At 43.5% G+C, this 72,089-nt stretch overlaps 1 protein-coding gene across 2 annotated transcripts; it reads right to left on the bottom strand.

Annotated features, from left to right (window-relative positions):
* Positions 1-38,430: 38,430 nt before the first annotated feature.
* LOC148507727 (thread biopolymer filament subunit gamma-like) lies at positions 38,431-58,168 on the bottom strand. Of its 2 annotated transcripts, XM_088445704.1 has the most exons (11): positions 57,361-58,168; positions 56,337-56,397; positions 55,250-55,345; positions 52,140-52,316; positions 50,330-50,455; positions 48,282-48,502; positions 46,842-46,888; positions 45,492-45,527; positions 44,021-44,065; positions 39,950-40,027; positions 38,431-38,636 (listed from the first exon to the last, which is right to left on the bottom strand). In XM_088445704.1, the coding sequence occupies exons 1-10, from the start codon at positions 58,074-58,076 to the stop codon at positions 39,972-39,974; spliced, it is 1,581 nt and encodes a 526-aa protein (XP_088301830.1). In that variant the 5' UTR covers positions 58,077-58,168; the 3' UTR covers positions 38,431-38,636; positions 39,950-39,971. The 2 variants fall into 2 exon arrangements, with proteins under 2 accessions (XP_088301830.1, XP_088301831.1); XM_088445705.1 differs by lacking the exon at positions 39,950-40,027 and having other exon boundaries at positions 57,361-58,167.
* Between the last annotated feature and the right edge of the window lie 13,921 nt (positions 58,169-72,089).

The following is a 72,089-nucleotide window of genomic DNA, read 5'->3' as shown; positions in this document are numbered from 1 at the left end:
CAGATCTCTGCACCCGCACTGCCTCCAGCGCTCCATCTGCTAGAGCAGCCATCAGTATTAATATTATTGGCATTTACTCCTACCCAAGCACTTGCGCATGCAGGAGGGTTCTCAGTACACAGAAACCCCCCCTGATGGAAAATTCCCTCCCCCTACACTGGGCGCAGTAGGGGGCAGGGCCTATGTAGTAAGCTCCAGTCCATATCCCAGCGAATCACAGCATTACCTCGCAAGAGGTCAGGTGTAATGAAGCGAGGTTCCCTTATTAGCAACCGGAAACAGCTGCTGCATCAAAATTTCAAGTATGTATACTTTTTAGCATGTACGTGCTAGTGTGTATATACTGTATGTATAAGTGTTATTGTGTGTGTTATACGGTGATCATTCTAGCACCCTGCACTTCTCACAACCCATGCAATTCCTCTTTCCTGCCTGGGGTGATGCTGTCTGCTCTGGTGCTACTAGCACACTCCACTGATGCAACAAACTGCTAAGATACAGACCAGTATATGCTAAAAGCACCACAGAGCGACGCCCCAGGCAGGATAAATATATACATACATATATATATATATATAGCAGCTGGCTTTACACATAGAAGTAGATAAACGGCAGCACTCTGTACTTGAAAAAAGTATACACACCACTTAGGTACTTTATCAACATTTCAGCACTTTATTGCGCTTTTGTCAAGCAATACAACATTTTTGTATTACTTCTATGTGTAAAGCCAGCTGCTTGCTGACAGCTTTGGAGGGCACCCACCAATTACTTTTATTTGGAAGCCTGGAGTGCCGGATATATCTCTCTCTATACACATACATATATCTCTCTCTCTCTCTCTCTCTATACACATACATATATCTCTCTCTCTCTCTATACACATACATATATCTCTCTCTCTATACACATACATATATCTCTCTCTCTCTCTATACACATACATATATCTCTCTCTCTCTCTCTATACACATACATATATCTCTCTCTATACACATACATATATCTCTCTCTCTCTCTATACATATCTCTCTATACACATACATATATCTCTCTCTATACACATACATATATCTCTCTCTCTCTCTATACACATACATATCTCTATACACATACATATATCTCTCTCTATACACATACATATATCTCTCTCTCTCTCTATACACATACATATATCTCTCTCTCTCTCTATACACATACATATATCTCTCTCTCTCTCTATACACATACATATATCTCTCTCTCTATACACATACATATATCTCTCTCTCTCTCTATACACATACATATATCTCTCTCTCCCTATACACATACATATATATCTATAAGCTCCTGTACCCACCTAAATGAACATACACACATTATATATATATATATATATATATATATATATATATATATATATAAGCGCAGGGGCCAGACATAGCATTGGCCTGTGGAAATTTGATCTGGACAAGCTGGGCTGCCTTCCCTCCTGAGCTAGGCAACTTGGGGACACAGCTTTGGAGAAGAAGGACTGTACAGGGGGCAGAGCTTTGACTGCCTGGGGGTGGGTGAGGCTTTGGGTCGACCAGCTGAGGGGAGGGGATGAGGGTGAGAATGAGCTAAACTTCTGGAGGCCTTCAGTTGAGTGAGCAGGGCTTTTGATGATGACAGAATTTATTTTATTTTTTATCCTGGGTGCACTGCAGTCAGTGTATCATGTGAGCATATTTTCAATGGGAGGCTTGGAGCTGCAGCTCCACCCGCCTCATTGTTAATCCGGCCCTGGCACAGAGTAAATGGTGCTGGATAGACATGGGGATGGTTGGTGGACTGTTGCATGTTGATAACATTGGCTTTATTCCTACTCAAACAGGCGGCTTCTAGACCCTGTGATCTCCTGCACGAATAGAGAATACAGACTGAAAACACTGCCTGTCCAGAAAGGATCAATTTCTTCAGAGGTTGCCCGTTGCAGATTAATCATATAGGTAAGTAAATACTCATTCACATGCTCACTGTGTTTTTTCACTGAAGAGAGGGACTGGGGGTTTGCCAATCAGCTCCCCGAGCGGTGGGCATGCCTTCAACATGTTGAAAATTGGGTAGTAACTTGCAGGCATGGCATTTCACATGAGGCCACACCCCTTGCCACGAGGCCACATCCAGGGCCTGTGCAAGGTTTCTTGGCACCCTAGGCATTTTTTCAGCCTTGCACCCCCCCTCTCAGATAGCTAAACAAGCCCTTATGCAGTGCCCCCAGCAGTGGTCCCCTCTATGCAGTGCCCCCAGTAGTGCCTCTTATTAAGTGCCCCCAGTACTAGTCACCACCCAGTAGTAGTCCCCCCCAGCAGTGCCCCCAATAGTAGCCTCCCCTCAGTAATTCCCCTAGTAGTTATCGTGCCCCCAGTAGTAGCCTCCTCCCAGCAATGCCCCCAGTAGTAGCCTCCCCCCAGCAGTGCCCCCACTAGTAGCCTACCCCCAGCACCTTCAGTAATCCCAGACAAACACGTAAAAGAAAAAAAGTCCACTTATCTTAAACCCCTTCTTCGGCGTCCGCTCCTCTGTCCCCCGGGCTCCAGCAGTCCCTGCGGGCCGCTTTGCATGATGGGAGAGACATCATGATGTCTCTCGCATCAGCCACTGCAGGAGACGGAAAATGGAGCTCATGAGTGAGCTCCAGCCCGGCTCTGGCAGTGGGCGCAGCAGCCGATGAGAGTCTGTCTGACTCTCATTGGCTGCTAAAACAAACACACAGCTGCCGGCGCTGATGGCTGTGTTTTTGTTGCTATTAGTGTAGTGCGGACTACACTTTCAGCTGCCTAAGTTTGCCTAGTGGTAGCGCCGGCCCTGGCCACATCCACTTTTTTTGGGCGCACATAGGGCCGCTTTAAATTCCCAATCTGCCCCTGAGATTACACATATAGGGTCATATTCAATTATCAGTGATATCGGCAGCGATATTGGCCGATTTTGAGGATTTTTGCTCAATATTATCGCCGATTCTGGGCATGCACGCTCTCGTTTTTAACCAAAAAACAGGTGAAAACAGGTAAGTGCGATAATTTCTCCTCCGAAAACAGGTGAAAATGTCAGGACATTCTAGAAAATGAGTCTGTATCCCAAAAAATGGCTATCGTACATAGGAAAGCAATTTAGAAGTGTATTATTGGCTGTAATTAAAGTATTTAGGGTACTTAAATTGCATCTGTTGGCTGTAATTTGCGTATATGAAAACATTTTGAAAAATGCTAGAAAGCTATTTTTTTTACTAGGAACTGCACGTCAATTGTGTGCAAGTATATTTTGGTGTTGTAAAGCGCACATTTAAAAAGAAAGTTAAAAAAACACCTGCTGGAGCCACAAGCAATTTTTAAAACACCTGTTACATCCATACAGCGCCCTGAAATACCAGACCCAAAGCATTAAACCCATTTTCAATTATTATTTTTTTTCACCCAAAACGTGACAGGTCATTTTGGGCCAAATTACAAAGAACTTTTGGGGTAATTTATTTTTGAGGGGGTGTCCAAAGGGTTCTGAAAGAAATCCCCACATTTTTAGGCAAAAATAGGGATATTGCTTTTTTTTTTTACTTACTCTGAGATGGTGAAAATTTATCGCCTGTTTCAGTCTATCCGATTATCATGGCTGCAATAATATTGTACAAAATCATCGATAATTGACCGATATTATCCTTTAAGGAACGTATGGCCCTACATAGATCAGCCAATAGAACCGCATTGGGTGGCAGAACTCGGTGCTGAGAGATTGCTACCCGTTATCGTGTGCGTCAGAGTACGCTGACTAGAATCCAGGGACAAGAAAGGAAAAGCTTGTTTTCTTTTGTTGATAGAATTTCACGCTAAAAAGGGGTGCCGCAGTATTGTGTACGCGGTTGAGTCGCATTTTTGCGCGCACAGTAAAGATGCACTTTTGCGTACGCAGCTAAAGTTAAGTCATACGGTTGTGTAGTAGTCGCATTATTGTGTATGCGACAAGTCGCACAATAGCGTATACGTACTTCCGGTTGTGCTGCCACGTGTTTAAACAAAGCCGTTGAGGTTGCATTATCAATTGTTGCCAATAACTGGGTTAACGTGTATTTTTCTGCGCAGGAAAAAAGTGTGTAACTGTGAGTACTTGTTTTTAGTGTGTAACACGTGACCTAAATGTTAAGGGTATCGTAAGACCCTTAAGTGCTAGGCGTAACGAACGGCCTAGTGACTCGGTAGCAGCTTACCGTTTACTTTACACAAAGCAGGTGTATGGGTTGTTATTTTTGTTAGGGTTCGGCTCCCAGCGTGATTATAGTGTTCAGTAATCAATGTGTGTGATCTGTTAGGCTTATTTGAACACTATAATTGAACCGCATAGTTTTGATTAAACTATGATTGTGAGCTGCTGAGAGGGTGGACGAAATCAACTGGAAAACAAAGGCTACTTTGCTGCCCCCTAGCAGTTGAAACGTAGTCAAAAAGGGATTGCTGAGTGGAAGCGGATTTACTTCCGTAGGTGAGTGGAGGCGTCTGGAAGTCCTCCATAGCGTTCGCGGACACACCCTTTTTCAAGGCGTCCGCAGGTAAGTGAAAGTATCTTGACTGTCTTTTCACCAGTTTAAATTTTTATTGAAAAATGTAGGAGTTATCCCAAGATGGGAGCCACGCAAACAATAGAGATGTTAGACAATGATGTGCTGCTAATGGAAGCGCCGCTTGGATCGGCCGGTCGTATTATGCATACTAAGTACGGTGCTTATGCAATAAGGTATTGTGACGTATGGTTTAAAATAACGATGAGGAGTGTTAGGCCGTTTCCCAGAATTGGTAGTTTTGATAAAGATGTATTGAGTAATGTCCGGGACCACATCAGTCTGATGCGATCTCGAGTGAATAAGGTAAAACATAATGAATGTTTAAAATTGTGGCAGCATGAATGGGATGCGTGGCTTAAAAATGTGCAAGCGACGCAAACTAGCGTTGCGAACGCATTGCCAGAAAATACACCCGCGGCGCTAAATTGCAATGCGTGCGAGCCGCAAAACGGTGCGCACTTGCGGCAAGGTAGCATTGCGGAAGGTATTGACAGTCGTTCACGCGCACCACCACCACCACCTTATGTGGATGGGGGTGCAGGTACAGTTATTGGAAAAACTCATAAAAATGTAACAAGCAATTTGTACCCTCTCTTAAGTAACCATAAAGAAAATGTTTATGATGTGGATAATGAGCCTATTGTCATGTCTGCCTTTTCCCATGCTGTACACATGTTAGATGCTGCACCTCGACAAGCACAAGTGGTGCCACCATCTCCATCAGTAACAGCACGAGAAGTGTTAACATCCTCTGCACCCGTAGAGAAAGTTGTTAATACTATACGTTGCAGCAGCAACAGACTAAACCCCCAGCCAGGTAATAAGGTCAAAGGTAGCAGTGCAGCCAGTCTGCATCCCATCCGGACAATCACTGTTCCGAATGGGAATGCGGATGCAAACGGTGTAGTGCCCACAAGGGATGTGGTAATGCATTGTCCTTGGACAAGAGCAGAGCTAAATTCCATCATGAATGATTTCCTCGATCCCAAAAAGGAACTAGCCAAATGTCAAACATTTTTGAGAAATTTGGGTAGTTCTCACGAGCCAACCAATAAAGATTGGCGAGTGGTGTTAAGGGCCTGTCTACCACGCAATATCGACGTGACAAAGTTTATCACGGATTGTGTATTGGATGGTGACATTGTAACTCAATTGGGTATATATTTTCCAGTAGTAGTTAACTGGAACAAAATTTTCACTATAAAACAAAAAGAGAGTGAATCTGCAGAAGATTATTGCGACCGGGCTCTGCAGACTATCACCCAGTACACTGGGTTAGAAGATATTAAAGATAGCATTCACCACAGGGGAATGATTGTCACTATGCTCATGGATGGCCTTAAAGAGAACCTAAAAACCCGGGTTCAGACCTCACAGCCTGGCTGGAGGGGAGTCACAATAGATACCCTCATAGAATCCGCCATAGAACATGACAAAAACATCTCAAAGAAGAGAGAAATCCAGAGCGAGAAACTAATGGCTGTCAGTATTCAAGCTGTAGAAGGAATGACGGTAACAACACAGCCAGCAGACACACCTGCACCTGAACAGTTACATGTCCTCACCAATCCCACACCACTGCAGACACAGCCCTACCCCACTTATCACACAGCCACAAGTCCCATACTACCCACAAACTCCATACCTCCCACAATATCCTTTTCCTCAATATCCTTACCCATACCCACCACCTTTCTCCCCTGCTCAACCCACACAACAATCCTTTCTACGTGTTTTAATTGCAACCAGCCAGGACATATAAGTAAGAGCTGCACGACAAAGAGAGTAGGACCCCCTAACCAGGGAGTACCTGGATATCCCCATAAAGGATATGCGCAGAGACCAGCAAATATCCAACAGGCCCCAGCTCCAATTGTGGCCGTTAATGCTTTATTACAGAGTGGGAGCCAGCGCTAAGGGTCAGGTCATACCTGGGGTCTACAGATAGTCAGGTTAACGGGGGGTACTAGGGAAGAGCCAGTCATGACGGTTGATGTAGCTGGTACTAAATACCCTTTTCTTGTAGACACAGGGGTGACCAGGTCAGTGATAAAATCTCCCGTTAATTTACAGGTAACCAACGAGACAGTACCAACAATGGACGTTACAGGTAAAGTGCAACATTATCCTTTAACAAAATCCACAGAGGTAACTATTGGGCCGTTGCATACCAGGCATTCTTTCCTACTGGCAACAGCAGCTCCTACTAACCTACTGGGAAGGGATTTGTTATGTAAGATGGGATGTGTCATATCTTATACAATATATGACACATCCCATCTTACATAACAAATCCCTTCCACCCTGATGGTGTATTTTTAAATATCCCAGAGAGAGTTGCGCACGAGATGAGGGATATGTTGGACACTCCCCAAAGGATAATGTATCACTCTACCAGTTTAAATGAAAATCCATTTCAGGTAGATCACATGCTATCCCAAATTCCAAATTCACTTTGGACCAAGGATGGGCAGGACACTGGATTAATGGCAAACGTAAGCCCCGTAATGGTAAATTTAAAAGGCGGTAGGCAAGCTCCAATAATTCCCCAGTACCCACTAAAACAGGAGGTAGAATTAGGGGTTTATCCAATAATTGAGCGATTATTACAACAGGGAATTTTAGTTTGTACAGCTAGTGTAGCCAACAGTCCCATCTTTCCGGTGAAGAAGAGTGGTGGGAGGGGTTATAGGCTGGTACAAGACCTTAGAGGTGTTAATAAGGTAGTAGAGAGCCAATTTCCCGTAGTGTCAAATCCAGCTGTCATTCTTATGCAGATCCCACCAAATGCAACCCATTTCACTGTCATTGACCTCTGTTCTGCTTTCTTCTCTGTGCCTCTTCATCCTGACTGTCAGTACCTATTTGCTTTCACATACAGGGGTGTACAATACACATGGACACGATTGCCCCAAGGTTTCATAGACAGCCCCAGTATCTTCTCCCAGGCCCTGCACGACTGTTTACAGTCTTTTCAACCTGCCAATGGGTCTGTTCTAATTCAATATGTGGACGATTTATTGCTATGTTCTGATTCGTTTATGTCATGTTTAAATGATACTTAACTTTTGTTGCTTCACCTCTCGCACACAGGACACAAGGTTGCTAAGCACAAACTACAGCCGTGCCAATTCTGAGTAAAATATTTGGGACACTGCCTAACTCAGGGGTTACGACATCTCACAAATGACAGAATCCAGGCCATACAGAACATGACACTGCCGCAGAACCAACATCAAATTTGTACCTTCTTGGGAATGTGTGGATACTGTAGAATGTGGATCCCAGGTTTTTCTATTTTGGCCTTGCCTTTACAGGACTTAGGGCCTGATTCAGAGCCGGACGCTATTTGCGCTCACTCGTTCAGAAAAAGGGTCCGGATATTTAAATAGAGCGGTCTGTTGACGCCTCTATGTCTGAATGAGCGAACGAAACATGCGCTCGCTATTTTTTTCAAAACGCCCCCTGGCCGCTCGCATCCTACGTCATCTCCGCTATTTATTAGATTAATCCAGTACATCGAAAGGCGTATCAACTGCTCGCAGTGCTTGTGGTAGGATTTTCCTACCGCAATCATGCGAGCAGTTCAGGCTAAAAGACAACCAAGTGACGTGGTCGATGACGCTGCTTTGTTAATTATGCACACCCTTAAAACGCCCGTTTTGACCGTTTGGCACGCCTGCGTTCGGATCTTCACTCCCCGTTTTCAAGCACCTTCCCCTGTTACCGCCCACAAACGCCTCATGCTGTCACTCAAAATAGCAGGTATTCGCTATTTTGCGAGCACACAATTTCTGACCGCAATGACTGGTTCGCGCATGCGTATTTCGACCCATACGCATGCGCAGTTGTGCGAACATCGCTCGGAGCGAACGAGCGGCCGCTTACGAGCGGCTCTGAATCAGGCCCTTAGTCTCTTCCTCAAAGCCCGATCGTGTCATACACACAGAGGAATCAGAGCAGGCTTTCCTTAATCTTAAGGATAGTCTGACAAAAGCACCTGCATTGGGAATACCTGATTATGAAAAACCTTTTGTTTTGTATTGTACGGAAGCCTATGGTTGTGCTGCAGGTGTCCTCACAAAAAAATATGGTGATGCCAGTAGGCCCGTAGCATACTACAGTGCCCAATTGGACACTGTGGCAAGATCACTCCCAACGTGTTTAAGAAGTGTGGCAGCAACGGCTCTATTGGTGAGTAAAAGTGAGGACGTAGTATTGGACCATGATATGATTGTCTATACTTCCCATGCTGTATCAGCTCTGCTGAACTCTGCCCAAACCAGACACGTCTCTTCAGCTAGGTTTACCCAATGGGAACTAGCTCTAATTGCACCTGCAAACATCACTGTTAAACTATGCAATACGCTGAATCCAGCAACGTATTTACCATATGTACAACATGATGTACAAAGGGTGGAAGGAGACGAGTTCCTGGCGGGAAGTGAGTACAGTGGACATAGTGATACACACGATTGTATGGAATATCTGAATCAGACCTTTACTGCTAGACCTGACATACATGACACACCTTTAGAGAATGTGGATGTGACATTTTACACGGACGGGAGATGTCATAGACAAACAGACACAGGTGAATTATGTACAGGTTATGCTGTTGTAAATGACACAGGCATCATAGAAGCTGAACCCCTTGGTCCTCCTCACTCAGCCCAGGTGACAGAGTTAGTAGCACTAAGAAGAGCGTGTGAACTGGCAGCAGGCAAATCTGCTAACATTTACACTGACTCTAGGTATGCGTTCAGAGTGGTGCACGATTTCAGAGCTCTATGGCGTCTGAGAAATTTTTATGACAGCAGCAGGCACACCAGTTGCACATTCCAGACATATAGAACAATTACTAATAGCAATCCAACTGCCCAAAATGGTGGCAGTAATTAAGTGTAAAGCCCATACATGTGAGGATGATCCGGTGTCACTGGGCAACAACAGAGGAGATGAAGCTGCGAAATGGGCAGCAGGGTTAAAAATGAACTTAACAACAGAACAAATTATGTCTTTTCAAACAATTGATATGTTGAAATTAATTGAGATGCAAAATTTGTGTTCAATCCAGGAAAAGTCAGTTTGGAAGTTGTTGATTTTAAAATGAACCTCTATATACCCCTGCCTATACCTTCTAAAATCCTTCCTATAAACCTCTAAAAATAACGCCAATTTGCGTACGCAGTCTGACCGCAAATAAAGACAGGAGTGGAATCTGTGGTTCCAAAGCACAAGTATTATTCAGGTAAAAGTTCAGTCAGTTACACGCAATTGATACATACACAATTTAGGCGTAAAAAGAAATAATACAGACCCCAAGTACAGTATACATACGCTGCGCCTCCGGACACGGAGATAGGCATCAGTAAGAGACCCTCAGTTCATACAGCATTCAGCATGGACTAAAAAACCAGTATCCGGGCATACATATTTATCCCCCCCAGACTAAAACAGGACAATGGGAAAGATTCTTGCTGATGTCATTGGTTCCCAGAGGAGAAGCATATGTTACAGCACATTTAACAGGCTGGTTCAAATAGACTCTCCCTGCCTCTAACAGCAGGGGAATCTTTCTAGTAACGCCCTCTGTAACATTCTAACATTTAAACATTTTGTTGCTTGTCAGTTCTGCAATCCATAACTTGAGTTTGCATGATGCGATCTCTCCACCGATAACACCGGAATGCTGTAAAAAACGTATGCATCAGAACAAAACCAAACACAACTTGCTTATCATGTATAATACCTTAGTTATCAAATACCTTTATTTCTCAGCATTTAAACTAACTAAACCAACTTAAATCATACATTTTGATGCTTATTGAACCTTATGAGTGAATATGAAATGTGTGGGTATTTAGGGTTTGGTATAAAGACGTATTAATATGTGTATGAAGAAGGGTGCAGTTAACTCTCACTGATTGAACATTTTAGCAGTGTGACATGCTGGGCTAGATAGTTCTACATGCCTTCTGTCAGCAGGCCCCCACTTGTCCTGTGTTCAAAGGGAAAAACCTATTTTGTTCTCCTAGACTCTTGTGTGAAATGCAAATGTATTATCACCTCAAGCTGTGAAGTTTGGGGCCATCCTGTCTAGGATTCAGACAAATCCATTTGTGTTTATCAATGCCTGGATTATATTACAGTTGCCACAACTTTACTTTATCTGCATCCTGGGATTCCCAATTTGTATGTAAAAATACCCATTGTCTATTTCTATTTACTTTTACTCAGAAAGCTTGTTTTTCCAGTTGCCCTTGGTATATTAACATTGCCATCTGTTCTTAGCTCCTGAGTTGTAACTTGAAATGATGCTGGTCATAAAATGGCGTCTTGCAGATTCTTGTTTCTAAAATGGAATCTAGCTGCCATTTGCAAGATGGCGTCGCGCACGCTTCAATTTTAAACTGATCTTGTCTCAGCTAATAATCCAGTTTTGACAGTCCACCCTTTGATAGCAAACAACATGCTATCACAATCTGCTATTAGAATAAATTTAGGCTTACATTTACATATTAGTTGGTGTTATTATGGGATGGCACAAGGTGGTTCTTAATCCATCAATAATGTGTCTCTGGGTGGGGACATAAGACTACTATTATACGCACACCGCGAATCTTGGAAGATCATGTGAAAGGTGTGGGAATGCACCAGTCTTATAATAGCAGTCTTGAAGGGGAATTGAGACTTTACATTGTCTGAGGTGTTCTATAAATAACATCTTAATACATTCTATGCATGTCTAAATATAATACATTCAACGATTGTATTTCTTAGCTCAGGGTTGTAATGCAGTTCTGTATCTACCTCGGTATTCATACTGGCCACTATCATGATTTCATTCTTTCATTTTACTCTATTTTTTTTTTACATTTTCCACACTTCAACACAATAGGAACACACCGGACACATCATATTTCTTTTGCCTCTGTGTTCTTATTGTGTGTGAAGATAGGGTGACGGTGTGTTTTTATGTATACCCAGCATTTCAACATGTGTGAGGGTCATAACTTCTTGAAGTATTTTCCCAAATAACATAACAATTACAATACTAAAATTGGTCAGAAACTCCCCTGATTGGCATTGCACTCCTCCTGACTCCACTCCATCAGCTCCGCCTTCAGCTCACATCTCCTTTATCGGTCCCCCATCACAGACACTGAGTATCCCCAAACAGATCATCATGACAAAAACTCTGGAAAGAAAAAGAACTAGGATGACCACAGCAGACCACTCCATTGCTGGAAGCACTGATCTACACATTTCTTTAGCTCAGATATCTCACCGTCACCTTTTTAATCCTTCCGGCACAAGCTCGCAATCGACAGGTCCACGTTATCGGCCTTGTCTCTGCCTTGTATCTCCACCAGTTGGTTAACCTCCCTATAGTGAGTGGAATGGACCCATGTATCTTCCCCGGCCACCCTTTGAGGAATGCTGTATTGTCAGATACGAACCTTTCCACCGATCAGTCAAACGACCTGAGCTAAAAAAAATTTGGATCATAACAAATTCTTCCAGATTTGACATCATGACAGTTTGCATTAGACATGTTAGTTAATAACACTTTCAATCTCGGTTATTCTCATTCATCTTCGTGAGACCCTGCACAGTAACCTCATTATCATATTTTCACATGAGGCTGCCTGTTTGAACAGTATCTCAAAGGGGGGGCAAATAAAGGAAAAGACAGTCTGGGATAATCTCAGTGTTGTTACCCATCATCTTACACATGTTCTTGGAAACGTCACCTGTAAAATAAGTCCCCCTATTATTTTTAATATTTCTAGGGATATAGGGCCTCATTCAGAGGCGGTCGGAGGATGCTTGCATCCTGACCGCCCGCCTCTGTTGCGGTCGTTAGGCTGTGGGTTAACACCCACAGCTCTAACGACCGCTCCGGTGATGGTCGCGATGGTCAGAGACCATCGCGACCATCGGGGCTTACGACGAGACCCTAGGGTAGGGTCTCCCTTGTCGTAAGCCCCGGAGAGCTTCTGGCTCTGTCTGAGCCGGAAGCTCTCCACTGACATCACTAGTCAGTGGGGCCGCCCCCAAACAGTAGGCGTTCCCATGGGAACGCCTCCGTTTGGGCTGCCACCCCCCCGGCCCGCCTTCCAAATGGGGCGAGCTGTCAATCAACATCGACAGCTCGCCCCCTTTGGATTGAGACCCGCTACGACCGGCGCTGTCGGTCGTAGCGGGTCTCACGCATGCGCACGCCGGTGCCGTCATGCGCATGCTCTGTGGGGGGCCATCGACCCGGTCCGAGCGCATCGGCGCTAACGACCGGGTCTGAATGACCCCCATAGTATCTGCATACAGGTTCCTGCAATTAAATCTTGTTATTAATAGCTACTGCTCTAAATAATGCCTGTGCCACTGTTTTGGATAGTATTCCGAGTAGTCGACCTCAGCCTGGCATGGCTGCCATTTATCCTTAGCAACCTTGTGTCCTATGAGTGGGAGATAAAGCACAACAGTTTAATATCATTTATACATGACCTAAAATACAACAATAAATCGTCCACATTTTACATTAGAACAGATACATTGGCAGGTTGCAAAGATTGTAAACAGTCATTGTAAACAGTCATATAAGGCCTGGGAGAAGATACTGGGGTTACCTATGAACCCATGGGAAACTTGTGTTCCTGTGTGGTGTTCACTTTGCAGTACTTACTTATGTGTCTCACTTGGTGACAGTTAAAACATAATTTTGAACGGGGTGGATGAAAAGATTGTTGTGGGATTTGAGCAAGAGGGAAAAATGGTGGGTATGGGTAAGGATAGGGAGGGCAAGGATGTGAAGGATAAGGGTATTGTGGGAGGTATGAAGTTTGTGGGTAGTATGGGGCCTGTGGTTGTGTATGATATGTGGGGTAAGGATGTGTTTGCTGTGGTGTGGGATTGGTGAGGACATGTAATTGTTCAGGTGCAGGTGTGTCGGTTGGCTGTGATGTTATTGTCATTCCTTCCAGAGCTTGGATACTGACAGCCATTAGTTTTTCGCTCTGGGTCTCTCTCTTCTTTGTGATATTTTTATCATGTTCTATGGCAGACTCTATGAGGTTATCTATTGTGAGTCCCCTCCAGCCAGGTTGTGAGGTCTGAACCCGAATCTTTAAATCATCTTTCAGACCATCCATGAGTACCGTGACTATCATTCCCCTGTGGTGAGTGCTATCTTTAATATCTTCTATCCCAGTGTACTGGGTGATAGCCTGCAGAGCTCGGTCGCAATAGTCTTCTGCAGTTTCACTCTCCTTTTGCTTAATTGTGAAAATTTTGTTCCAGTTAACTACTACTGGAAATATACACCCAATTGAGTCACAATGCGGGAAATGTTACCTTGGTTTACTTGGTCTGTTAAGGGAACGTCGCCATCCAATACACAATCCGTGATAAATTTTGTCACGTCGGTGTTGCGTGGTAGACAGGCCCTTAACACCACACGCCAATTTTTATTAGTGGGCTCATGAGAACTACCCAAATTTCTCAAAAATCTTTGACATTTGGCTAGTTCCTTTTTGGGATCTGGGAAATCATTTATGATGGAATTTAGTTCTGCTCTTGTCCATGGACAATGCATTACTACTTCCCTCGTGGCCACTACACCGTTTGCATCCGCATTTCAATTCGGAACAGTAATTGTCCGAATGGGATGCAGACTGGCAGCGTTGCTACCTCTGACCTGGTTACCTGGCTGGGGGTTTAATCTGCTGCTGCTACGTATGGTATTAACAACTTCCTCTATGGGTGCAGAGTGTGTTAACACTACCCTTGCTGTTACCGATGGAGATTGTGATTGTGGTGATGCAGCATCTATCATCTGCACAGCATGGGAAATGGCAGACATTACAATAGGCTCATCATCCACATCATAAACATTTTTGTTTATGGTTGCTTAAGAGAGGGTACAAATTGCTTGTTACATTTTTATGGGTATTTTTGGTAACTGTACTTGCACCTCCATCCACATAAGGTGGGGGAGGTGAGCATGAACTGCTGGCAATACTCTCCACGATGCTACCTTGCCACACGTGCGCGCCATTTTGCGGCTCGCCCTTATTGCAATTTAGCGTCGTGGATGTATTTTCTGGCAATGTGCTCACGACGCTAGTTTGCGTCGTTTGCACATTTTTAAGCCACGCATCCCCTTCATGCTGCCACAGTTTTAAACATTCAAAATATTTAACCTTTTTCTCTCGGGAGCGCATCAAACTGATGTGGTCCCGGACATTGTCTAACACATGTTTATCAAAACTACCAATTCTGGGAAACGGTCTAACACTCTTCCTCGTCATATTAAACCATAAATCACAATACCTTATTGCATAAGTACCGTACTTAGTATGCATAATACGACGGGCCGATCCAATCGGAGCTTTCATTAGCAGCACATCATTGTCTAACATCTTTACTGTTTGCATGGCTCCCATTCTGAGACAAAATCCTACGCTTTTCAATAAAGATTTAAACTGGTGAAAGACAATCTAGATACTCTCACTTACCTACGGAAGAAATTTCTAGAAGCCCCCGCTCACCTACCGAAGAAATTCTAGATGCCCCGCTCACCTACGGAAGAAATTCTAGATGCCCCCGCTCACCTACGGAAGAAATTCTAGATGCCCGCCGCTCACCTATTATCTCTCAGCTCACAATCACACCTAGTGCGGCTCAACTACAATGCTCAAATATTATTGAACACTGCAGTCACACTGAGAGCCGGTCCCTAACAAAAATAACAAACCATACACCTGCTCTGTGTACTGAACGGTAAGCTGCTTACCGAGCGGCTAGGCTAACCCTTGCAACTAGCCCTTAAGGATCATACGATACCCTTAACTTTAGGGAACAAATTACCCCTACCAACAATACACTCACTGTTACACACTTTTTCCTGCGCAGAAAAATAAACGTTAACCCAGATATTGGTACTAATTGAAAAAGGTAAACCTCAACGGCTTTGTTAAAACACGTGGCAGCAGAACCGGAAGTGCGTATACGCTTTTGTGCGACCAGCCGCATACACAATAATGCGACTACCGCACAACCGTATAATGATTTTTTAACTGCGTACGCAAAAATGCGTCTCAGCCGCGTACTCAATACTGCGGCACCCCTCTAAGCGTTAGGTTCTATCAACAAAGGAAAACAAACTTTTTCCTTTCCTGTCCCTAGATTCTAGTCAGCTTCCTTGGCTCACACGAAAACGGATAGCGATCTTTCAGCACAAAGCATTTACAGGAAAACCCTGTATGTGGCCACTCCACCCTTTGCTGAGATATCGCTAAACGTATGTGCCGTGTGAGTAGGTAAGTGACTTCACTGGATGAGCCCCCATCTGTTGATTTTAAAATTAACCTCTATATACCCCTGCCTATACCTTCTAAAATCCTTCCTATAAACCTCTAAGAATAACGCTTATTTGCGTACGCAGTTTGACCGCAAATAAAGACAGGAGTGGAATCTGTGGTTCCAAAGCACAAGTATTATTCAGGTAAAAGTTCAGTCAGTTACACGCAATTGATACATACACAATTTAGGCGTAAAAAGAAATAATACAGACCCCAAGTACAGTATACATACGCACGGAGATAGGCATCAGTAAGAGACCCTCAGTTCATACAGCATTCAGCATGGACTAAAAAAACCAGTATCCGGGGATACATATTTATCCCCCCCAGACTAAAACAGGACAATGGGGAAGTTTCTTGCTGATGTCATTGGTTCCCAGAGGAGAAGCATATGTTACAGCACATTTAACAGGCTGGTTCAAATAGACTCTCCCTGCCTCTAACAGCAGGGGAATCTTTCTAGTAACGCCCTCTGTAACATTCTAACATTTAAACATTTTGTTGCTTGTAAGTTCTGCAATCCATAACTTGAGTTTGCATGATGCGATCTCTCCACCGATAACACCGGAATGCTGTAAAAAACGTACGCATCAGAACAAAACCAAACACAACTTGCTTATCATGTATAATACCTTATCAAATACCTTTTATTTCTCAGCATTTAAACTAACTAAACCAACTTAAATCATACATTTTGATGCTTATTGAACCTTATGAGTGAATATGAAATGTGTGGGTATTCAGGGTTTGGTATAAAGACGTATTAATATGTGTATGAAGAAGGGTGCAGTTAACTCTCACTGAGTGAACATTTTAGCAGTGTGACATGCTGGACTAGATAGTTCTACATGCCTTCTGTCAGCAGGCCCCCACTTGTCCTGTGTTCAAAGGGAAAAACCTATTTTGTTCTCCTAGACTCTTGTGTGAAATGCAAATGTATTATCACCTCAAGCTGTGAAGTTTGGGGCCATCCTGTCTAGGATTCAGACAAATCCAATTGTGTATATCAATGCCTGGATTATATTACAATTGCCACAACTTTATCTGCATCCAGGGATTCCCAATTTGTATGTAAAAATACCCATTGTCTATTTCTATTTACTTTTACTCAGAAAGCTTGTTTTTCCAGTTGCCTTTGGTAGATTAACATTGCCATCTGTTCTTAGCTCCTGAGTTGTAACTTGAAATGACACTGGTCATAAAATGGCGTCTTGCAGATTCTTGTTTCTAAAATGGAATCTAGCTGCCATTTGCAAGATGGCGTCGTGCACGCTTCAATTTTAAACTGATCTTGTCTCAGCTAATAATCCAGTTTTGACAAAGTCCAAGGGATGTGGGCAAGAGTCAACTGGGCTCTGGCGGGACAGACAAGGTAAGCCAGTAGCCCCCAAGGCATATTACCCCAGCCTGGCTGAGGCAGCACACGGTCTGACTCATCTGGGTAAGCAAGGTATGTGCAAATTGGTGAGAGCATACTGGTGTGCACCGGGTTTTTCTTCACAAGCAGAAAAGAGAGCAATGTCCTGTCTGACCTGCTTGAGGAAGAACATAGGGAAAGCGATCCCTACCGAACCAGCCCACATTCCACCAACTGACTGTCCTTTCCAGGTGATACAAATTGATTTCATCCAATTACCACCCTGCAGGAATCTCAAGTATGTATTAGTGTGCCCTGATGTGTTTTCCAACTGGGTTGAGGCCTACCCAGCGGCCACTAATACTGCTGCGTTTACTGCCAAGAAAATAGTACAGGAGTTTGTATGCAGATACGGTATACCTAAAATTATTGAAAGTGAAAGGGGTACTCATTTCAAAGGTGATGTTTTTCAAAATATGTGTAAACTGATGGGTATTAATAGTCGACTTCACACCCCTACTGACCGCAGGCCAGCGCCAAGGTAGAGAAGATGAACGGGACTATTAAAAATAAGTTAAGTAAAGTCATGGCAGAGACTGGACTAGGATGGCCAGAAGCATTGGTCCTACATAGTATAAGGACCACTCCTAGACCCCGTCTAAATCTGTCCCTCTTTGAAACACCGTTTGGTAGACAACCTCATTTGATTATAAGTCCACAGGAAGACTTGAAGGGTAACAACGAGGTAACTGTAAGGTATCTTATATCAATGAGTAAACAGTTAAAACAGCAACAGCAGAAACTGAAATTGTTGTCCCATGATATGCCTGAAACTAACTGTCATGATGTTGAACCTGGAGAATATGTTATGATCAGAAATTTCTTGCGTTCAGGTTGTTTGACTGATCGGTGGGAAGGCCCATACCAGGTGTTACTGACAAGTACTACATCCTTGAAGGTGGCTGAGAGAGATACCTGGGTCCATTCCACTCACTGCAAAAAGGTCAACCAACTGGTGGAGAAACAAGGCGGAGACAAGGCTGATAATGTGGATCTGTCGATCGCGAGCTTGTTCCGGGAGGATTGAAAGGTTGTAGTGAGATACCTGAACTAAAAGAAATTTGCAGGTCTTTGTTGTGGCAATGGACTGGCCTGCTGTGTTCATTTTCATATTCTCTTCCAGAGTTTTCACCATTCTGTTTGGTTCGGGAATGTCCGGTTTCTGTGACGGGGGACCGTTAGAGGAGATGGTAGCTGATGGCAGTGCTGATGGAGTGGAGTCAGAAGGAGGAGTGCTATGCCAATCAGGGGAGTGTCTGACCAATCTTAGTACTGTAATTGTTAAGAGAGCTGCTATTCCGGATACTCGGGGACAGTGTAAAGGTTTATAGTCTGAAGATTCCTGTATTTGTGAGCTTTGTGGGTCCCTAGTTGATGAGAACTGTATCCAACGGTGCCAGCCGAAATATAACCCGTACTGGAGTGGGTATCCTTTAGAGGATTATCATAGCATGGTAGGCAAAGTATTAAACCAAACTGATTGTTGGGTGTGCTCACACGTGCCACAGGATCAGCATAATGTAGGGTTGGTGCCATTTCCGCTGAATATTACGGAAATTCTAGAATTGCCAAAAGGGAAAACGTTGGATGGAAAATTCCTCTCATCCAAACCATCTCATTTCAAACTCTATCAATTCCAAGTAGATAGATCACTTTTGTGCTTAAACATAACCAGCCCCAATAAACCCGGGAGTTGGGAAGTGACGGGGAATAATCAGACAATGACCTTCTCACTGAGAGCTGATAATGAGTCTATGAATCATGATCTGTTACGCTCAATTAGATCTAATGGGAGACATTTTAGGTATCGGTATACATTGAGTTCCACCAAAGAAATTATTGGTAAGGTACCAGATGGTTATTGTGCTAAAATAATACAACCAGAGACTTGCATGTACCAGATGGAAGACCCTGAGATAGGATTGTTTGCAAGGGAAATGTGTTTAATGATAATGATGCATACTATTCCTTATGTTCTCCCGGAAAATTTATATTTTATATGTGGAAGAAAAGCGTATAAGTGGCTCTCCTCGAGTCCCGAAGGTTTGTGTTACCTGGGAAGAGTAGTCCCAGATGTTATGACCCTCACACATGTTGATATGCTTGGTATTCATAAAAACACACCATCATCATATCTTCATACCCAGTATGAACACAGAGGCAAAAGAAATATGATACCTGGTGACGTGCATAAAGCCACTCAGTTAATTAGTGAGACAACTGGCTTTCAAGTTTTAGTAGCACTGGATCCCACCAGGATCGCTCGGGGTACATTAAATTTTAGATATATTCAGGACCTTGCTAAATTGATAGATAATATCACCGAGATGTATGATGACACCTTCAGGTATACAGGTAGGGAATTGCAAGCATACAAGAAAGAACTGGTGCAACACAGGCTAGTGTTAAATTATTTAACCGCTGTCACTGGAGGGTACTGCGTAACTTTGGCCACCCAATTTGGAGTGAAGTGTTGCACCTATGTCACCAATGATACCAGCGACCCCAAGGAGGTGATAGACCGTAAGATGGATGAAATTCTGCAACTAAAATGGGAATTTCGGAAGAACCACAATGCTTCAGTGGATGAAGTAGAGGAGAAGGTAGAGGAATGGGTTTCATGGTTGATCTCAGCGAAGTGGTTCTCAGGCCTAGGGGCAGTAGAATATTCACTAACCCAGATGATCTTATCTTCCATACTTTTTTTAAATGTTGTCCCTAGGTAATGCCATCACTTTGTTTTTAGCTTCTCTCAATACTTTAAGGTTATAGCCCCTCATCAGAAACTTGTTAAGCAAAAGGTCAATTTGTTGGATTGCATCTCTAGTATCACTACAAATCCGGTAAACCCTTAGAAATTGGGAGTAAGGAAGTCCTCTCTTAAGGGGTTCAGGACGATAACTACTTGCCTTCAGAAAAGTGTTCCAGTCTGTAGGCTACACTGAGGTACACTGAGGTAGAAATAGTGTTACCATTTAAGGTTACTTGGACGTCTAGGAAGTGTACTGTTTGTTCACTTACTTCAAAAGTAAACTTTATGTTCGAATCCAAGGCATTGATGTTATCCAACATCTGCCTGAAATCCTCCTTGGTGCCCGCCCAAAGGAGGAAGATGTCATCTATGTATGTAGTGTATCCGCTGATCTTCTCAGCTCTCTCAGGTATGGAGAAAAAATAATCTTTTTCCACCTGGAACATATACGCATTGGCGAAACTGGAGGCCACGCATGAACCCATTCCGCTCCCCAGTTTCTGAATATAAAAATATCCATCGAACAAAAAGTAATGCCGTGTAAGGGTTAATTCAAGGAGATGCATAAAAAAATCAGGTCCTAAATATTTCGGATTATTAGTAATCAATTGTTGGGTGGCTTCTAATCCCGCCTGATGGGGAATGCTGGTGTACAAGTTAACCACATCGACTGTACATAGAAGATGATTGTCAATGAAATCACTCCAGTTGTGTAGTTTCAGTAAAAATTATGTAGTGTCTTTGAGAAAAGTGAACTCAGCTTGTACTACCGGCTGCAAATAATGATCTAAATACTGGGAGATTCTGAAGTAAAGCGAATCCCTGGCAGTGATAATGGGACGCCCTGGTGGATGGGATAATGATTTATGGATTTTCGGTAGTGTATACAATAATGGCACTACCGGACAATCTTGTTTTAACCCGTCTGCGATTTTTTTGCTAATAATCGCTTTTTCAGTTGCTTCCAGCAGGATCAGATCCAACTCTTTCTTAAATATGCATGTAGGGTCTTGTTGAAGTTTGCCATATACCAACTCATTGCTGAGCTGTGAATAGATTTCAGCTTTTTACGTGCTTAAATCCTGCAACACTATGCCCCCTCCCTTGTCCGCCGAGCAGATGATAATGTCTTTATAGCTTTGGAGGTTACGAAGGGCCATGACTTCCAGATTACTTAAATTCGAAGTTATGTTAACTGATTCAACTGTTTCTGTGAGCCGTCTTTAAAAAATTTTAATGGAGGGGTTCAATGAACCAGGGTCAAATATAGAGGGTTTGAGGAATGGAAGAGCCTGATTATCTGTGCTAGTATCACCAAAAAACTCTTTGAGACGAAGTTGTCGGTTTAGTCTAAAGATGTAAATTTTGTCCCTAAATTTATCAGGTCTATTGGTAGGGACAAACGAAAGCCCTCTATTGAGAATTTTTGTTTCATCAACCGTGAGGGTTTTAGATGAGAGATTAAAAACTAAGTTTTCTTTTTTGCAGCACTCTTTCCTCTCCCGCGACCACTGGCCTCCCCTCCTTGTCGGCTTGCTGGCGAATCTCCTATTGTAGGGGTCACTACCCCTAAAGGAGGCTTCTGGCTTACCATATTTGAAGTAGTAACTGCACATTCTCCTTCATTCGAAGTAGCTTCTGCACTGGAAGTATCCGTCTCGAACCTTGGTCTAAATTTTCTTCTGTTAGAATATTCTGCGCGTACTGATGACATCATCGTGCGTCCACTCGAGGCTCGGGCCAGTCTGCACGGGCTGATTGTCTTGCTATAATGGTATGTTTATGTATTGTGTATGTTGTTCCTGATGAAATGAAGTAGTTCATGAAACGTTGAACTTAAACCTCGGTGTGCCGAGTGTTTCTTTATGTGCTATTAATGCTTGTTGCTAAAATCTCTGGAGTGCCAACCAGTCTCTACTATTGTGCATTTTCATTGTTGGAGTGGCACCTGGAGTGTTATTGATTATCTTTGGTGGAGTGCCAGCTAGATTTGGACTATATATATAATTTCTTACAGGGTGTCTTTTTATTATAGAAGGAGAACAAAATATCAGACTGATTACATTTCACATGTCCTTTCTATAGCGATGGCAGCTTCCATGTGGATGGGCTCCGCTGTGCTGCACTGCCCCAGAGACGCTACAGATAGAATACACGCTGCAAGGTAGTTGGCTTTCAGCCGATGACACTAGTTTTTTCAATGTATCTAGTTCTTTAGTGTTGGGGAACTACAAGGCACAGCATGTTCTGTCAGAGGCCAAGCTGGAGAGCCATAGGTTACAAGGACAATGTCACCATCCATGGTACCTGAATGCACCATGATAGATGGGTGCTGGTCATACAGTATGTGATGTGAATGTACCCAAGTCCCATCAGCTGTGCTACTCATGGGCCTCAACCATTGTATTTTCCCAGGGGGCCCTTCATGCCCCAGCTCCACACTGGCCCGGATATTGCTTTCTTTATTTACTATTTGAACTTGCCTACATGTGCCGGCCTGGCCCCTTCCCAACATAGTGTGGGGGATGGGGCACTGTAACATGCACTTGCTCCAGGTGTTATGGCTCCGCACCCCACCCAATGAGCCTTGCGTCAGTTACGTATCTTGCTATATTGTCCCATTGTATTACTATGCTTCATAATGAGGTCTCCAAACATCAGCGAAAAAAATTTCCACCACATTTGCTTCCCTAAGCAGTGTTAGGAGACAGAGTGAAAAGTGATATGGTGCCAGCCAATCAGCTCCCAACTGTCATCTCTCAGGCTGTGTTTGAAAAATGACAGTTGGTAGCTGCTTGGCTGCCACCTTATCACTTAAGCTGCATACACACACAACGATTTAGTAAATGAAAGATTTTAGTAAACGATTTTCGTTAATTTTTTCAAGGGAAAAATGAACGAAAATAGTTTACTAAAATCGTTCATTTACTAAATGTAATGAACAATTTTATTCGAACTACAAACAATTTTTGCATATTCCCTTACTGAAAATCGTTGAGTTGGTCAGTCTGACTGAACTACAAACTGAACGATAATCGTTCATCGTCTTAACTCAGAAAGTGAACGATTTTTTCAACGATTGAGCGATAAACGATATCGATAATCGTTCCAAAAATCATTGTGTGTATATGCACCTTTACTTTTCACTCTGTCTCCTAACACTGGTTAGTAAATAGACCCCCTAGACTGAAGGCTCACTGATATTGGGAAAAGAGCTCTAATAGCAAAGCATAGCATGTCAGTTAAGCTTGGTCATTTATTGATGTCACTTATCTGTAAAGTAGACTCCAAACCAAGCACTCAGACTCAGACTTGTGTATAACTCCCACACTGTCTCTCTGTATTCCGGAATGGGGGTGTTTGGCAGTATAGAACATGTACTAAGCAAAAAATTTTGTTTTAAAAAAATCTGTGTGGAAAGTGTTGCACACAACTGGCATGCTGAGCGGGATATTTATGTTATATTAGGTCCATGTTACATAGGAGTGGCAGGGGCGTATCTACTCATTGGCCAGGATGGCACTCGCCAGGGGCGACGGCCAAAGGGGGGGCGCTGTCCGGCATTGCCACCAGCAGCCAATGGGTGGACTACCCCAAGGGCTTGAACTAGCCCCGCTAGTCCCCCGGGCCCCACAAGTTTAGGGCAGACCGCAGTGAGAGCGGTCTGCCCTACACAGTAACAAACACACACGGCTGCCAGCGACGGCGGTGTGTTTGTTATAGCAGCCAGCCAATGAGAGTCAGGCAGGCTCTCATTGGCTGCTGCGTCCACGGAGGGAGCCGTCTGGAGCTCACTCATGAGCTCCACCTTCCAGCTCCCCCTGCAGCGGGTAATGGGAGAGATGTCATGACGTCTCTCCCATCCTGTAGTGCAGAGCAAGAGCGGGCCCAGAGGAGTGTACAGTGGCAGACGTCGGCAGGAGCGGAGATCAGGTAAGTTGCTATTATTTTTTCTGTGTGTGTTTTTTTTTTTTATGGCACAGCACAGGGGGGGGGGGGAGTGTGACTACTAGGGGGCACTGTATAGGGGGGGCCGCTACTGGGGGCACTGTATAGGGGTGGCCACTACTGGGGGCACTGTGTATAGGGAGGCCGCTACTGGGGGCATGTTATGGGGGTGGCGGATGCTACTGGGAGCATTGTATTGGGGGGACGCTGTTGGGGGCACCTTATGGGGGGATGTCTGCTATTGGGGACACTGTATAGGTGGGACTACTACTGGGAGCAGTGCATAAGGAGGGCACTGCATAGGATGGACTACTACTGGGGACACTGTATAGAGGGAGGCCGCTACTGGGGGCATGTTATGCGGGTGGTGGCTGCTACTGGGGGCATTGTATTGGGGGGATGGCTTCTATTGGGGGCACTGTATAGGGGGACTACTACTGGGAGCAATGTATAGGGGGGACTATTACTGGAGGCACTGCATAGGATGGACTACTGGGGGCACTGCATAGAGGGGACTACTGCTGGGGTCACTGGATAGAGGGGACTACTACTGGGGGCACTGCATAGAGGGGACTACTACTGGGGGCACTTCCTGAAATGATGGGGGATGGGGGTGTCAGTCCATTACCTTGCCAGGCAGTAGCGCACGCAGGGGGGGTTTCTGGGTACCCCAAAACCCCCCCTGATGGACCAAATTGTTTTTTTTCAGAGACGGAGACAGCCTTGTCTCCGTCTCTGCATCAGCCGCAGGCTACCCACCACGATTGGTTCTGCCTGGGCACTGCATACAGTCCTCCCAGAGAGAGCGTCGGAGAAGGAGGATCACCCAGCAGCCCGGCACCTAGATGGAGGTGCGCAGCAGAGCAGAGGTGGACAGCCTGATTGGGAACTGTGTCACTATGGGGATGCAGTGGACTCGGAGTAGCGTTCATGAGGTGCACTTCATGTCATAGGCGCTGTTTAATGATTGCCTGCGCCAGTGCATCATCACGGGGGTGCTCTAAAATGGCACCATGGCAGAGTGACAGGCAGCGTGTATATAGTCGGAAAGGATTGGTGTGATAGCAGCTAAGTACCAACAGAAAGGTACTGGGGCTTTAGGGGGCACACTGACAGATTAAAAGCCCCGATGCCAGAGAATTTACAACTGGGGCAGCTAAACGCGGCAACTTCAAAAGTGCAGTACTGTGTGTGTGTTCCTGGGACTGACTCAGTAACACACGCATCCTGTATTCCTAACCTCTACACTGCTCAGTGCTCCAGGGTCCCGATCAAGCTGACTCCTGATGATTAACTCCTTGGATGCAGGAAGTAAGTCACTTGTACAGAGAGGTGTGTGTGCTGCTGTGAGTGACAAGGTGTGTGTGCTTCTGTGTGTGTGACAGGGTGTGTGTGCTTCTGTGTGTGTGGCAGGGTGTGTGTGTGACAGGGTGTGTGTGCTTCTGTGTGTGTGGCAGGGTGTGTGTGCTTCTGTGTGTGTGGCTGTGTGTGACAGGGTGTGTGTGCTTCTGTGTGTGTAACAGGGTGTGTGTGCTTCTGTGTGTGTGACAGGGAGTGTGTCCTGCTGCTATGTGTGACCGGGTGTGTGTGCCACTGCTGTGTGTGACAGGGTGTGTGCTTCTGTGTGTGACAGTGTGTGTGCTGCTGCCGTGTGTGACAGGGTGTGTGTGCTTCTGTGTGTGTGGCTGTGTGTGACAGGGTGTGTGTGCCACTGCTTTGTGTGACAGGGTGTGTGCTTCTGTGTGTGACAGTGTGTGTGCTGCTGCCGTGTGTGACACAGTGTATGTGCTGCTCCTGTATGTGACAGAGGAAAGAATTAATGGGGAATATTATTGATTTGTTGTTTATGTGCTATAAAAGCCTCTTGCTTGGAGTCCAAGTTAGCCACTATCTCAGATTATGTGCTGCTGGGGATACAATATATACAACATATATATATTTGCTTTTTAAAAAGAAAAAAAATCAACCGTTTGGAAACCCCCCTTTAAAATTCCTGCGTTTGCCCCTGCCAGGGGCGCTCGGATCCCTAGATACGCCCCTGCGTGAGTGCTCAGTGTGACTCGGTAATGCAGAGCATCTTTTTGTGCATCATTTTACTGTCAAATGCATCTTATTCGCACAACGGTGCCGATAGATAGCACAAGCAGCTTCTGCTGATTAAATTGACATGCAGCATGTCTATGGGCAGCACAGATGGTGTAATGGTTAGCATTACCGCCTCACAGTACTGAGGTCATGGGTTCGATTCCCACCGCGGCCCTATCTGTGCGGAGTTTGTATTTTCTCCCTGTGCTTGCGTGGGTTTCCTCCGGGTACTCCGGTTTCCTCCCACACTCCAAATATATACTGGTAGGTTAATTGGCTCCCAACACAAATTAACCCTAGTGTGTATGTATGTGTGTGAGCATGTGATAAGGAATATAGGCCCTCATTCAGAGCCGTACGCTCTGAGCAGAGCGCACGCTCTGAATGAGGGCCGCCCTCCATAATTATGGAGCGTCCTCCTGGACGCTCGTATAGCTGTGGGTCACCACCCACAGCCTATACGAGCGTGCAGTTTGATGGCCGCAATGGTCGTGACCATCGCGACCATCGCGACCATCGCCACTGCGAGCCGGAGCCTGCGGTTGAGTTTTTCAACCGCAAGGCCCGGAGTGATTTTGGCTCTATCAGAGCCAAAATCACTCCCACTGACATCACTAGTGATGTCAGTGGGCCGGCTTCTGACGGTAGGCGTTCCCGTGGGAACGCCCCCGTCAGGGAGGCACGTCCACCAAAGGGGGCGTGCTGTCAATCAACATCGACAGCACGCCCCCTTTGATCAGACACAACGAGCGAAGGAAAGTCCTTCGCTTGTCGCGTCTGGCGCATGCGCACGACGGAGCTCCCTCCGTCGTGCGCATGCTCAGTGCAGACCATCGACCCACTTGCGAGCAGACAGCCGCTCGCGAGTGGGTCTGAATCAGGCCCATAGAGTGTAAGCTCCGCTAGGGCAGGGACTGATGTGAATGGCCAAATATTCTCTATGCAGCGCTGCGGAATACTGTATGTGTGCGCTATATAAATAACTGGTAATAATAATAAATAAATGTTCTGTGTGTGACTTCAGGTGTATCTAAATACTAAACACTACATTACACTGTTACAGCCGCTAATGGTGCCCATACACGGTCCGATTTTTTGACCCGATATGGACAGTTTCAACGGGTTGTACAGACCAATCATATGAAAATAGGTGTTTTTTGTGTGTTCTGCGACCCCGATGCGCGTCCCCGCCGTCCTCTAGTTGGATCGAAGATCAGATGGTTTTGCAGAAAGATCTCAACCGATCGTGTACGATGTATCACACATCGTATGTACTTTTGTTCATCTGCAATCCGATGTAGGATCTTTGATGTTCCTGGCCACTCCCCACAGCCATTTCAAATCGTGTACAATAGATCAATTCGTATGGTCTTATGCGGAATCATTGCATTTTAAACACAAATCGTACAGAATCTGAAGGGAAGAATTTGCAAGGGAAATCGTATGTGACATCTGATACGTAGCATTTCATATGCAGATGCACTCGATCACAGAAGCCTCTTGTGCTATCGACTCACATCGTTGTGCGAATAAGACGCATTTGACGGTAAAAAAGATGCACGACAAAATTCTCAGTGCTATCGAGTCATGCCACGGCAAGGAGGCTAGATGCATGTGGACCTATCTGTAGTGAACATAACTTCATTTATTTTGTGATATTATTTACGTTGTGTTTTATAATGGGATCCAGTCACATTGTCGACACTAGAATGACGACATGGTTCAACATGTCTACAGCAACATGTAGAAAACTGTTAAGTGGGGGAAAGAGAGTGGTCATTTATCAAAACATATGTAAAACCAACATCTGAAATATTTTAATATATGACATCACTCTGGTGGTGCACCCTAAGTTAACAGCTGAACAATATTATCAGTGGGTTCTTCCCAGAAGAGCGGGAGGGAAAGAAGAAACCTTTTTGGGGGCACTCTTTTAAGAAAAATAAATGTAATTAGAATTTAACTTTTATTAGCAATGCATTAAGAAGGGTCAGTACATTTCACATAATTAGGAGCGCACTCATTGCTCCCTACTTGACCCCAGTATGACTTTTGGAGAAAAAGAAAATAATAGTAATAAAAACAAAATAAAATTCTGTGAGGCGAAAATATTTAACACTTTTGCTTAATTGCTTATGTTTAAGTAGACGCACCCATATCATTTATCATATAAAAATATTTTTTTCTTTTTATCAGAAAACACCCACAACCTTGGAGAGGAATAAAGACAAAATTTATCTCAATTAGCTTAGTGATGTGCTATTAGAAAACATGGCATGCAATATAGGCACTATCTGAAACACATGGCATGCAGTACCATTCTTTCAGTAAATCCAATGCATGTATGACCACTGTGGATATCGTCACAACAAAGAAACAAATGTATGTATAATCAGAGTAAATAGTATGTCACAATATATATAAGCGCTTCACAGTGGCTCGGCTGCACCGATTTAGGGTTGTCCTGTGCTCTGGATTTGAACCCTAGTATGTGAGGGACCTGCCCTAAAGAGGTTACCTGGATATGGTGGGTAGGCCCATAACCTTGGCCATGATTATGCTAAAAACCTCTATTGATTGCTAAATTTTATTGCATAATGTATTTATATATAATCAGTAATTTGGAGTTGTGCACCTGTGGTTTGTCTGTTTCTGTGCCTGCAAGAAGTCTCAACAGGTAGCATCTCCCATTATATATATTCAGGGTGTGCAGTCCAGGAATCTTTCCTATACACTCCATTTAATGTGCTTTATTGCCCACCTGAAGGAAAGGCGATGCCCTCAGCCTGGACTAGGACCCCCCTCCATTATTGGTTTAAAAGCATGGAGTCTGGTATTGTGTATGCACACTAGTAATAGGCACAATTTTAGGTAAGTTCTACAAGTTATATACTGTAGTGCAACTTTGGGTTGATTTTTGGGGTGTGGGTCCCCTTGATTGCTTTGGTTGGTCTGCTTCAGGTCATCGCATTATAACACATTCTTTCTTTTTTGCACTATTTTAAAACTTTACTGTTTGTTTTTACTATATTTGTATTTTCACCTTTCCATGCAGCGATAGCTGCTCTTACTTTTCTTCACATTTCATTTTTCTCATTACGGCGATGCCCTGGGGTGGCTCGGCTGCGCCGATTTAGGATGTCCTGTGCTCTGGATTTGAACCCTAGTATGTTAGGGACCTACCCTAAAGAGGTTATTTAGATATGGTTGGTAGGCCCATAACCTTAGCCATGATTATACTAAAAACCTCTATTGATTAATTTTATTGCATAATGTATTTATATATAATCAGTAATTTGCAGTTGTGCACCTGTGATTTGTCTGTTCCTGTGCCTGCTTCATAGAAACGACAGCAAATGTTGACATTTTCAGAATGTCGACTGTTAGGTTTAGGCACCGCTGGGTTAGGTGGAGGTTAGAGTTAGACTGTGGGGGAGGGGTAGTTAGACACTAGGGATTTGGGTTAGGGATAGGCACAAAATACTCACCCAAACCACCTCTCTGTTTATTTCTACATGATTGCATTCACTTTTATTCCCAATTTTTATGCTTCGTTTTACTGTGTAATGTTGAGGTTAAAGCAATAATGTATATATGTGTCATAATAATGAATACAAGGAGGAGAAATGAGTAATAATGTTTGGTGCATATATGGTAAAGGAATAGTATTATGGGTGGATCGATGACATGATCCCCAAATTAGGGGTAAATTTACTAAGATGGGAGTTCTATTTAAGAAGTGATGTTGCCCATAGCAACCAATCAGATTCTACTTCTCATTTATCTAGCACCTTCTAGAAGATAATACCTGGAATCTGATTGGTTGCTATGGGCAACATCACTTCTTAATAGAACTCCAATCTTAGTAAATTTACCCCTTAGTATCTTGCCTTGAATCCCATGAGATCTTAATCTGGCTCTGGACTGTACAGTGAGAAAAGAATGTTTGGGTGGAAAGGGAATTTTTACTGGACTGGTCATATGGCACTTCTGGAAAATTCTAGAAGAGCTGATGGGCCGGTCTAGTCACCTGAAAGCCTGTCCAAGCACTTCCGAGCACCAGCCCTGAAGGGGATACCTCAACCTCCATTTTCCCAGCTCCAGAAGCCCCCCGCTCCTTTACTGATCTGACAGGAGCTGAGTGCTGATCAGCTTCAGGGGAAGCCCCTTTCACAGACAGGCATAGGTAGTCTTTGCACCAGGGCTCGCTGTTTAAACTCCGCACCTGCCCTATTACAAGTTGGCCTCCTAACGTGAGTGGTTTGTTTCCTGGGGCTAGCCCCTGTCTCCTGCTTACGTCAGATCCATCCCTCTCCTTCCTGTTACTCCCCAGCCTCCTCTTTCCACCTCTCTACGCCCTCAGTTCTCTCTTCCTGCTCTCCCCCCACACACACTCGCTAAACCTCTGCCCCCCCAGGTTTCCCTTTCTTGCTCTCTCGCCTCACAGCTCCAAACTCCCTCCCCATCTGTGGCACCCCCCTCCCCCCACACAGGTTCCACTTTCCTACTCTTTCTCTCCTTACAGCTCCAACCTTCCCCAACCTGCAAAGGGTGTAAGGAGGTCCTTTCCTTTGATGCCATGCCCTTGTGAGGCCACTCCCCCTTTTTGGTGCACACTACTGTAGCGCATGCAAAGGTACTGCCTTATGTTGTTTTCAATAGATATGATCAATTTTGAAAATACTTGTGGGGGAGGGCGCATTTTGACTATTTGCACTGGGAGCCATATCTTCTAAAAACTGCCCTGATCATCATGTGTTCACATGTGTCGTTCATCACATCTTCTCATCTGTTGTGCTGCATGTCAGATGAGAGTATATCTTTAACGATGTTAGCACATCATGCAGAGTGTACGCCCAACTGGAAGACCACAAGAAGTCCAATCTTTCCTCTGAAGACATCATCTGAACTGCCAGTGATCAGGAGAAAAGATTAATTGGATACAATGCTCCGACATGATATATTGTGCAGTCGTTCGTAAGATTGCATAGCGTGTACGCTCTATATCGTTTGTTCTGGGATGAAGGGAATTCGGAAAGAACATTGCGACGTTTGCACATCGTTCTGCTGTGTACCCAGCATTAGGCTGCAGTTAGGGTGGGGTTAGGGATAGGATTAGGCTGCAGTTAGGGTAGGGTTATGCTGGGTACCCAGACGTCCTGTGTACCCAGCCGACAACAGATGCGACGGACGACATATCGTGCGGTTGTTTGACACTGCATGATGTAGTGAACGACTGAAAGAAATGTTGTTCACCAGCCGCATCCACAAGCCAGTCGTTCTTCAAATTCACAGATTGAGCAGCATGTATGCTCAATCTGTCCATGTGATGAACGACCCCGCAGAAGTGTGCATGGTCCAACATAATGTGTACACATTTGCAGATGTAGGCGATATGTCGGCCCAATTTGACGGATCATGTGCCATATCGTTTAATGTGTACCCACCTTTACAATAGGCTGCAGTTATGGTTAGGCCAGAGGTTCCCAAACGCGGCCCTCAAGGCTCCCCAACAGTTCAGGTTTTAGAGATGTCCATGGTTCAGCACAGGTTGTTAAATCAAATCGACTAATTAAGTCACCTGTGCTCAACCATGGATATCTCTAAAACCTGAACTGTTGGGGAGCCTTGAGGACCGCGTCTGAGAACCTCTGGGTTAGCCTGCAATTATGGTAGGGTTAGGGTTGGGCTGCAGTTACGGTTGGGCACAATTATGATTAGACTGCTGTTAGGGTTGGCCACAGTTAGGCTTCATTTATGGTTAGGATACAATTTGGGTGAAGTTTAGGCTAAAATTGCATTGTTGACATTTTGATTGTCAACATCCGAAGGCATTAAGAGGTGGAGTGTTGCAGATAGAGGTGTATCTCTAGAAGAATTGGGGGCCCTTCAAATTTTGGTATGGGGCCAACAAAGTTTTAGTTATGCCCCTGCATGAAAGGTCAGACTGGCATGTCGGGTGAAGACATTAAGGTAATTACTGTCTGGAGGGGGGTGTTTGGAGCACTGTAGATAGTCACTGGTGGGCACAGTGGGGGGTGATGGCACAAAACATGCAGAAGGACGGGTTGAGTAGCACAAAAAATTGTAAACAATCGGAGGAGGTGTGGGGAGCTCAATTTGGTAAGCAGCAATGGGGGGAAGTTAATTACAGATGGGGTAAGGGGTTTATTATAAATACTAATGGGGTGGGGCACCAACATCTGTCTTGCCTCTGGGCCACTGGAATAACGTTACGCCACTGATTCACAGACATATCAGATGTACACATCTGCCGATGCACTCGCGATATATATTGTTCGTCGAATGAACGATATAGCGCTCAGTGGGTGCCCAGTATTAGTTCTGATACATCTCATACTTGGGAAGAAACAAAACGGTTTGGACCCGCACTAGAAAAAAAACAATCTAAGTTGGCCAATCCCAAAAGTGGTTCGCACTACATACTCAATATGAAAAATATTACAGTAGAGTATATTAGATTATTATTTGTAATGGAGCATACACACGGTCAGATTTGTCAGACTTGTCAGATTTGTCAGATGAACGACTGAACGATTGAACGATTTTACCAAAGTTTTGAACGATTTGAACGATTGAACGATTTTTGACTGCATTAAAATGAATGGAATCGTCCAAGTCTGACTGCAAACACATCAGATGTCAGAAATCGTTATCTGACCATCGGGAACGCGCATCGTTGATCGTCCATCGTTCAGGCATGTCAGATATGAACGATTTTCCTTCAGATATGAACGACTGAACGATTTTTAAATCGTTATCGTTCATATCTGAAGGAAAAATCTGATCGTGTGTATGCACCATAAGAGACCAACTTAATAAGATTCAAAGCAATAGTGGTTGCTTCCTAATTTTTGGTTGGTGGTGCTCCCCTGAGTCAGAACAATATCACTTAGGAGAAGGAAGATAAAAGAAGACTCTTTGTTGGAGGCACTCTTAAAGTAGTATGAATAAATTAAAACTTAACTTTTATTTTATAAAATTTTATAATATAAGGGGGAAGAGGTTATTTTTCAACCTCCAATAATATCTAATTACAGCCAATAATTACAAACATAGAAATCAATATAGTTCACTGCCAATTTTTGTATACAATAATACAGGCAAAAGGCTATTATTGTAAGTGGTTATATTCAACACATTATATTTATCTATTAGTGATCATTCAAAAAACATCCCTTGTTATTGAAAAAATTATACCAAAGAAACCTTCCTTCTAATTTTGAAGAAGTATCAGATAAACATATCTACATAGATTCCAGTATACTTGAAGGAGTATTTTGTCAGCTGGTTCATTCTGCATATGTACTGTTATAGGAGATACAGTATCATTGTATTCATTTTGTACCAATATGTTGCAGTGCAGTTGCTAGCAGAGAGACAATTAGTATCAATATGTTGCAATGCAGCAGCTCAAGAGCTGGCAGAGACAATTGTTATTATGTAGCAAAAAACAGAACAACAAATCTATAGTTTTTTTCACTCAGTGGATAGAACACAGACCTGAAAAAAATATATTGCATGAAATTATTCAACAGTAGAGATATATTTTAGTCTCAAAAACTGGTAATGCAGAGTGCATTGTAGTAACCACATTTATTTGGTATGTATTAATCGCTCACGGTGGAGCTTCACCCTGCTTAGTGAGCAGGAGGGTCAATATTTTTTACCCTTAATAAATGTGCTGTAGAGAATACACATCAAGCACAATTGACACAGATCTGGTTAATAGAGATTTGACTCACTGCAAGGATCGCACCATTTAAACCTTTAGTAGGTTGACAGAATGCAGGCAGGTGAATCCCCTTTCACTTCTGCTGTCTGATAACCATACATATGACATATGACATCTCATACTTGGTAACCATAACATGATTTTTTTTTTTGCATGAACTTCTTGCCTATGTCTTGTTAAGTTCCATTATTTCTTTCTGTTACACCTCTCATGTATCTCTTACCATTTGCTTTTGTACTTTGTTTAAAATAAAACTGTGCTTAACACAGTTTAAATTCTGTCAGCTTTGCTGCTATATAATAGATTGTTAGTCTGTAGGGAAGAGGCCACAAACTGAAGGAGACTATTTACAAAGTGAAAGCAAATAGCAACTGTAAGAATAGTACAGTGGCGTAACTATGGGGGGTGTCAGCCGGGGCTCGCGCCCCTGGCGCCGGCCGCGCAGGGGGTGAAGGGGGCGCTGCTGGCCGCGGTCCAGGTCAGTAGCTTTATTTAGTGTAGTGTGGACCACAATGTTGCGGTCCGCACTACACAGTAAAACAAACACACAGTTGGGCGTAGTACACTCGTACTACCCAGCGACAGTGTGTTTGTTTTAGCAGCAAATGATAGACAGACTCTCATTGGCTGCTGCACCTACGGCCGGAGCAGGCTGGAGCTCACTCATGAGCTCCGCCTGCCGGCCCCCGCAGTGGGTGCCGAGCGGGAGGACGGAGGAGCGGACGGCGGCTGGTGCAGGAGCGGGAATTCAGGTATTTGTTTTGTTTGTGTTTTGGGTTGTATCTTGTCACTACTGTGGGCACTGAATAAGGGGCACTGCAGTGGAGGGACCACTACTGGGGGAACTGCAATGGGGGGACCACTACTGGGGGAACTGCAATGGGGGGCACTGTATAAGGGGCACTGCATAGGGAGACCACTACTGGGGGCACTGCATAGGGGGGCCACTGCTTAGGGCACTGTATAAATGGCACTACTGGTAGCACATTGTATAAGGGGCACTGAATAGGGCAGGGATGGGGAACCTCAGGCCCGGGGGCCCTATTTGGTCTGGCCCTCTGAGCTTTTTTCTGCTAGTGGCTGGCCTCATCTAGCCAGAATCTATGCAGCAGTGATGCTGCCCTTAAAGCTCCCTGGAGCATCCTCAGGATGCTCCAGCCATTGCTGTAATCACCGGCGATTGTGGCCCTGCCCCGTGTGACAGTGGGGACGTGGCCTGCGCCGGGTGCAGGAATAATGTTATATATATCAAAATGGCCCTCAGCAGAAAAAAGGTTCCGCCTTCCCTGGCATAGGGGACCCACTACTGGAGGCTCTGCATAGGGGGACCACTACTGGGGGCTCTGTACAGGGGGGGGAGGGGGCACTGTATAAGGGGCACTACTGGGGACACTGCATAGGGGGACTACTACTGGGGGCTCTGCATAGAGGGACCACTACTGGGGGCACTGCATAGGGGAGGCCACTACTGGGGGGCATCTGAGGGCACTGTATAAGTGGCACTACTGGGGGCACTGTATAAGGGGCTCTGCACAGGGTGACCACTACCGGGGGCACTGCATAGGGTGAGCCGAAAGGCGGACCACTCCGCCTTCCGGCTCCCACAGTGGGTGAAGGGAGAGATGTCATGACTTCTCTCCCATAGTGCTGAGCGGGAGGATGGAGGAGTGGACGGTGGTGGGCGCAGGAATGGGGATTCAGGTAAGTATTTGTTTTGTGTGTGTCTTGTCACTACTGTGGGCACTGTATAAGGGGTACTGCATAGGAGGAACCACTACTGGGGAAACTGCATAGGGGGGACCACTACTGGAGGAACTGTATAAGGGGCACTATTGGGAGCAGTGTAAGTGTGCATTTCTGAGAGCTCTGCATAGGGGGACCACTACTGGGGGCTCTGCATAGGGGGGCAATGTATAAGGGGCTCTGCATAGGGGGGCAATGTATAAGGGGCACTGCATAGGGGGACCACTACTGGGGCCACTGTATAAGGGGCACTGCATGGGGGAACACTACTGGGGGCCTGTATAAGGGGCACTGCATAGGGGGATCACTACAGGGGGCACTGCATAGGGGTGACACTGTATAAGGGCCACTACTGGGGGCACTGCATCTGAGACCACTATAAGTGGCACTACTGAGGGCACTGCAAAGGGGGACCTCTACTGGGGGCACTGCATAGGGGGAGCCAGAAGGCAGACCACTCCACCTTCTGGCTCCTGCAGTGCGTGAAGGGAGAGACGTCATGACTTCTCTCCCATAGCGCCGAGCGGGAGGAGCAGATGATGGTGGGTGCAGGAGTGGGGATTCAGGTAAGTATTTGTTTTGTGTGTGTCTTGTCACTATTATGGGCACTGTATAAGGGGTACTACATAGGAGGGACCACTATTGGGGGAACTGCATGGGGGGGCACTGTATAAGGGGCACTACTGGGAGCAATGCATAAGGGGCACTGCATAGGGGGACCACTACTGGGGGCATTGCATAGGGGGGGCACTATATAAGGGGCACTGCATAGGGGGACCACTACTGGGGGCACTGCACAGGGGGACTACTACTGGGGGCTCTGTATAAGGGGCACTACTAGGGAATCTGCATAGGGGAACCACTACTGGGGGCACTGCATGGGGGACCACTACTGAGGGCACTGTATAGAGGGGCACTGTATAAGTGGCACTACTATGGACACTATAAAGGTGCACTACTGGGAGCACTGCTGCTGGGGACATTGCATAAGGGGCACTACTACAGTAGGCATTGCAAGAGGGGCACTACTACTGGGGGCATTAAGGTGCATATGGAATGAAAGGAATGTTCCCAGTCTGACGAGTGTCATGTTGATATGCCCCCATTTTTCAGTGGCCAAGCCCCTTGTGGCATGTGGCCTCGCCCACTTTTTCGGCGCGTGCACATACTTGGGGGGAGCGCTCCATTTTTTAACTTGCCCTGGGCTCCAAATACCCAGTTACACCTCTGGAACAGTAAATAATAGTTTGGGTCACTATACCTTAAGTATACACTTATAGTTAATACATTCTGCTTAACCAATTTGTACTAAATCAACAGAAGCATGGTAGCCGGAATGAAAGGTGCGGGAGGGTGTTATGGCAACACTTGTCGATCAGAAGTGGTCCTCTGATTTTGAACTGTCAGCAGCAAACTGTTGGAAGGTTCTACTGCACTGACTGGTAATAGACCAGCACTATCCACCAGTAAGTATCGGGGGCCTGATTCACTATGGATCACTATTCTGTTTTTACGCACTCAACACAGTTGCTAATATCAGCGGTGACATTTTTGCATTCGCATTGCGATCGCAGCCTAACATAAAGACGCCCACTTCCCCCTACAATTGTATACTTTGACAACATATAGAAACAATTGGTAGCATCAGACAGTTAGGGAAGCCCAGACCTTACTTGGGAATTACTTACTTTTGCTTACACTATGACGCCTCAGGTGGCATTTGGTATCGCAGTGGACAATATATGTACGCCCCTGCTGCGGCGTTAAAACGCACTTATATGCCTGCGTTTGCCCAACCCCCCCCCCCCCCGTCACCAGCCAGAAATGGCACTTCCAGTCAATCACTTCGCCATGGGTCTGGGTGGCCTCTGCGATTGCTGTTCCGATTGCAGCGTCTGGCTCGCGCAAACGCACTGCGATGCATTCGCAGTGCGAATTAATCAACTGATTGCGTGCGTATAAGCAACTGCGTTCCTTGCTGAATCAGCCTCCGGGATCTCTGGACATGGTGGCTTCCCTTCCCGCCCCCAGAGACAGCGCTGAACTGCAAGAGAAATAAACGTATTTGTTTCTGCATTGTGTCATAACTTGAGATTGGGTGGGTCTACAGTGTAAAGACTAGATTTGCGAATCTGCCTTGAGAAGGCTGTTTATTTTGATTATTGCTCCCTTTGATGGTATGCATCTTTGTTTATTTGTCACTAGAATGTTCTCAGTTACAAAGATGCTCTCTGTGTTCTACCAAGATCACTAGAATGCTTTTTGTATTGTAAACTGTGCGCCAGGCAGTAATAAGTCACTAGAAGGCTATCTGTATTGTATAGAGGGGAATACTGGTCAGATGTAGCTGTGTTGTGTCTGATTACAGGGTTTTTATATTAAAAATATTAATTTATCATTGACTATGAAAAACCAAACATCCATTTCAACACTGCTAGAAGAGCTTGGACCACTGAATAGTGTTTGCCCCCAGGCTGAAAGTTGTTAGTCTTCTCCTGCATACCACTGACAGAAATCTAAAAACAAATGAATATGTACAGTAGTATGAATTCCAATAAATGCTTTGGTATAATCTGAAAACAATGCCTCTAGTTAAACATTTCTACTATCTAAACCCAGAATTATTCTGGAATAACTAAAAGAAAATTTTAGATTTAGGATTATAATTTTTATACACTATTACGCTCATGTCACCTGCATTTGTTTCTTTTCTGTTTGTTTGTTTTTTTTGTCACTGCAAGGTAAGTCACTTGCATAATGATCCTAGGAATCATACTGCAGTCTAAATGAAGTGAAATAAAACATTTATTTTTAGCAGATGCTGAGAATATGTGCTCTTAAAAAAGCCAGTTAGTAGTATTTGAAAGTAATTGCAATTAAGCACACATGACATTTCTCAAGCAAGAAAGACTTAAAATATAGCGTAGCGGCATCAGGAAGGCGTCATCTGGGTTTTCATCAGAAGATAGTGACACCAATCTTTCATATTTAGTCTACAAAAATCAGGATAAAAATTACATTAAAATTAGATATTTGTTATTATTTGTGTGTAGAAACAGTATATAATCTGTGTTTCACAATAAAATACAACTGATATATGACAATGCAGAATTTTAGCACACATGACTCAAAGCTTGTAATATCAGATAATCATATAAACCGCACCAAACGGCTACTAAGCAGTGGCGTAACAAGGGTGTGGCACTTGCCCTGGATGCTGGTGCAGGGAAGTCGCTGAGACACGTAGAAATCCAAGTAATTTTTTTTTTTTAAAGTCCAATCTCAACTCCGCTGCTGGCTGTGGGTGGGGGATGGGGAGTACAGTCAGGTGTTATTTCAGGCGGGGAGATTACAGCCTCAGAGAGTGACAGGGGAGGTCCCTGCAGCTCATGCACTGCTTAAGTGTCAAGCAGTGACGGTGGGACCTAGCCATAAAGTGGTCTGGGCCCGCTGGTGCCCTGCTTCTTGCCCTGCAACCCCCATGTTGGTGTAATTTCTGATGGTTGGTCCCTCCAGATTAATTCCTCCCTCTCCCCTCCTCGCATCCTTGTCAGTGGTCACGCCAGCCAGCCATCGCTTCAGCTTCTGGGTGCCCAGCGGTGGGTTAACCATCGATGGTTACCATTGATGGTACCTACAGTGGTTAACAGCAATGGTGTATAACAACCACCTTTGATGGACCACCGACGGTCAGCCCTACTCTATTGGGCAGCGGGCCAATCAGATTTGGGGGCGGGCTTTGTGGGTAGCATTGGGGAAGCTGAGCTATGCTCCATGTCCTGGCGCCAGATAGAAAAAAAAACATTACGGGGCTCTATGCCATCTATGGCGGGGAACCATTGGATCTCCGCCATTGATGGCAAAACCATCATCCATGGATGGTTAACAATCGATGGTTTGTAATCATCAATTGTCGATGATGATCGCTACTTCTGCTCTCCAACCACCCAAGTAGCTTCATTGCACGGCTGTTCAGGAAAAGACTAATGCAGAGTATCGGCTTTCTCTTGCCGCTTCCTCAATCCTTATATGCAGGCCAGAGGTCCAGATGAGCAGGCTGCAGGGGATACAGGCACTGGAAAAGGGCTGAAGTGTGCCTTACACAGACCTTTAGCAACACTGCTTGACTGGATGTGGCAGATTGTTTTAATAATTCTAATTGCTTACAGTAGTCATATTATATTGGATTCAAGGAAGTATTGTCTGCCTGCAATATACCTATTTCTGTTCAGGTTTTACCCACTTATACAACTCAAGTAAAATGAACCCAAGTGATCTCAGCCCACCCATATCCAGTAATACTTACCTGTGGCAGCACAGAGTTCTCCTCAGCTGTTCTGTCCTTTCTCCCTCACAGTGATGCTCTGCATGATGTCTTTTAGCGCTGAGAAAAGGGCAATATTAGTACATTGACCCCTTTGTTATATTTCAAATAAGTGTCTCTCTGATTCCTGTTATGTAGGCATTTCAACATTCTCTTGAGCCTTCCCACTTCTGTATGTTTACGGGCAGAATGTATCAATGTTAAAAATGCAGTAAAACCTCCGAAAACTGCAATTTTTGGAGATTTCCCGCAATACATATGGTTTTACATATGTACTAAATAGAGTTATCATAGATGTTTGTGGGGTTATATTTATTTACTGGGGGTGCTATTAATTAAATCTTAAGGGTCATTAGGCAAAATAGGCCATTTGGTTAAATGTGAATGCTATAGATTTAATGTTGGATCTCAGCTTTCCAGGAGGTGAATAGTATATATCCTTTTTTCATACAAAGCCCAAAATTTCAGGATCTGGACAAAGAGAAACTGAGAGACTTCCACCTGTGCTGATCTCTGGTAGGATTTTTTTTTTGCTCTCAGCACCTTTTCCCAACTGCAATGCAGATTTGTCTCTCCATGTTGGCCTGCCTCCCGGATCCTGCCCAACCTCAGGGATCCTGATGCCTGCTTCAGCATGTACACTCTGGCCTGCCTGTCCTGCTCCAGACTCATCTTGGCCTGCTCCTACCTATCTAGACTGCAGCCTCAGCATATTTAGCTCTCTGGATCTGCCAGATGGCTTCCTTAGCTCCGATATCTTGCTGCCCATCCTTAACTGGACTCTGCCTCCCATCTCCAATCACTGAACTGACTGAATTCTGCTACCCACTGGAGTGAATGTTCTGCTCCAGTCCTGCTAATACTCCATACCAGGGGTGGCCAACCCTGTCCTTGTGGACCCCTAACACTTCACAATTTGTAAACCACAGGTGGCCTGGAAAACATGAATTATTAGGGGTCCTTGAGAACCTGTTTGGTCACCCCTGCCCTAGGCCATGGATGGGTCCTAGTTCCAAGCCTGCTGCCTTTTCCTGGCCTAGCATTCTATTCGGCCTATTCAGGTCAACTGTTTGTAACACTGGGCCTGATTTAGATGTGGATACTAATGCAGTCGCAGCTGTGATCCTGTTTGCAGCTGCTGCAAACCTATGCTACTGTTGCAGCCACCTGGAAATGTATTGAGACGCCTACTTGCAGCTTTGCAGATCCAAGCAATTGTGTACAAATGCGCAGCTGCCAGCACAGATCATTCAATAATCGATCATCTGAGTGCAGAGTGGCCGAGGGAACTGGAATACTGGCGCCATATGTTCTGCGTACGGGATTGCAGATGTATACAGATACATGTATCCAAAAACAATCACGGCACACCTGCATTTTAGCTGTCACTGCCCCTAACGCCCCCCAAACGTTCAAACAATGCCAATCACTTTGCGATTAAATCCTCACTGTGAGCCGCATTGCCAAGGTACCTTGGCGAGCGCACTGTGTGACTGTGATGCTTGCGCAATCGACTGATCGCTCAACTACGTAAATATCGGCATTATGTCCACATCTGAATCAGGCCCACAGTCTGGCACATGGAGGAGGATGCTGGACCACTGCTCCATAGTAAGAGCAGCACGCTCTGCCCTTTGCAGCAGTTGACAAACTAGTAAGAGGAATTTGCTATTTTTCTTTTTATGTGCACTAACATTTGAGGAGAGAGAGAAAGAGAACACACACATAGTATTCATTGATGTTGTGCCTTGCACTCTTGTTTGCCAAATTTGTATTTTCATTGTGTAATTATGTGTAAGAATTCTGACAGAATTTTAATGAGTAGTTTTGAAGGGGAAAATTTTCATTTTATTTACCCTGGGAGCCATCAACCCTAGTTACGCCTCTGCAATTACATAGCTGCCATAATTTTGTGGTGATCCTAAAGTTCCAAAAATGAAGTAAGTTTGAAATATGAGTTCTCAAAGTACCTCCCCAATCTTTGTAACTTGTGGATATTTACAGACATTTAATATAAAATACAACTTCTGACAAACACAGATATTATTGTATTACTTACCACTGTTAGCTGTTTCTAAAGCTAGATACACAATTGTACAAATATACTTCAGATGCGATTTTACTTTCGATGGGACACAATCAGAAGCCCTGATCAAACTGTCAGTTTGTGTGTACATACCATTACGTAACTCATCTGTCTAATATACAGTATCTGCTGACAAGATTGTGACTCTTTACACTACAGATTTCTGTCTACTCTGCTGGAGGAACATCAGATAGAATGCGTACATACTTACAATTTTGTCTGATATTGTACAGTGGCATCTGAGGACTATTAGGACTCATAAAACCTGATCTTCAGATGCATCTTTTGATAAAACATGACTGGAGGTGTGTACTCACTCTTAAGATATCTCATGAAGGGATCAGGAATCAGAAGAACTGTCCGACGATTGTTTAGGTTTGTGCCCAGCTTAAGAAATAATGCATTTCTAGTGTAATTAACTAACTGATCAAATTACGGACTTTGGGCCTGATCCAGATGTGTATGTAAACCCAATGGTTTACGTACATAGTAGTTGGGGAGTCCTGTGATCACGGTTGCAGTGCCCCCTGAGCTGCAGCATGATTGACAGGCTGCGGCTGTTTGGGGACGGGGAAGAGTCTGCGTTAGGCTGTGTTCCTGGAAACGGGAGCGTGTTGCCCCCATTTCCTGGGAGTGCCGAGCTGGGTCTGCATCATAAATTTACAGATTCCTGGCCTTGCAAGGAGGCCATGAGCTGGCCAGGCTGAGTAACTTTCATCTTATGCAGCCTGGCCAACACTGCACTCTGATCACAGATGCATGCAGGAGGTGTCTATTTCCTACTCAGGGGGCACTGCAACTGTGATCACAAGACATCACTTCCTTGTGGCTGTGCAATACCATCCACATCTGACTTAGGCCCTTTGGGCCTGATTCAGACCCACTCGCAAGCGGCTGTCCGCTCGCAAGTGGGTCGATGTTGTGCACTGCGCATGCGCACGACAGCGGGAGCTCCGTCGTGCGCATGCGCCAGACGCGACGAGCGAAGGACTTTCCTTCGCTCGTTGTGTCTGATCAAAGGGGGCGTGCTGTCGATGTTGATTGACAGCACGCCCCCTTTGGTGGGTGTGCCGGGGGCGTGCCTCCCTGACGGGGGCGTTCCCAAGGGAACGCCTACCGTCAGAAGCCGGCCCACTGACATCACTAGTGATGTCAGTGGGAGTGATTTTGGCTCTGATAGAGCCAAAATCACTCCGGGCCTTGCGGTTGAAAATCTCAACAGCAGGCTCCGGCTCGCAGTGGCGATGGTCAAGACCATCGCGGCCATCAAACTGCACGCTCGTATAGGCTGTGGGTGGTGACCCACAGCTATACGAGCGTCCAGGAGGACGCTCCATAATTATGGAGGGGGGCCCTCATTCAGAGCGTGCGCTCTGCTCAGAGCGTACGGCTCTGAATGAGGGCCTTTGTTCAATAATATTAGATAAATTCTTTGTTGGTCACTAACGGTTGTGGGCTGATAAGCCATGGCAGACTCAATTGCACGGTAATCCCATACCTTTTGTGAGTGGTACATAGCATTATTCATCATTAATGCAGTGCTAGGAAACTAGCCCTAATATTTAGACACTATATGAAAAAATAAAACTATTCCCTGTCAGATAGGAATATGGATTAATTTGGATTAATTTTGATAATATGATTTTCTTTGGACACAGATTAATATAGGTATGATATGACTGAGAATTTGTGCAATTTGCTCACTCACATTTCTGAATGATAATCTAGATTATACTGCATAATTCTATGTCGTGTTGTAGCAATAAATTGTATATTATGGAATAAAACTGGATTGTAAGTAAAAAAAAAAAAGTATTGGCATCTTAAAAGCCAAAGGCACTTCATATTCTTTACACTCTTTTAATCTGTCTATTGACCTAAAATATGCTTTAGTATAAGTTTACGTTCCTGTAGCCCATGGCACATATGATTGCTAATAATTACATTTGTGTTATTAAATAGCTTACCTGTACTTAAGTCTTTCCTTGAAAAGCTAAACTCAGCTGAGAATGCTAAATGAGAAAATATACAGATTTAATCACGGAATATTAAGGTATTACTGAAATGATGGGATAATGTACTGCCCTACTATAAAATGTAAGGATATTAGAAGTCACTGGGGAATTAATGATTGTTTAAAAGCAACATGTTTCTTATATTCCTTACATTTCACAGTAGGTGGTGCATTATTCCTTGTAAAATATGATTAGTACTTTCATAACAAAGGTAGCAAAAGATTTTAGGGATGATTCTGAGTAGCATGCAAGACCACCACAATTACACTCGCACTGCCTACATGGAACTAGATGAAGATATTCACCCTATATGCTAAGGTGCAGGCATCAGTGTGACCACATCGCCCTTATCCAGGACCAGGGCTGCTGAGAGCTGAGCAGGTCCCAGGTGCTGGGGGTGTGGACAAATCTAGGAGGTGTGGCCACGCCACCTCTGAAAATATAAACATACTATGCCCAGCCCACACGCTACAAAGGAGGATATTTGTCCCCCTCAGTAGCTGACCTTTGTCCCCCCGCCCCCCCTCTGCTCCCCTGCCCTTATCTATCCGCTTGTGTAAATAGCCATTATCATTACAAATGTGCATTTGCCCTAGCCCTGTACCTGGTGCAAGAGCTGTATTTGCAATCAGATGAATCTCTGCATCTGCACAATGCAGCACAGCCCGCAATTCTCTTTACATGCCCTCACTCAACTTGGCCTACGTGCGAATGCCCACTTGCCACTCAGTCACACACCATTCAACTGCAAGTGAAGATGTAACAGAGACTCGGAATAACCTGTTCTAAAGATAATGCAAAATCCATCCGCAAACTAGACATGCCTGCAAGTCTAGATCAGATGCTTAGGGGGAGATGTATCAAGCCTTATAAATAGTGGACAATTGGAGATGTCCATAGCAATCAATCAGTTTGTAGCTATCATATATCAACTACATCCTATAAAATGATAGGTAGAAGCTGATCTCTATGGGCAACGACTCCACATGACCATGTCACCAGTCTTTAGTGATAAATGTCACTGTGTATGATAAATGGTGCTCCAGCCAATCAGCTCCCAACTGTCATTTTTCTGACAGTTGAGAGCTGATTGGCTGGAGCACCATTTATCATACACAGTGACATTTATCACTCGTTTTGGTAATTAAACTCATTAGTAAATGAGGTTCTTAGTAATTTAATTATCATTTGTTGATATATGTTTTGGTATGCTGGTCAACCTGTCACATTGCAAGTGAAATAGTTCTATGTAGAGCCATCTTAAGAGGCATTTGTTTTTCTTCACACTAGCCTTCAATGTATCTCTTCATTTACTAACCTTACGTATTATTGTGCTCTATTATGCGCTAGTGTCTCTGAAGATTCTGGCACATTTTATTGATAATATATCAGTACAGGTAATTTTCATGAATACTTAGCTTACATGAACTTGAGTCCTTCTTCTGAAAACCACCGTCAGCTGAAAACATGAAATAAGAAAAGTATATTAATTTACTGACAAAGTGTGTAAGTAATACCTGAGTGATGGGATAATGCATCTTTTACTGTGAAATGTAAGCATTTTAGAAGTCCCCGAAGAGAATTCTGACAACAATGAGGGGATTTCATATATTCCTTATATTTCATAGCAGGGTGTGCATTATTCCTTATAATAATACAGTTTAATGACAAAGGTAGTAAAACATTTGGGGGTCTATGTATAAAGCTGATTTTTACATAAAATTATGCAGAAACTACAGTTTCTGCATAATGTTATGTATTGTTCCTATGCACTAAAAGCATAATGCAAAGTGCTAATTAGCACTTCAGGTCGCATTCCCCATTATTACCAATGGGGACTATGATCTGATCCCTATGTACTAAACTCCAAAAAGCAAATCTTTTTGGAGTTTAGCCCTAGTAGTTAACACCATCTTCATGGTGTAAACTACTGTAAGCATATGGAGGCTTCAGGTGCAGGAGAGAGATCTTTCAATCTCTCTCTTGTTACCCTCGGCCGGCTCCAAAAGCTGACACTGTGCGAATATGCAGTGTCAGCTTCCCCCGGAGAAGTCTTATTTCTGTGAAAGACTTCTCTAATTTGCCGGGGATATAACTCGAAGGGACATCGGTTACTGCAACCACTGTCCCTGTGAGTTCCCCTTTGTTCATAGCGGGGATATTTTCATAAAAAATTTAAATATCCCAGATGAGATCGATAAATAATAATCACAGCTGGTCTGTGATTATTAGTACATAGATCTCTTGGTATTTGAATTACCATTTTGTTAGATTTTAGTATACTTGTCAGTCTGTAACAAAGCTATGTCATGTGATATCAGATGGTTTCCCCTATTTTATTTACTTATTTATTTATTTATTAATAGTTTCTTATATAGCGCAGCATATTCCGTTGCGCTTTACAATTGTAAACATTAATAGAACAAAACTGGGTAATAACAGACAGATATATAGGTAGGAAGGCCCTGCTCACAAGCTTACAATCTATGACACATTGCTTCATAGTGGAAGCCAGCAGCATTAGTTGTATAATGCCTGACTGAAGTAATTTAGTAAGCAAACAGATAGGAAAAAAGGAGAGAAGATGTTTGTATATTCAATTACTTATTTATTAAGAAATGTGACCTTTATTATTTTGGCCTCTGGTATGACTGAGCAATGCTGTAATATGGACACCAGATCTTAAATGACTACTAATGGTAGAGTTAATTTTTTTCTCTTATCTTGAAACCTTTAAAGGTAAAAATAAAACTATACATTAAACAATACTTACTTGAATATGTGAATGTTCCTCCTGTTAAAACTTCTCCGTCAGGAAGTCTATAAATTGTAAAGATTAAAAGGTTTGAAAGTAAGAGCATAAAATGGCTAAAGCCTACTATTTCAATACTAGCAAACTCTCCTTTACTAAACAGCATACACCAGTGATAGGTGACAGATTATCTGAGGGCTCATAAGGCTCTCACAGGGGCAATACGTAGCCAACCTGACCAGGGTATTTTAAACTATTAAAATGTCTCTGCGCACAGTGCATTTACACAGTAAATTTTGTAAGCTAATCAGAGAATGAATGGTGATATAGGGTACTATTTACTAAAGTAAGGGTTTTTAGAAGTGGAGATGTTGCCCATAGTAACCAATTAGATTCTAGCTATTATTTTCTAAAAGGTGCTAGATAAATGATAAGTAGAATCTGATTGGTTGCTATGGGCAACATCTCCATTTCTAAAAACCCACACTTTAGTAAATATACCCCCTATTCCCACCAGCCTGTCTAGCCAGCCCAAGGGCAACCTACTGTGCCAACTGGATGGGTAATGCATGCTGGAAGGGTTATGTGCAGCACTCTAGTATGATCTTGGGATAATTATGAAGCCCATGAAAAATACCAATGTTCCCCACCACTATATGTATTGATTAATTATTACTCTTTTTAAAACTTTGAAATAAACATATTGTTAAATACTACACACAAGCAAATATACATTTTCATACAAACTTTATGGAAGACAGTTAATGTCTTTAATGTGCCAAATATTTTCCATTTACAGAATATGCAAAATTGTGGGTAAATGCAAGACAGCAAAAACAAGTACCAACTGAATTTTCTAGTTGAGAAGCATCTTGGATAGTGCCAGCTGATTTCAAGTAAGAATATATGACCACATTTTAATGTAAGTGGAAAATAAAAATTTACTAGCCACTCTTTTATTTTGTCAAATAATGCACATGGAAACCTATAGCTTGTTAGGGTGTCTACAGATGGGTCTCAGTATTCTACAGTGGGATGGGTATGGGATGCCAGCGTTCAGGATCCTGATGGTCACAATCCTGACGCCGGCATCCCAACAGAGTTAGAATACAGACACTTTGTCAGTCGGTATCCTAACCCTCCTCATCTCCCTACCCTAACCCTCCCTCCCCGGTGCCTGACCCTAACCTCCGCCCCAGTACCTAAACCTTTCCCTCCCCCCTTAGTGCCTAACCCCGCTACTTGCCTTTGAGATTCTGGCGGTCAGGATGCTGGCACGCAGATTCTGACAGGTGTCGGGATACCGGGCCGCCGGCATTCTGAGCGCCAGAATCCCCTCCTTTGGGATTTTAACTGCATCTCTTCTAGAGTATATGTGTAACATTCATTGTGCAGCTGGTGCATTCAGAATGTATATTAGTGCACATGGATTGCATGACTGTGATTTATTTATGTACTTACTTGAGATCTTCACCCTCCAACAGCTTCTTGTATGTAGATATTTCTACATCTAATGCCTGCTTTATATCCAACAATTCCTGATAGTTCACAATGATTTTGTGAAGTTCCACCTTTGCTGACTCAATTGCAGACTCATAGCTGGTTATCTGTGCTTGAAACTCAGCCACACCCACACTGGATCTTGCTGCGACCTCTGCCAGATTGCTTTCAAGTGTATAATTCTAATAAAAGAAAAATATTAAAAAGTTACATTAAAAGATTATGTATTCGGTGCTAAAATTTAAACTAAAGCTGTGTATCCACTAGCAGATACTAATGAGCGATTACACGATTACGACATCGTAATCATGCAATCGCTTATTAATTGTGTATGAATCGGGCATGAAAATGTGAAAAACGACCAGCGATGCACGCTCCCGCTGGTCGTTTTCGACATCAATCATCGCCTGAACATGTTGGTCAATCTGCCGATAACGACAGATTGACCATGTTCAGGGATGAGGGAGGGGGCCTGCACTAAACGATATATCGTTTATTGTAGGCTCTACAGGGGAAGAGGAAAGACTACACGATTACAATGTTGTAATCGTACTGTCATTCCACTATCTGCTAGTGGATACGCACCTTAAGTCAAATGAAAAAGTGGACACCTCAAAACAAATTATAGCAAAATCTAAAATTAATGACAGCAGCTAATGTATGTACAATTACTTTTCTACTTTACTTAAAAATAAAATGGACTGTTCTTTGTTTCAATGCAATAGGGAAAGCTCTGCCAACAATGTTTGTATATCAACTTTGAATAGTAACTTTACACGTGTAATATTGAGATTCTAAACATACTGTTACTTGCCAGTTCACGCAATTAAATGGCAGTTGCATGTTTATCATTACTGCACAGCTGTGCGCTGGAATTAGACGCAACACCAGCCCTACAGCCAGAAGCCACAGAATGATGTCTTAAAACCATTTGGGATAAAATTAAATATTAGTAAATTTTTTAGATTGCCTTTACGCCAGAGAATCATTTTGCTTGGCATTAAAATAGTTTCATATTTTACATATGGAATAGGTTGCATGCAGATAGCCTATCACAGTGAATTGTAGCTGTAATAGTACTGTACATTGAAGCTAGTGCGAAAACTATAGATGTTACCTATAGCTTTCCTTAGATACTGCATCTTGAAACTACATTTTATTAAGCTTCCTGATATATTGTACTGATGAGCATACAACAGGATGCTTCTCAGAGAACAGAGGGGCTGATTCAGAGACGGACACTCTGAATGAGCGCTCGCTCTGAATCAGGGCGTTTTTTTTGTTCGGCCTCCTGGCCGCTTGCATAGCTGTGTGTGACCACCCACAGCTATTGCGAGCGGCCAGGTTGATGATCGCGATGGTCAAGACCATCGCGACCATCGGGCTTGCGACGAGACTCTTGTGGTATGGTCTCATGGCCGCAAGCCCCAGAGAGCTTCTGGCTCTAATAGAACCGGAAGATCACTCACTGACATCACTGGTGATGTCAGTGGGGCCGCCCCCAAACGGTAGGCGTTCCTTCGGGAACGCCTCAGTTTGGCCAGCCACCCCCCCTGCCCGCCTACCAAACGGGGCGAGCTGTCAATCACCATCGACAGCTCGCCCCCTTTGGTGCAAGACCCGGAGCGGCGGAGCTCCCGTCGCTAGCAGCATCTCGCTCATGCGCACGACGGAGCCGGCTCCTTCGTGGGCATGCCCAGTGGGCAAACATCGACCCGGTTGCGAGCGCTCAGCGCTTGCGACTGGGTCTGAATCAGGCCCAGAGAGCATGCTCCTGTCAGTACATACAGTAGGCTGTTCCCTCTGTTATTAATGCTCCTGAATATTCAGAGGATGGCTGACTTCATGATGTTGCCATACATATAGGCCAATACAGAAGGCACTGTACAGGCGTAACACACAATAGATGCTAATTCAGATCTGTAGCACTTTTAGAAGCTTTAAAATTAAACTTCAGGAGTTAATGTCTAAACAAAATCCCAAGCGGCAGACAAATAAAGCAGACTTACCACTGACAGAAGAGACTGTAATTCAGTGTTTAATGCCTGTAGCTCTTTCTTTGTGCTGCTAATTTCTGCTTTCACTGACGCAACAACTTCTGAGGTTTTCACTGTTTCACTGTTTATTTCTTCAATCTATGAATACAAAAGTACATTTGTTTAATAAAATTATATTTGCATTTGGTTTACAAATAATAGAGAATCAAACATTTCTAAACCTTTTTATGAAAACCATCCACCAATATAACACATGTAGACAAAGTTCTGCAAATGAACTTACCCTAACCATGGCAAATCGTAACAGACCCAATAGTGTTTTATCTTTATAGGACACTACAGGATATAAGCTTGTTGGGCCTAATACACACTAGCTGTCATTATGTATATTATACTAGGGTATTTAATTATAGTAGAATACTAGGAAACCATTGTTTCCAATGAGTCGCAATATAAAGAAAAACAATGTTATAACCAGTGAGCGCTAGTGTTATGCACTTAAAAGAAAATGACAAAGAGTACTTCCCTTAGTTCTTTATCTTTCAATCACACGTAATCTGTTTCATTCAAGACACATAGATCATATAAGACACAAGATCAAACACAGAACCATAGTGTAATAAGGTTAACACAATTTATTTCTTCAAAGATATCAACATAAAATGTCAATGTGCAAAAAATGTTTCTATGATGCATAAAATTCAGCTTTATGCTATGGGAAGTTACCATTACCAGATCTGGTAATTTACCATTACACAACCTGTTATAGCATCAAGCTGAATTTTATGCATCATAGAAAAAAATTTGCACATTGACGTTTTATGTTGATATCTTAGAAGAAATAAATTGTGTTAACTTTATTACATGATGGTTCTGTGTTTGATCTTGTGTGTTTTTCTTGATATTTCTGTCGGGTTATTGTTGGGTGTAACCCTTTTTTTTAACTGATCAGCTGCTGTTATAGTGTTAAGGCGCCCAAGGTCACACTATTTTATATATAAAAATACAATGACTCGCAATGTTGTTTGCGTTTGGAATGTTGTAGTTTTCAAAATATAGCCATGCAATTCAGGTGACATCCATTGACCTCACAAATGCAAGTAAGACAATATCATATGAAACATATTTGCATTTCATATGCAATTTTACTGGCATTTTAACTAAAACACCTAATTGGATTGTTTCTTGTTACAAGGATTATACTTTTTCTTGCTATCAATTCAAAGAACAAAAGTAACAAAGAAGATGAGATATACAATACTCTATTTATATTCAAAAGTCATTTCTAAGTCATATATATTAAGAAAAGTATAAAGAGTTTAGTTTTGCCTTCTATGCCATACTATTCCTTTTGAATATTAGGTCTAATATATTATTATTAATAATAATAATAGTTGTAACATAAATAGATAGAATTGGATAGTATACTTTTATATTTTCCTTCACGAGTACCGCTATAAGGAACTATTTATTGCCATGAGAAATTGTATTACAAATAAAAAAGAAATTGCATACATTTACTACTATAATTAGGCTCATGCTAATCACTCCCACACAAATTTACGATGGTATCTGAATAACTGTGTATTTAGGACTAAAAGGAACCTTTATTGGCTTTTCTTTCCAAAATCCTTTTTGAAGTGCTAGGAGTCACATATGTTCAGCAAGAAATGATAGTAAGATAGTTAAAATAATATTATTTAAATATGAAGTTTGCAATCATGGTACAATATACATATAAGTAGATATACAAGTCAACCCAAAACTCCATGTGACACGCACCTCTTTGTGTCTATCACCTGGTTGTCTTGGAATATTTTACCTTAGTTCTGAAGTATACTTCTGCGTCTTCTTTGTGTTGCTGGACGGATTTTTCATATGCACCTCTGAGTTTGTTCAAAGAGGTTGTGAGGTCAAATGATTTAACTGCATCCACTTCAATCAATGAAACAGATGTGTCTGCTGTAGTTCCCAATTTACTCTGTAGCGTACTTAGTTCCTGAGGGAAAAACAAAGGTTGCATACTGTTACATAAAGGCCCTGTAAAGAATGCCATAAAGGCAAAAATCTTTGTTTAGTGCTAAGCTGCTATTCCACGGCAGCTATGTTACTAAGGAAAATATTATCCTCCCTATTACATTACAGCCAAAGCTCCTACCACATATAAAGAATATGTCCCAGTGATTACTGGTCTAAAATTTGCTTCTGTATATAAATTAACTAAGCCACAAAGTGCAAGTGTCTGTTTTGTTGTATCTTATTTTTTTTTTGCATTCTGTTTTTATTAAAGGTTCCATATAAACAGATATACAGAAGCAATAAAATACAAACAAATCAGTATCAGAACAGATAATATTGCAAAAATGTATATATATTGGGAACCAACACAGTTAAATTCATACATTAAAACACCAAATATGTATAAACATACATAAAAAATACAGGATAGAGAAAGAACTAAGGGGGTATGGGATAGGAGGGGAGGTAAGGTCACCATTTGCGGGGTAAGCTAATGTTGGCAAATTAAAAGGAAGTTAAAATATATTATCTGGGATGGTGGATTGAAGACATATAGTTTTTAAATTCTGTGGTGGACTTATATTCCAGCCATGGGAACCATATATCAGTAAAAGAGGAGGGCCTATAAGTGGATGACTTCTATTGACATGTAATCGATCCTCTGGAACCAATCTTTACCGGTGGGAGGGGTGCAGGAATTCCAAAGTGTTGGAATAACTGCCCTGGCCGCATTACCAAGGTGGCGTAGGAAAGATTTTTTGTAGGCCCTTAATGAAGTATGTGAATGATTAAGCAGCCAAAGCTCTGGTTCAGTAGGGGCGGGGGAGCCTAGAATTTGTCGCGAAATATAGATAACTTCAGACCAAAATTTAGATAATCCATATATGTCGTAGAGACCCAGGACTGAAAGACATCTCCAACAAGAGCCAGATATCGTTGGGAACATGACACGGAGTAGGGAAGGGTGTCTGTACCACCGCATTAAAATCTTATATTGAGTTTCCTTAACAATTGTGCAGTGGGTTTTTAGGAAAATAGTTTGCTATTTTGTTTTTTAAGGGAAATACCCAGGTCTAATTCCCATTTTTTTGGCCCATGGGGGGATAGGAGAGGCTGGATTGGTTCAAATAAGCTGGTATATAGTGGAAATTGTGTGTGAAGGAGAAGTTGGAGAGACAGAGTTTCTCAAATGAGGTGAGGTCTCTCTTAGATAGCCCTAATCTATCTGCAGAGGTCAGGAAATGGCAAACCTGGAGGAATTTCCAGAAGTCAGAGTTTGGGATTGTCCATTTTTCTTGGAGTTCAGCAAATTGCTTAACACCCAACTCATTCACCAGCTGACCGACTCTGAAGAGACCCTCAAGCACCCAAGTAGGAAAATGCAAAAGTTAATACCAGGGGGAAAATTGGGGTTAGCTAGAAAAGAAGTGAGAAGACCAAAGTATGAGGAAATGTGTGATAGACATCGTAAGGACTTCCAAATAGAAAAAGAAGGGGATATAGTTGGATGAGGCATATTTAGGTTAGGGAAGGAAGGTAGCCAAGACATAATTTCAGGGGAAAGTTTCATGAAGCAGCCTTCAAGAGAAATACATTGCTTAACCTCCCTAAATCTGGTCCACTCAAGGATTCTATTAAGGTGCACAGCATGATACAGTAATAAGATTTGATATCTGGTAGTTGGAGCCCTCCCAATTGTTTTGGCCGCGCCAAAAGATCCCATCTGATCCGAAGCCTTTTCCAGAACCAGATAAATTGTTTAATTATTAAGTTTAGAGAGCGAAACCAGGTATCAGGGATCAGAATGGGTAAGATTGAAAGAGGTAAAGCAATTTGGGAAGTGTATTCATTTTTATTACATTAATTTTCCCTAGCCAAGAAAGCTGATGCCAGTAGGAATAATCCAACCGAATAGAGGAAAGAAGAGGGGAGAAATAGTAGCAAAAACTTTTGACAAGTTTCTGGTCATTTTAACCCCTAGGTAGGTTATATGAGAGGAATTCCAGGAGAATGGAAGTTTGTAGACCTACTCATGGAGGCATGAGCGGACAGGTTTAGAGCCCAAGATTTGGAAAAATTAATTTTGAAATTAGTTACATTTCCCAAACTGTTCAAACTCACGCATTAAGTGTGGCAGGGATGTCATCAGATGGGATATGGTAGCTAATAGGTCGTCGGCAAATAGAGCTAATTTGTGTTCTATAACGCCCGCTAGAATAACAGAAATTATGGGGGTTGGCCCGTATGGATCGTGCTAATGCCTCCATGCAGAGAATAAAGATAAATGGTGATAAAGTGCATTGTGTATGGAAAAGGTGTCAGAATGCCATTGACCCTTTCCCCCACTGAGGGAGTGTTGTATCTTATTATTGCAACTTGATGCAGCAAAATGAAAGAGAGCATTGTGGACATATTAAGTAATGTATAAGCACTCTAGTTATTTAACATAATGGCCCATATGTAAGATGTTACAATTTACTGGTTCCTGCGTGATTTCAGCAAGATAGTCGGTTGATTTAAAGCAGCATTTAGTTGCTGCCTTAACAAACACCCTTTATATATCTTTAATTCTATTGTTAACATCTTTAATCTATGGGGGATTTCAATTCAGTGTATTGGGATGCTAGACATTGCCACAATCACCAGCTGTGCACATTACCATCTATTACGCTAAACGATCTTTGCTGATTGCCCCATGCACCCATAGAGGTGCAGGGAAAATTATCAGACATACTGGTAACAATGTGCCTTCGCTTGACTGTTCCAGAGGAACTTCATGGCAGTTGCACTAACTTGAGTTTTCACCAATGAATATTAAAACCTTAAAGGTTTGAAAATAAATACTCATCATTGTGTCCATTTAAGATCTCCCTTTCAGAGTTATTTTATCTTTTATGTGGCAACAATACCTACCTCTTCGTGTGTCTTCTTCAGGAATTCAAGGTCATCAAGTGCTGCGGAAAACCTTTGCTCCAGAGTAGTACGCAGTTCTGTAGCAACCTCAATGTCCTGTCATTTAAAGTCAAAACATGTTAATAAACATTATCTTGTAATGTATTATAATATTTGTTAAGTGCTGCTTTATAATGTCCCATTTTAATAGTTTTTTCTGGTTTTGATTTATATGATATTCGAAATTGTGCTTTATGTGTTGTATTATACTACTTTACACTGTTTGTGATGCCATATGTTACCATGTGATATTGGTAATTAATTAATGAATCTTTTCATTTCCTTGTACTTATACATAATGAGCACCTTTCAGAAAGCTGGACCCTAAAATAATGATCAATACTATTAATGAATGAAAACATAGAAAAAGAAAGAAGAGGTGATGAGTGACCTAATATTTACTTAAAACTACTGGTAAGTTAATTACTAGTGATGAAATTAACATTAGTGTGAATGTGTCCGTCTTACACGGAATATAGATTGTAAGATCCACTGGAGCATGGACTGACGTGAATGAAAACATATTCTCTGTTAAAGTGCTGCCTAATACAAAGTTGCTATATGGATAACTATTATTAAATAAGTAAAATTATTACTGATTATGCAATTATTAATATTGTCATATTGAACAGAGAACAGGAAAGGAGTTACAGTGGTGAACAGGAAACAAGTGCAAGAAAATGTACAACAGATTGTTTTGTAAGTGTAGGGAAAATGCAATAGGAACACACCACTAAAATGTATATTCTTTTTCATGCATTCTGCCAATTTTTCCTTAGGACACGTGTAAACGAAAACCTAAGTACTAAAAAGATTTGTGTAATACTAGGTAAAGGGACAAAATGTTCCCTTAACACAAAACATTCTGATATTAATTAAATGTCATTGATACACTTACACACACATGAAATATGAAATATATATGTTTGTGATGCTTATTGTTTCGTATTCCTAAAGCACCCTTTTTTAAAATGTTGAGGTACCGGGACTAATGTCATCAGTGTAGGGCTCAATTCTCAAAAAGGTTTACGAGGAATTTTGAAATTACCCGTTTCATTGCAGCAATGTCGGTTTCCAGTTGATACTTCACTCCTAACTCTAATTCATATCTATAAAAAAAAAAAAAGATAAGACTTGATATATAGTGAAATGAAAGCAGTTTGTGACCTTATCACTATAAGGTAAAAATCAAGAAATGATATTGGGTTTTTAAAAATGATTTCATATAGCTTTCCTTTGACATAATGCTATATTCAATAAGAAAATAAAATGTCACCAAACTTACAGTATGAAATTGTCAATTAGAACAAGACGCATATTATGTGCTGTGGAACTTTATACAATAATTCAAAGTGATATAACTGAATATAGTAAGTTACAGTTTCCTACAATTATATATGTAGTAAGATTCATCATTGCCAAAGTCCATAGTTTAGCATGAAAATCTGAATTTCATAAAAGCTGCATTTGTAAACAGTATTTAGTGTATAGATATTGCTGACTGAGATGGCTCTTTAAACCACAGTGATGCATCATCTGAAAAGTCAATTTGCAAATATATGGGGGAATTCAATTCACAGCGATGTGCATGAAATTGGAACAGCAAAGGCATTCTGCCATCAGTATCTTTGCTTCTTTCTATTCTGTCACCCCATAGAGCAGCAAAGGAAAATGGGCAAAGATTTCCTACAATATAAAATTTTGATGTGCACAACTGGACATCACAGTGATCTCTGCTAGTAGAATTCCCCCCTAACTGTCTATGTCAAAGCATAATATCACAGGCAATCAATGAATGAGTCATTTCTTCAAGTAGTTTATAAGCATAAGCATTTTAAATAATGGCAATATGGAACAGCTGATGCCATATCCAATTATTATTTGTTTAGATAAATCCAAATTTTCTAAATTAAAATCTTGACATATCACTTAACTGACATATTATGCCTTATAACAGACTAGGAACAGTCCACAAGTAAGCATACAAGTTAAGAAACATATTACAACATCCATTCCCCAATTTGGGTTGAAATTTAAACTGCTGCAATTCATTTATTGATATGCATGCTTACTTAGTCTTTAGCTCTTCTGCTGCGCCTCTGATGTTGTCAAGTTCAATTTCATGTCGAACATTTTCCAGTGTTAGAGTTTCAACTGTGTTCCTCAGATCTGTAAGCTGGAGCTCAAAGTTTACTGTGGTAGAGGAGTCTGAAGGGCCGGATCCTGTGCCACCTGTCAGTAGGTTCAGCTGGGTCTGTAATGTCTGATTTTCAAATTGCAGGTGCTTAACTTTCTCCACATAGGAAAAGAAGCGGTCATTTAGCCCTGCTAGTGTCTGTTTTTCTGTGGATCTAGACAGTAATTGTGGTATTACACGAGGTGCCCCTACATTCAGAGTTGAGCTCAGCCCCCCAGAAGTCAAGGATCGACCCAAAGAAAATGCTGCACTGCCACCTAAGCCTCCTCCATAGCCTCCTCCATAGCCTCCTCCCAAACCACCTCCTAATCCAAATGATCCTCCACCTGCACCTGCGCCAAAACCACCAAATGCAGCCCCTCCGCCACCACCCCCACCCAAGCTAAGACTGGCTATTCCTAATCCTCCTCCAAAGCCAGAGCCTCCAACTCCCAGACTATAACCTCCACCGCCCAGAGCACCCCCCCCTCCACTCAAACGGGACAGACCTGCAGAAAACCCACCACCAGAACCTCCCGCTTGGCTTAGGGAATAGCTAGACCTCTGGGAGGAAGAAGTTACCCAACCAGAGTTTGAACCTGCGAGTGACATATTGGACCAAGTCGATAACCCGATTTGAGATTTAGCAATTTAAGCAAGGTGTAAGCTCCTTTTTTGTGCAGGGCATTCAAGTGAAAACTATGAAATCATGTACTGCTTGCTTTTATGCGTTTTGCTTGTCATTTGACACACCTGCTTTGCCTGGAGACAGCGTCCCAATTTTCTGCAGGATAGGTTGTTTTAAGCGTCTGGCTTGCAGCTGTGCCTGAAACATGATGATTATAGAAGCTTTCTAACCATCACATTACAGAAAATACAAATCATATAATCTATAGCTCCAGGGAGATTCTTGTCATTGTAGATAAATATTGGACAAACTCTTCAATAACTCAAGTTCTACGGTTAACTCCTTCAAACTATAGACCTGTTTCATCAGGAATACATGTACTCTACCCTTGTGAATTTTAAATACAATTTTGGGAACTGACAGGGGCTTTTTTTTTTTTTAAATCATAATCATGTAAATATATTAATTTTATGGATATGGTATAGGATAGAATAAATAAAATGAGAAAACACACTTTTCCATGATTCTTCACATATTTAGATTAACCCCAGATTTATATCCTAAATATAATTGGCTCTCAAAGGTAATTTTGAATGTTTTTTCCTAAGCCTACAATATGCTGTAACTGCAGACTGATTGGAGGCGCCTGTGTGCCAATGTATTTATCATGGGCTACAATTTACAGATTAGCTCCATGGTCGCCGTGTTACAGCCATGATAACCACTGACTAGGACCAGGGCTGCCGTGCCGTGACGTACCATCTCCAGAACTTAGTGCCTCACATAACTTTATGCATGCTTCCATGCACACAGATTTCAGATGTCCGGTGGCCTTGTAGTCAATGCTTGTTTCATCCAAATAAAATCCGTTGCATGTGAAAGGAAGTCATCCATCCGTCTGGAAAAAAACAGTCTGTTTTTTTTCGGATGGACAAAACCGTTGTGTGTTAAACTAGCCTTAGGGCAAGTTTTCATACGATGCTAAAACTACCCCTAAAATAGATTTTCTTTGTATTTTATGCCAGTGATGGGCTCATATGCAGTTGTGACCCACTTGAGAATCTCCGCTGGGGAGCAATAGGACTGTAACACTGTTATTATGAGCAAGTGGCATCAAAGGCGTTGAGTAGGGTCATGTTAGGTAGCCTAAGGAGTGCTGTGTATGCCAGTGGTTGCAGTGACTGTATACAGGACTAGTAATAGCAATAACAAAAACGAGCCATCTATAATAGTAATGCCAAGTGACAAGCCACAAGTAACAGTAATTCCTAATAACTAATCACCAGTAATAATTAATGATAATGCTCAGTAGCCAATCACTTATAAATGCAATGCCAAGTAAACAGCAGTGAATAAAAGCAATGCACAGTGACCAGTATACTAATGCCAAGTAACCAGTCATTTGTAATCGCAATGCACAGTAAGCAGCCAACATTTATTCTCAAGTAACAAGCTATAATTAATTACAGATGTACACTGACCCCCGTGTTTTGGTTTTGTATCTGGATCTCCCCTGGTTTTGGATCTGTATGGGTTTTTGCCAAAACCTCACCTCCATGTTTTGTTTTCCGGTTTTGGTTTTGGATCTGAATTTTTTCTTAAAAAATCATAAAAACAGCTAAAATCACATAAAATTGGCCTTTTTTGTTCCTACAGTATTATTAACCTCAATAACATTTATTTCCACTCGTTTCTAGTCAATTTTGACAACCTCACAGCTCACAATATTGATTTTTTTTAATCTAGTTAAAGGGTCAAAAGGTTGCATCCAGCTAGCTGGCTCAAAACTGATTGATCAATAGAGTTGAGGACTGTGCAAAGATGATGTTTGGGGTTCCCCTTCCCCTTCAGTCAGCCACTGACTGAAGTAAGAAGAGTTGATACTTGATAATTGGTGCAGCCCCTGGCTGAAGAATTGATAATTGGTGCAGCCACTGGCTGAATAATTGATAATTGGTGCAGCCACTGGCTGAATTTATAATTGGTGCAGCCTGTGGCTGGCTGAAGAATTGAAAATTTGTGCAGCCCCTGGCTGGCTTAAGAATTGATAATTGGTGGTACAGCTCCTGGCTGGCTGAAGAATTGATAATGGTGTGCAGCCCCTAGCTGAAGAATTGATAATTGGTGGTGCAGCCCCTGGCTGAAGAATTGATAATTGGTGCAGCCCCTGGCTGAAGAATTGATAATTGGTGGTGCAGCCCCTGGCTGAGGAATTTATAATTGGTGGTGCAGCCCCTGGCTGGCTGAAGAATTGATAATTGGTGCAGCCCCTGGCTGGCTGAAGAATTGATAATTGGTGGTGCAGCCCCTGGCTGGCTGGAGAATTGATAATTGGTGGTGCAGCCCCTGGCTGGCTGGAGAATTGATAATTGGTGCAGCCACTGGCTGAAGTAAGAAGATTTTCACAAATCCAATGATATTAAACGTGCTTTTTGGTAAAGTAAATAAAATTAACATTACTTCTGCAATGAAAGCAGCCTTGGACCCAACATTCAACTTTAACAGTCATGTATCAAAAAAATCACCACTATGGAATGACCTGTTTGATGAGCAGGTTACACATTTCCGGATATACAGTATGTTTATGCATATGACAGTACATTTCAGCCCCTGGCTGAAGAATTGATAATTGGTGGTGCAGCCCCTGGCTGAAGAATTGATAATTGGTGCAGCCCCCTAATTGGTGGTGCAGCCCCTGGCTGAAGAATTGATAATTGGTGCAGCCTCTGGCTGGCTGAAGAATTAATAATTGGTGCTGCAGACTCTGGCTGAAGAATTGATAATTGGTGCATCCCTTGGCTTGCTGAAGAATTGATAATTGGTGCAGCCCCTGGCTGGCTGAAGAATTGATAATTGGTGCATCCCTTGGCTTGCTGAAGAATTGATAATTGGTGCAGCCCCTGGCTGGCTGAAGAATTGATAATTGGTGCAGCCCCTGGCTGGCTAAAGAATCGATAATTGGTGGTGCAGCCCCTGGCTGAAGAATTGATGATTGGTAGTGCAGCCCCTGGCTGAAGAATTGATAATTGGTGCAGCCCCTGGCTTAAAATTGATAGTTGATTGTTGATGCAGCCCCCGGGCTGAATATTAGTAGAATACAAAGCTATGATTAGTCCTGCAACAGCCTTGAGGCCTAGAACTCTTGGCAAGTTGCGGCCATTACAGCCTTGAAGGCTGGTGAGGAGTGACGACAGCTGGCCTTTGGGCCATGAAGCAGGATGCGACCTTTGGGCCGTGTAGCAGCCTTAAGGGCTGAGAACCCTTGGCTGAATGTCACTGTTGTGCGACTTGTGCCATCGGGTTGAAACAACAAGCAGCAATTGGTTCAGAATTTTCTATTAAATAAATGAAAGGGGCATGCAGGAGATGCTGTCTGTGGCCATTGCAATTTCTGGACATTCATGAACCATATCATTAAAAATGTCAGGCAGCAATGCCCCAACCAGTACATAATGGAAAGGAAAAAGGTTCAAGATGGAATTGTCCTTGGGCTCTCCAACCCACCCTTACGTTGTATATATGAAACAGAACATTCACAGTTTAACAAACCAATCACTTCAGCGATAGGGACTGCCACTTGTGGCTGAAATTATTGGTTTGTTTGGACCCCCCACAAAACAAGCTGCCAGTGCGCAGTGGACATTGTTGGCAATGATCCCATACACAAACTGGCTTTACAATACATTAGATTAGATGTCGTCTTCGTCATCGTCATCCCCATCAAAGTGTGCATCCTCCTCATCTTCACACAATATGAATTTGTCCCTGCTGGAATCCACCATTACAGAGTCAGACGCTAATGTCTTTTTTGGACTTAAGTGCTGGTAAAGGTCTTCCTCATGGAATTTGTAATTCATTTTGATGAACATCATCTTTTCCACATTTTGGGGAAGTAACCTTCTACGACGATCACTGACAAGGTTCCCGGCTGCACTGAAAACTGCACTGAAAAGTAGTGAAACGGACTGTTTGACATGCCTATTTGGATGTTATCCCTGAAATAGTCATCAACCATTCTCTGAATGGTGACCGTATCAGACAAAGTCATGGTAGACATGTCACTCATTGTAGGCAGTTCTTTCAGACCCAACCAGATGTCATTAGATTTTGCTGACTGATCTGCATCACCACCAGCTGCCAGGAAAATTTAGTTTTTTCCTGGCAGTTGTAGAAACTGAAGGAGGAGATGCTGCCGTGTCACGTTCCACTTGAGCTGCCAATTTTTTCACCTCCAGCTCTTTGCATCTTTTCAAATTTATGTCCGTCAGGAAGAAAGACACAAGGTATGACTTAAACCTAGGATCAAAGTATGGTCGCCAAAATATAGTGATCTGATTTCAAGATATTGACGACCCTTGGATCCTGTCAGAGCAAATGAAGGGCTTGAGCTACAAGTCCCACATACTTAGCGGAATCACTACGTTTCAGCTCCTCCTTCAGTTTCGCCAGCTGCTTTTGCAAAAGTCTGATTAGGGGAATAACCTGACTCAAGCTGGCAGTGTCTGAACTAACTTCACATGTGGCAAGTTCAAAGGGTTTGAGAACCTTGCACAACATGGAAGTTATTCTCCACTGTGCTTGACTAAGGTGCATTCCCGCTCCTCTCCCTATGTCATAGGCCGTAGTGTAGCATTGGATGGCCTTTTTCTGCTCCTCCATCCGCTGAAGCATATAGGAGGGTAGAATTCCACCTAGTTACTACCTCCTACTTCAGCTGATGGCAGGGCAAATTCAACAGTTCTTGCTGGTGCTGCAATCTTCGATACGCAGTTGCTGAATGTCAAAAATGCCCAGAAATCTTTCTGGCCACTGAGAGCATCTCCTGCATGCCCCTGTCATTTTTAAAAAAATGTTGCACCACCAGATTAATTGTGTGAGCAAAACATGGGATGTGATAGATTTCGCCCACATGTAATGCTCGCACAATATTGCTGGCATTGTCAGAAATCACAAATCCTGAGGAGAAGTCCAAAAGGGGTAAGCCATTTTGCAATGATTTCCCTGAGTTTCTCTAAGAGTTTCTCAGCGGTATGCCTCTTAGTGAAACCGGTGATACACAGAGTAGCCTGCCTCTGAATGAGCTGGCGTTTCTTAGATGCTGCTGCTGCTGCTGTTTGCACTGTTGGAGGCAATACACCTACCCAGTGGGCTGTCACAGTCATGTAATCTTTAGTTTGCCCTGTCCCACTTGTCCAAATATCTGTGGTTAAGTGGACAGTGGACAGAACGGCAATTTGGAGGACATTAATAAGTTTCTTTTTAATGCCCTTGTACAGATTGGCAACTGCTATTCTAGAGAAGTGGAATCTAGAAGGCACATTGTAGCGGGGACACAGGATCTCCATTAACTGGGTATAACCCACTGCATTAATGGCGGACACTGGACGCAAATCTAATACCAGCATAGCAGTTATGGCGTCAGTAATCCACTGTGCAACTGGGTGTTTGCTGTCATACTTGTTTGCCAATGCAATGGATTGTGTGATAGTCAATTGTTTGGTTGTACTTGAACTACTAAGAGTAGTCTTCTTCCTGATCCCCTTCTGGGATGAAGATCCAGTCACAGCAACAGCAGCAGCAGGCGTAACACCCAAGAATCCTTTTGAGGAACAACGGATAGGAGAGTCAGTCCTTATGATATTGGATGCAGGATTACTTCCGATCATGAATGAGGATTTTGATGATGATGCAGGTGTTGGTGGTGGATATTGCAGGTGCTTGGATCCAGATAGGAGGGAGCAGCTTGGTGACACTGGACTGATTGTTGTTTGTTTTACTTTTTTTGTCCCCAAAGTTTCAATACCTTTACTGATTTGATGAATGCCCCTGCAAGTGACGTAACAGGGAGGAGGTTCCAAGATGGTTAAGGTCCTTACCTCTACTCACTGTAACTTGGCAATGGTCACAAATGACTTGGCAAAAGTTGTCCGGATTTGGGTGGAAATAATTCCACACATAAGTGAATTTTTTGGTCCTTTGTCCAGACATGGCAACAATGGGATTTTTCCCACCATGGGCAACAACAACTGTTGCCTGATTTACAGTTTTTACACAACATCCTCGCCATCAACATCCTCCTCATCATCAACATCCTCATCATCCTTGTTGTTATCGCCAACTACATAAATATCCTCCTCGTGAAATTCCACAGAAGCATCCTCGATTTCTACGTCAGAAGAAGGCACACAAATCGTGGAAGGAGGATCCTCTTCAAGTACAGTATTGCTAGAAAGGTCAGGCTCACACATGGCAACAGCAGACACACTTGGACTCTCCTCAGGGATTTGTGATTTTTCAGAGCACACAGTTGCTTCCGGTGTATTACTTGTCTTAACAATTTTTATTTTTTTTGTACCTCTCCTACAAGCAGAGGGGCTTAAATTATCACTAAAACCACCAGTCATAAATAATAAAGGCCAAGGCATTATCCTTTCCTTGCCACTTCGTGTAGTGAATGGCATATTGGCAATTTTTTATTTCTCTAAAGCTGACTTAGCTTTCATTTTTTTTTGCTTTAACAGGGTAAAAGTTGATTTTTTTAGCCTGACTTTTTGGCCTGAATTAAGCCTTGGTACATCAGCCTACATAGATGATGTTGACAGCCTTGCATCGTCATCGTGACTGCTGCTAGCATCTACAAGACTGGTATGTGGATCTTGCTCTCCAGTCATGTGACTTTCCTCCACCTCCATACTTACTACACACACAACCACACACAAAAAAAAAATATTTTGGGCAGCAGCCCTTGACAGACAGCAGCACAGCACTCCTGCGCAGCTACGCCGATGACAGTGACAGGTGTGGTTAACATGCACACAAAAATATAGTGTTTTGTTTTGTTTTTGGGCAGCAGCCCATGACAGACAGCAGCACAGCACTCCTGCGCAGCTACGCCGATGACAGTGACAGGTGTGGCTAACACACACACACAAATAAAATTGTTTTTTTATTTTTGGGGGGCAGCAGCCCCAGCACAGCACCCCTGTGCATCTACACCGATGACAGTGACAGGTGTGGCTAACACACACACACAAAAAAAAAAATATTTTTTTTTTCACACTGGGGGTGGGTGAAGCCGAGCACCTATGAAGGACAGAGCACCCCCTGGACAACACAGCACAACAACCAGCCAGCCCCTATATTTACAACAGTAGTCAGCCAGCCCCTATATTGACAACAGTAGCCAGCCAGCCCCTATATGGACAACAGTAGCCAGCCAGCCCCTATATGGACAACAGTAGCCAGCCAGCCCCTATATGGACAACAGTAGCCAGCCAGCCCCTATATGGACAACAGTAGCCAGCCAGCCCCTATATGGACAACAGTAGCCAGCCAGCCCCTATATGGACAACAGTAGCCAGCCCCTATATGGACAACAGTAGCCAGCCAGCCCCTATGGTCAGCATCAGCAACAGATCCCAGCTCCCTCCCTGTGCACGCTCCACAGCCGGAATGAAAAATGGCGGCAATCACGGGACCTTTTATAGAATCCAAAACCTGCGAGAATCCATGGGATGATGATGTTTTGCCTCGTTTTCAGATCCAGGCCAGGCAGGAAAACCCGAGCCAGCTCGGATCTGACTCGGATCCCCGATGTTCGGGTGGGTTCGGATCTCTGAGAACCGAACCCGCTCATCTCTATAATTAATAGCAATTCCCCCAGTAACTAGCCACCAGTACGAAAGTGCCATTCTATTTCATGCCCAAAACTTTGTTGGGCAAGGCAAATTGCAAGTGGGTCATATTTAAGTGACAATACACTGTTGTTTCCAAGGGGCAGATGTATTATAGCTGCACACATCTTGCCAATATAACGCTTCCTGCTTCGCCTCTTTACCAAGGTGAAGCAGGTAGCACTAGCAATGAGATGTATGAACAATTACAGCCCGGTGCTGATGTGCTGTGTCTCACTCCTGGCCAGCTCCACTGAGAATGCGCAGGATCTCGCAAGCATCGTGAGATCCCGCGTGCAGCCCCCGGAGCCGGCAACCACCGCCGCATGGACAGCACTGTCCCTTCTGTGGGGATAGGGTAACGCTAGCTGCAGCTGTTGATATCGATAGCTGCAGCTGGCGGAATGGTCAGACAAACTGACCGTTCATACATAGGGCAGTATTCAATTGTTGCACCCCTGTACGCGCCCAACAAGAGCTATTCAATTGTTTCTCCTGTCGGCGCGATCTAAGGATATTGAATTTCAACCTCTATACGCACCTACCTATACCTTCTAAACCCTGCCTATAAACCTCTAAAATTGACACTATTTGCAAACGCAGTCATACAGTAAAATAAAGACTTTAGACCTTGAACATGTGTTCCAAAGCACAAAGTATTATTCAGGTAAAGTACAGTCAGTTACACGCTGTGATCTAAGTACAATTTAGCATAAAGAATTATACAGACCCAAGATACAGTCATACATACGCAAGCGCTCTGGACCCAGATTCCAGCATCAGCAAGAGACCTCCGTCAATCAGCAATCAGCAGAATAGATTAGAAACCCAGGGTCAGAGCACACATATTTATACCCCCCCAGAAATAGACAACACAATACAGGAGTTTGTTGCTGATCCCATTGGTTCCCAGTGCAGGTGCATTTGTTACAGGGCATTTAACAGGTTGGTTCAGATGGACACAGAACAGCCTCTAACAGCTTGTTGCCTCCTCTATTTCCCCTGCATGCAAATCTAGGCTGTTGGTTTCACAAAATACATTTTGGTTCTTTATGTCTTTACGGTTCATAAGTTGCGAACGCATGTTCCGATCTTCACACCGATGGTACCGGAAAGCTGTGGATAAAGTGCGGATCAGTATAATATCAAACACGGCTTACTTATCACGTATTAAACCTTAGACACCAAAATAGTCTTTATTTCACAGCATTTATAATAAATGAACAAACTTGAATCTTATACTTTAAAGCTTATGGAACCTTTTGTGTAAATATGTAATGTGTAAGTATGCGGGGTTTGATAGAAAGACGCTAGTTAACTTGGGGTAGATGCGTGTGCATGAGGCTAATAAACGGCATTTTCATACCAGATCTTATGCATTCGCTACTGAGCGTCATGTTAGCAGCGCAACTGTGCGTAATGTGCTGTGTTTATATATATATACACACACACACATATCTCATTCCTTACTTACAGTTTCAAACTGCAATGCAAATCTGTTACCCCCAGCTGTGAAGCTGGGGCCATTCTGTCTGGGAGTGAGACTAAAACCTGTTTAGGATTCAGACAAATTCAATTGTGTAGATCAATGTCTGGGTTATATTACAATTGCCACAACTATACTTGTCTATATACAGGGATTCCCAATTTGTATGTAAAATACTCACAGTATTCTGGTGTATTGTCTATTCTATTTACTCTTCTCAGGAGGCTGTTTTTCTAGTTGTTTTTGGTAGATTATCAAAAACATTGCCATCTGTACTTAGCTCCTGAGTTGTAACTTAAAATGGCGCTGGTCACAAAATGGCGTCTTGCAGATTCTTATTTTTAAGATGGAGTCTAGCTGCCAGGTCGGGGGTAGCTGCTTTACCCGGCTAAACCCGATCACTTTGGGTGCGATCAGCGCAAAAAACTGCAACAATTGAATAGCGCCCCGTGATCTCCCATCACTGTAGAGAGTGACTGGGAGATAACAATTGAATACCGCCCGTAGCGTGCGCTGATACCTCTTTGGTGTTTCATACATCTCTGCTTAAATGTGTTGCACAAGGTTATTTAAACCTTGCAAAACTACAGCTGCTTATTCAAAATGAAAAAATCTGGTGTCACCTTTACCACCCTATTTTATGCTCAGAACCTTGTTGGACCAGGCACAAAACAATTGAAATTTGTGTAAGGGACAACATTTTTTGTTTATACAGCTTATTGATCTAACTTGATTTCATTGTTTTAATATAGCATGTTCTGAATAAGAAGCTGGAGCATGAACAAGAAGCTGGAGCACGAATAAGAAGTGAATAAAAAGCTGTCCAAATAAGAAGCTATCTTCAGCCTTGTGCAATCACTGCTAAAGAGAACGTGAATATGGTGTTCACCAGGGTTGGAGCCCATGCTGAAACCTACATGGGATTCCGACCTGGGAGAAGCAGAATTTATTTTACAGCTCCCTAGTCCCCAAGGCAGTGTCTCTCCTTCAGGTAAGACTTCCTGGTTACTGCTCATTATGTCATGTGACTGTTGTAATCACATGGTACACTGCACACTGACTGCAGAGCATGGTAATCTTGTTCCTAGTCATGTCAGTGTGCTGAGGGCGGGCTTCTGCTGTTCCAGCCTCCCAGGTCCTTCAGGTAAGGAAAAAGTGTGCATGGGGGGCAAGTTTAAGGAAAGGGTTAGGTCTAGTATTGGGTGCTGCAAAGGACCTCTGACGTCCCACCCACGTTACCCGTGACCAAAGGGGGAGGGGCAAGGATCTGAATGGGGGGCCAAAAGTGTCCCCTTGTGGCCTCGCTACGCTCTCCACAAAAATATATTCCCCATCTATACCCAAGTGGATGGTAACACTGGAGCAGTCCGGTGCTGCCAAAGCAGTCATGTGGTTGCAACGTCAGAGAGGTCCTTTCTCCAACTAGGATCTAGCAGCAACCGAGGGGGTATGTGTGCTAAAAGCTGTTGAGTAAGGGGACATGATTGAGAAAAGCTATTGGGAACAGGGACATGAGAAAAGCTGGCAAGCAGGGAGGTAAGTGGTACTGGTGAGCAGTACACACAGATCAGATGTTTTGGTAGCTCTATACAGAGCACGCAGACAGAAGAACAGGACGGTATACGTTTAGGATGCCAGCGGCCGCAATACCGACTGCCGGCTTTCCGACTCCTCAATCCCGGCTAGATGCCTGTCATTACCCCTACGTCGGGAGATCGGCACCCGTCATCCCGATCGAAGGGATGCCGGGGGTGCTGCGAGCAGACAGCCGTGGGAGGGAAGGGTTAGGTTTAGGGCTCCCGGGGGGGACTTGGGATTAGGGTTACGCACCGCCAGGGGACTTAGGTTTAGGCAGCGAGGTTTAGGCAGTGCCTAACCCTAACCCCCCTTTAGGGTTAGGCACCCCCCCGGGAGGGTTAAGGTTAGGCTAGGGGAAGGGGGGGTTAGGATTAGGCACCCCCGGGGGAGTTTAGGGGTAGGCACCCCCCCAGGGGACTTAGGTTTAGGCAGCGGGGAAGGGGGGGATTAGGGTTAGGCACTTGGGGGGAGGTTAGGGTTAGGCACCCCTAAGGGAGGGTTAGGGTTAGGGGGGTAGGTTAGGTCAGTTAGTACTTACCTGGGGATGATTGGGATTTCCAGCGCTGTCGGGCTGCCGCTGCCGGGATCTTTTCCTCTGTCGGCCTGACACTGCCGGGATTCGAACTGCCGGCCATGCGGCCGGCGGTATTACATACCGATTCCGAAAAGGACAAAGAAAATAAATAGTATAATAAGAATAATCTAAACACAATATATATTATGATCATTGGAGCAGAAAAAACTGCACCAAAAGATAGTGGTCAGTTAAACAGCTTAAATTCCAGAATATTGTTAGGTCTATAAAAATATAGATTTATTCGGGGGGCGTGGCTTGGATGTGAACCCGACTGGACGCACGCTTCTGAGCTCTCTCAGTGATTGGAACTCTGCCAGAGATTTGGATGCATCTAACTAGCCGTGGATTATTAGTACCCGGCTGGGGATATCCTCCGGAAGACTCTGACTCGTTGGCTCCTTTTCCCACGACGCCTGACTGCCGCGATCAGTAGAGGCCTAGTGCAGAGATAGAAGCCGCGGGCTCAATTTCCGACTGGAGCAAGCGCGGCTGTTTAGGAGTGCACAGTGCTGCCGACTTTCTTCCCAGCCTCTCACCGCGTGAAGCGGGGACTTGTGAGTACAGAAGGGGGTGTCCTGGTTGGAAGGGGTGTCTGGAGGTTAGATCTGCAGTAATATTACTATTGATGATTATACTCAGTGGCTCCCAATACAGACGCCCACCATTTTAGGAACAAAACCTCACTATCAGAAGCTTTAGAAGAGCCTTCATCTGGGGACACATCCTGAATCAGAAGAATTAACAACTTATTTCCCCCCCCCACTGCCAATGGATAATTAAAAACCGACATCACTCAATTATATTAGAGTTAATGCTGGGCAGGCCCTAAAGCATATACTCACTCTATTACTACTTGCTTTAATATTCATGTGGTATTAATATTCTGCTCATTAAGTGTGACTTGAGATTTGCTTAGATGTGGTAATTATTTCTTACACAGAGCCCCGCTGCTATACCACAATTCTATTTACAACTACATTTATCCTGATCAAATATATCCTACCCTTAAGGAATAAAAAAAAAAAGGAAGAATATAAAGCTTTATTGCTTATTCAATTTCTATGGAAAAATATTTCCAAACCTCAACCCCGCTGAAACCACAACAGCAGAGACAAGAGAAACGGAGAGCTGAGACGACCATGTCATCAGGAGGCAATGCTGACCCTGCTTTACCAGCGGCTAAAAAAGCAATACTTCCACAAGATTCACTATCATCCAAGCAAAATCGTACAATATCAGACACTCCTATTACCTACAATGATGTGGTAGAAGCTATAAAGGCGACCATGGGCCCACTTCTATCTCAGGCAGTGTCACACGCCGCCCTGGAGACCCCAGAATCAGACCCCGTCGCTTACCTTTGCGGGCGCTGACCCGCGCTGTCTTCCAGCTCCTGCTGTGCACTGCTTCCTTCTCTCTCTGGCCGGTCTCCACTGTACTCTGGAGGGTCCCGCTGCTCTGCTGCTCCCACGCTGGCTCCTGCTGGTTGCTGGTCCCCGCTGACTTCTTCTGAGAAGCGCTGTCCTCCGGTCCATGGGCGCGGCCATCTTGGATTGCCAATGTGACTCCACTACCACCAATGATGAGTCTTCTCCTTCTGTCTCAGCCTGTCAGCTCCCAGCATCCACTATAAGAGGTTCCCCAATGCTGACACAAGTTGCCAGTGCAACCAGTTTCTTAGATTACTTGTGAGCCATCCCACTGTGCTCCAGCCGCTCCACGTAGCCACCCAGCTACCAACGTCTCCACACGGCTATCCAGCCGCTCCATGTAGCTACCCAGCTACCAACGTCTCCACACAGCTATCCAGCCGCTCCACGTAGCTATCCAGCTACCAACGCCTCCACACGGCTACCCAGCCGCTCCACGTAGCTACCCAGCTACCAACGTCTCCACACGGCTACCCAGCCGCTCCACTTAGCTACCCAGCTACCAACATCTCCACACGGCTACCCAGCCGCTCCATGTAGCCACCCAGCCACCATCTACCCACGGCTATCCAGCTGCTCCACGTAGCCACCCAGCTACCAACATCTACCCACGGCTATCCAGCCGCTCCACGTAGCTTCCCAGCTCCTAACATCCACTCAAGGCTATCCACTCTTCCAAGTGGCTCCCAAGCTACCACGCTACTTCTATATTACTCAAACTCCCTCTCATGCGGAAGAACTTTATTAAGCCAAGTCTCCTCCCGCGAGTGTCTGCGCCAAGTAGTACAGGTCCAAGACCCAGTCTGGGAACACAGCCTTTAAATCCCATGATTGTGACAGGCAGTCTCCGATATTACCTCGCAATTGAAAGAACTAAGCCAAAGAGTCACTGTGACGGAACAAAGAGTGAGTGAAACCTTTCAAGATGTTTCTCAACTGAAACACACAGTAAAAAAATTAGAGCAAGACAATTGCCATCTCTGGAACAAAATAGACGACCTGGAAAACAGGTCCCGTCGAAACAATATTAGACTGGTTGGACTACCAGAATCTATTAAAGGTTCAGAATTATCACATTTTGTTCCCAATACTTTGCCAATGATACTAGATATTGAAGAGGAATGCCGTGATTTAGTTATAGAAAGAGTCCATAGGCTAGGTCATAATTCTAGTTCTTCTGCATCTCGTCCAAGAGTTGTTTTGTTTCGATGCCTCAATTATCTACGTAAGCAAGCGTTTTGGGCAGCATCAAA

The sequence above is a fragment of the Taudactylus pleione genome, unplaced genomic scaffold (assembly GCF_031769625.1).
Source record: "Taudactylus pleione unplaced genomic scaffold, aTauple2 ptg000386l, whole genome shotgun sequence".
In the NCBI taxonomy this organism is placed as follows: Eukaryota; Metazoa; Chordata; class Amphibia; order Anura; family Myobatrachidae; genus Taudactylus; species Taudactylus pleione.
This window is presented reverse-complemented; position numbering and strand designations above follow the sequence as displayed.

Bases quoted from the DNA above. Each gene is read 5' to 3' on its own strand.
- LOC148507727 (XM_088445704.1), bottom strand. From the start codon at position 58,076: ATGTCACTCGCAGGTTCAAACTCTGGTTGGGTAACTTCTTCCTCCCAG. The intron at 46,889-48,281 runs GTAAGTACATAA...TACAATTTATAG, and splicing joins TTGGAGGGTGAAGATCTCAA to ACTTCCTGACGGAGAAGTTT. The intron at 45,528-46,841 runs GTAAGTATTGTT...TCATGTTTTCAG, and splicing joins AGGAACATTCACATATTCAA to CTGACGGTGGTTTTCAGAAG.